This window comes from Netta rufina, assembly GCF_964035555.1.
Source record: "Netta rufina genome assembly, chromosome: 27".
Lineage (NCBI taxonomy): Eukaryota > Metazoa > Chordata > Aves > Anseriformes > Anatidae > Netta > Netta rufina.
The window spans coordinates 5,770,013-5,830,960 of NC_140151.1; the positions used below are offsets into that span (position 1 = coordinate 5,770,013).

The following is a 60,948-nucleotide window of genomic DNA, read 5'->3' on the forward strand; positions in this document are numbered from 1 at the left end:
CCAGGTGCCTCCGAGACACGTTGCCTATAAATCAGGGTGATTAGTGGCTTTATAACGGCGGGAGCATCGATCCGGGCTGGCGTGCAGAGCCACTGCGCCGTGCCGCCGACCCATCGAGCAGCCGAGGAGCCGCGTGCTGGCCTAATGGGCAGTGATGTATTTGCAGAAACATCTTATTGGATTGTTGCTGGGTATTTTTTTTTTCCTTTTTCCAGAATTGTTCAATCAATGGCCTTGTTCAGGCCGGAGGCTGTTTCAGGCAAACACTCAGGGCTCTGTCACGTAGGCTGCGTGTGCAGCGAGCCCATGGCTGTGGGAGCAGAAGGCTTTCTGCCTTCAGCACCAGCACCAGTGCTCCCAGTGCTCCCAGTGCTCCCAGTGCTCCCAGACCCAGAGCCGCATGCTGCCCCTTCTCTCCCCAGCCAGAGCTGCAGCAGCTGGTTTGGGGAATGTGTCACGGAGCGGCTGCTTCTCACCAAATAACGGGAAATGTGGCCTTTTGTGCTTCCCTTCTGATGGCTCAGGTCTTTGCTTGGATGTCAGATGAGCTGCGGGCTGGGAGTGGCAGCAAGGGAAGGGGCAAGGACAGAAGGCTGGGCATGGCACCCCCACGAGCTAGGGAAGACACTGGTGTGGAAGTCAGGCTCCCCGTGGCAAAGGGCTTTTCCCATGATGACGGGGCAGTTTTCAGGGAAAAAACAAGTGGCAGATGGCTCTCTGGGGGATGCTGCTCAGCGCTGCAATACAATATTTTCTGGAGGGTTTATCCAGCCCTTTAGCGTGTCCCAGGCGGGGATGTGTGTGAGCTGAGCTGCCTGCCTGGGGCTGGGGATGCCTCACCCCCCCCTGCAGCCCCGTCCTCGGGGCCAGGCGATGCGGCCACCTCCCTGTAGGTGCCACCAAGGCAGCGTCACTTTGTCCCCAGATCCAGCAGCAGCCTGTGGCAGAGCTGGGACCGAGTCCAAGCCCTTTGGCTCTGCTCCAGCTCCCTCCATCTGAAACCATCCTCCCCCCCCCGAGCATCGCCTGCTCCGTGCACCAGCGGGGATCCCGGGCGTGGGGTTTGCCCATGCCCACGGTCGCTGCCGCCTTCCCCCAGGCAGTGGCCGCAGAGGCAGGGAGCTCTGCTCCCCGAGGTGTTTCTGGTTTAAAAGCCACTTTTCCAATGCTCATTCTGCCCATGTGCCAGGTGGCAAGGAAATATTTCTTCCCTGAGTCCCTGCCGAAAGCCCTCAATAGGGCTTTTGTCACGGGGGCAGCGTCCCCTCCTCGCTCCCGACCGCAGAGCCGAGGGGACACTGCCCGGCTGAAACCTGTCAGAGCTCTGAGCGATGGCTGGGACCCTTCAGTGAGCAGTGCGTGCACTACCTTAGCAGCACTATTTCCTTTCCTGAGGCCTAATTAGGGTCTGAAATCAAAAGCATAACAACCCTATTTCCTCTCGCTCAGTGGAGCTGTGAGAAGTAAGAAAGGAGCCTCCTGGTTGAGCGGCCTCGGTAAGGAAAGCACGTCAAAATGTCAGCAGAAACGCTGCTGCACGGCGCGGTGCTGCTGGGGCTCGCTGTGCCAGGGCACTTTCAGGCAGGATTTTCAGCACGGTTCTGTTTGGACACCTAAATGAGGACCAGATTTCCCAACACGATTTGGGTTGTCGCTGCTCGGGGTTGGAAGGAAATGGGGAAATTCTCCATCGCTGCTCTCAATGGGAACTGTTGTGTACTAATCTGGTGCTGGAAACCTGAACCCATGTGACCAGGAATTTGCTGGCAATGGCATAAAACAAAGGCTCTGTCCTGGGAAGTCAAAATGCCTGCAGAATTATTTATATGAATGCTTCAGATTGTCTTAAAGAGAGACACTTCGCAGAGACAGCTCCAGCAGCTTATGCAAAGGAGCCATGCAAATCAGGCTGATAAATATTTAATAGGAGGGAAACGCAACAAAAGGTGTTTGTGTTCTGCCCTCGGGGTGTGAGCGCAGCACCAGCATATGGTGCGTGTGGGGTGCGCGGTGCGTGCGGTGCCGCAGGGTGCTGCAGGGCTCCTCTGCTCCCCGCGGGAAGGAGCCTCCTGTGCTGCCCGGGGGTGTCTGGGGGGGGACAAGTGCCCGCAGGGCTGCTCCAGGTCCCTTTTCACAGGGCATCTGCAGCCCTACAAACATCCCTGCTGTTTCCAGTGGTGTGAGCGTTTTGCAAAGTGTTGGGGGTGAAGGGCAGGGGACAAGTGCCGGGCACCAGTCCTTTGGTGTCCTTTGGTGGCTGTGGGGCAGCTGCTCAGGGGATATCAAAGGCACTGAGGGCACCAAGCTGGGTGGGCACTGAGGCACCCGGCCCTGCGATCAGCCCGCACTTGGCACTGTGCGCAGCCAGGGGAGCCCGCAGGCTGCTGAAGGTTGCGAGGAGGAGCAATTCTCTGGAAAGTGCCCATCCCTGGCATAGAAAGCCCTTAGTGCCTGCTGCCCAGAGGTTCAGGATACTGCTGCAGATCTGCCCTGCCTAGAAACCCCACCTCACGCTCCTGCACACGAAAACGTCTGTCCAGAACCAGCTGGGGGTGGAGGAAAAAATTAGGCAAACCTTGACTGGATGCTGCGAGAGGATGCGGCAGGCAGCTAAGAATAGCAATGCCTCCTCCGGCTTCCAGTCTGGCCGGTGCAGGAGGCCAGTGCTGCCCGCAGCGGGGCACTTCTCCCCTTAATGCGTCCGCAGGGAGCAATCGCGCGGGGAGTGGCGGAGCGCTGGGAGGAAGCGCGCTGCGGGCTGAGCCGAGCGGTGCCAGGTTTCCTTCTTTATTCTTTCCAGTAATCTGTTAAAATAACTGGAATGAATCAATAACTGCATGCTTAATTCCCTTCTCGCTCTGCAGAGCTCCCGCGGCCGGCGCGGTCCCCGCAGGCTGAGCCGCGGCTCCGAGGGGCTGCGAGGTGCCACCCCCAGCCGCCCCCCCGGGCTCTCCAGGTGCTGCTGCGAGGGGCTCCGAGCTCCTCCGGTGCCACGGCACTTCTTCATGCAAGCCATTTCCCTGTGACGGAAGGCTCCTCAGGGGAAAAAAAGCCTCTCACAAACCGATTTTATGGGTGGCTTCCAGAGGGCACAGAAAGCAAAACAAGGCACTTGCCTGGGGTCACTCAGCAAATTAGACCCGAGCTGGGAAGGCAGCCCAAGAGCCCACGCTCCCACCTCCCCTATTTTACCCTCCAGGGTAAAAAACAAACCCTTCCTGCCCATGGCTGTGGCTGGTGCCTGGCGCTGCTGCACGGTGGGTGCAGGGGACCCGGTCGGCTCTTGCCAAAGTCAGTGAAAGTTTCTCATGCATGGAGCTGAAATTCATGCGCATCCACAAGAATTCCCCCCCAACCACCTTTTTTTTTTTCAGTCTTGGAAATGCCTTGTAAATCCTAATGCAACTTGGCAGAAATAAGGTCGTGTTTTGTTGTGCTACCCACAGCATCTTGCTGGGAATGGGAACACTCAGGAGCATCGGCTTTGCTTGTGACACCAGGCACAGATCTGCCGCTGTCAGCAGCCCTGTTCCTTCCCTGCCCGTCCATGTTCTCCTTGCATTATGTGAGGAACAAGGGGAGGTTTTGAGGACTGGGGGTGGACACACGTGGTTTTGTTTTGAGCTCCGAGCAGCGAATGACTTACAAGCACCGCGGGTACTTCGTGTCCCGTGCTGCAATACCCTGGTGTGCTCGGAGGGGTCTGCTCCGACCTCGCAGCCAGTAACTTTTGAACTCCTCCTAGACAGGGTAAATTATGATTTAAAGATGTGCTAGCTGAACTCTTGGCTCCTCTCAAGGGCTCTTTTCGGCTGATGGATGTGATTCCGATCTGCAGCTTCCTCCCTCTGTGTCAGGGCTGGGAGCCGTGCGGGGGGATGCTCCCCTCCCCAGGCGTTGCTGCCTGCGTCCCAGCCCCGCTCTGCCCGGGAGCGGGCAGGATCAGCCCCTGCCCCTGGTCTGACCTGGGGGTGTCGGCTCCCCCATAAGAGATTGAGGTCCCAGACCTCAGCACCAGGCTCATGAAGCTCCTGCGCTGCTGTTCAGGGTTGCTCGGGGCACGTTTCCCCAGCTCTGTTCTGGGGCAGGCAGGGCCGCGGGGCCGCACAGCGCTGGGTCTGGCTGCCTCCCCGTCTGTGCTCTCCTCTTAATTAGGAAGGGGCTTTTGTTCCATTTGCCCTGCCTCGTTTCGCTGTCTTTGTTTTTCTTGCAGAGCCGGAGTTCCTGATTCATGCTAACTTCAGCTGGCCGGGTAACAACATGTGTGTCTGCATAAGTTATCACCTCCGCGTCTCTCACACCCCCGGGGGCTGGGAGCTCAGGAAGGCTCGGGGCTCAAAGCAGCCCCCGGCCCTGCAGCACTCCAGAAAAAACACATCTCCCTCTCCGGAGAGCGGCGGCGTTGGCAGGTTTGGCTGCTCGTAAATCAGAATTTCCTCAGCAGTCGCCCATCTGGTGGGTGGCACGGCACGTATTCCCACGGGCAGGGAGCCCCGAGGGAGCTCGGCAGGGCTCCGGGGTGCTCTCCAGCACCCCTGGCCTGGCCCTGGTGCCCTTCTGCAGTGCCCCTCTCTGTGCCATGGTGCTTCAAAGGTCCTGAGGTGGCTTCAGAAGCACCTCTGGCCTCTGGATGTTTCTCCACGTGTATGGATGCAGCCAGGCTTGTTGATACCTTGGGTGGAAAGGGCGAAGCACAAGAGCAGCTCCTGGCCGTCCCTCCTCCTCTCTGGGCTCCGCAGCAGCCAGGGTCATTTTCTCCTCCCTGTTTCCTCCCCATAATTCATGGCTGGCTTGCGGTTTGTGACACTCGGATCACTCCCGATAAGAATTCCCCACCATTATTATGCAGATGGGCTTTATGAAAGCCCCTGAGTGCTTCTTGCCTCTGCAGTGAGGGGCTTAGAACAAAGCGGTGTTTATTTGCCAGACGCTGGGCGAATGCTAAGTGGCAGCACCGGGCACAGCATCTCCACACGGCAGGCACCACGGCAGCACGAGAACACCTCTCTGCTCCCTCCCAGCTGCTAGAATAGAATAGAATAGAATAGAATAGAATAGAATAGAATAGAATAGAATAGAATAGAATAGAATAGAATAGAATAGAATAGAATAGAAGCTTTTTTCAGAGGAGTTTGCAGCTGTGGGGAAGGGGCTGTACTGACACGTGGATGGGCGGCGAGCTGAATTTATGGTCTGGAGAATCCGGGGTGAGATGGATGGGGCAAGAGATGAACGCGGCTGTTTCCCCCTCACCGGCACAGGCCTGTCTTTGAATTCACAGGGAACACCTTCGCTGCTGATAAATAAAAGAGAAATATGCTTCCTGCTCGGCCGCGCTGATTGCAGCATCCATCAGAATTACTGCGCTGCTGGCAGGCTGTGCAGAGCGCGGCGCTGACAGATCCCCGCGTGGAGACGGATGGGACAGCCGGGCACTTTATTCAGGAAAGATGGGAGAAGTGAAGGATGTGTTAAATGGCAATAACCCCTCGATGAAGTATTTCACCATGTCAGACAGCAGTAAATGATGGCGGCCGTATCCAGCCTTGATTATTTCGTGTCTGTTTGCAACCTTCCATTAAAAAACGTGCACGCTCTCTAATTTAGCAACCCTACCCATATATTACCTGCGTGGTCGATGTGCTACACAAATGCCTCGGATAATGAAATTATAAGCAGGAGGAAATCACATTTTAATAGAAATCCTATCGGGCAACATGCCACGCCAAAATCGCATTAACAGGGCAAATTTTGTAGGGTGAGTTAATTTCTTGTATTAAACCAGCTCGCTGGAAAAAAACCAGCCGCACCTTCCGGGGCACCTGCCTTTCCTCAGGCCGGGACAGCAGCCGTGGTGGGAGCAAAGTGGGATGCTCACTGAGGGATGATGTGAGCGCCCGGCCCTGTGCCCTGCCCCACTGCCCCACAAGGTGAGGGGCAAAATTCCACTTTCGAGGGTTTTTTGCTTTGTTGCCACCTCCGTCATTTTCGTGGAAAGTTGTGTTGCGATACATGCATTCTTCTGAAGCTAATCTGGGTCTTTTTTCCAATTTTCCATAGAAAAATCGGGCTGTTTTTCAAAGAGAACAAAGCCAATTTCCAAGCAAATATGGGTTAGGCTTTGGTCTGTTTTCCAATCAAAGGGTTTCTTTGCCTCACAAACATGCCAAAAGGTTGCTTTCTCAAGTTTCTCTGTGTGAAAATCACGGTTTCACTGGAATTGGAGGAAGCAGGGAGTGAAATCCTCACTGGGGGCTCAGGGGGCTGGTCCCCCCCTGCCCAGCGCCACGGGCACGGAGAGCCCAGGTCAGCCCTTGGGTGAAAGCCGAGGGCACTGCTGGCTCCATAGCTGGGGACGGGCATCGTGCTGCACGGTGTGCATCAGCTGCTGGCTAACGGGGATCAGGATGAATTCTTGTGGTGGATTATTCTGTAATTCCAGGATCCCTCGGCTTGCTGGAAGCACCCAGCCTGGCCACAGGGGCAGGTGGGGTATGGGATCACAGCGGCCTCATCGTGCTCCTGGGGTACCTCCACGAGGCATCACCAGCTCCGGCACCCCGCAGGGCTTTGCACCCAGATGGAGCCACTCACAGCGGTGACCCCGGGACGCCGAGCACCCACTGTCCGCAGGGGAAACCCGAAGTTTTGTCGGGCTGCAGGGAGCAGTTGACAGCAGAAGTTCTTCTCTGACAGGAAAAGCAAAGCTCGGCTGCGTTTCAATGTGCTATTAATAACGGGCTGCTGCAGAAAGCGCTTGGCAAGTGGCAGCAGCTCTGAATTACGATGAAAACTACTGATAATAACAACCACCTGACTACAATTGGCTCCAGTCGCTACGCCTTTCTCAGGGACCTCCGACAAGCTCACGTGTAACCCCGGGGGTCAGGCTCCTGGGGAGCACCGCCCGGGCAGGGCAGCAGCGGGGGCTGCAGCAGCAGGGTGCTGCGGAGCGGGGTGGGTGTCCTGGGGGCTGGGGGCTGCGGCAGGGGCTGGCCCTGGCTCTGTGTCCTCAGCTGGCATGGTGGCTTTGTCACCTTGTGCCCTGCGTGGCTGCCAAGGTGGGACATGGGATCCTCATCCCCTGGCTCGTGCATCCTGGTGCAAAGCCACCCCAAGCAGCCCTAGCCTGAGCTGTGCTGCTCGTCCCTGCCCATCCCCATCCCCATCCCCATCCCCATCCCCATCCCCATCCCCATCCCCATCCCCATCCCCATCCCCATCCCCGTCCCCGTCCCCATCCCCATCCCCGGGGGTTTCTGCTCCCCTGGCCCCCACCTCCCCGTCCAGCTGTGGGCTGCATGGTGCCGAGCAGCAGGCTGCACCCCCGCGCACTCGTGGCTCTTGCAACTCGGGAACAGATGTGGAGTCGAAGGAGAGGATTTGGCAGCCGAGAGCTCTGTAATGAGGACTAAATGCTTCGCTGTTCCCTAACAAACTGAAAACAACGCGGGGCTGGCGGGGGGGCTGCTCGCCCTGCGCAGGGGCACGGCGCGGGCGGCTGCTGCGCGGGGGCTCGTGGGCTGCCTGCCAGCCCCCCGACGGGACGGCTCCAGGAGGATGCTCCTCCGCTCGCTTTGGTTCCTCCGAGGAGCCCCAAACTGAGACGCTCCCTCGGGGCCCCGAGCTCCCCTGCAAGGCCGGAGTTGAAAGGGACGGGGGCCTTGGCTGCCTTCGGTGGCTCCGTTTTCCCAGCGAAGCGTTTCACGTGGGAAGAGCTCGGCGGCAGAGCGAGGGGACCTCACGCTAATGGGAACCATCAACCCGGCTCCAGCCCCGCCACCAGGAGCAGCTGAGACGAGGGAGGGAGCAGCACCGGGGCTGCGGGGCTCTGCTCTTCCCTCGGTGCCCCAGAGTGAGCATCTCCATTGGGAGGGACAGCCTGGGGGAGGACGGGGGGCTGTGCTGGGTCCTGCACGGGCTGTAATTCATGTGTGTTACCCCCTCCCCAATGCAAAGCCAGGCCGGGAGCAGCCCTGCCCATGGGTTTGTTTTGCTCACGGATGTTTGGAGGCTCACCTCAGCCCCGTGGTCCTGCCCCACTGCTACCAGAGGGGCCGGGGATGCTGCTCTGGCTGCGACGCCTCCTGCCCTGGGGCCGCCTGTGTGGCCTTTCCAGCCCGTGGCCGCTGGCAGCCGCAGGCTTTCATCCCGGGCAGGAATGCCAATTAAACGTCGGCTTTCTTGGTGTCGCTTACCCAAGAGCTCAACTCTAACCCTTCGCCTCTCGTATTGAAAACCAAGCCCCGCAACGCCTGTTAACATCTGCACAGATGTTCAGGGAGGGAGCTCCACGTTACCGCGCCGCACGGGCGGGAGCAGAGCCCTAGCACGGCTCGCGGGATGAGGCAGTGCTTACGGGGGCATCGCTGCTCCCACCGGGGAGGGGGATCCCCAGGGACGTGTCCCCGCAGAGCCTCAGGCTGCCACCCGTGTGTCCTGGGTGCGATGGCAGCGGCAGTGCCCCGAGCAGAGCGAGGCAGCAGCCAGGTTGTTGCCGCGGCTCTCCTGGAATTCCGGAGCTCTTGCACCTCTCCTGCCTTTATCTCCCGAAATCTTAACGGAGCAGATGTTGCGCGCGCGACCATACGGCAGGAATTCTCCGCCTGGATCTGCAGCCTGAGTTTAATTAGCCACCTGAGCCCCATTCTTCCTCCTGGCAGCAGACGTGCACTTTAATTAATCATCTCGTTTTATTTACAGGGAGAACACGCGCTCTGCCCCTGCCCTGCCTGCATCTCAAGCCCCCTCTGCTTTTATGGTCCAGGTCCGGCCGCGAGGAGCCCGCGGGGCTGCCCAGGAGCTGCTGCTGCAGGGCTCAATGAGCTGCTCCCAGCCCAGGCTCCAGTTTGCCATTGCACAGGAGCTAAAGCTCGGCTGGCGTGGTGCTGAGCTCCAGGGGACGGGGCAGAGGAATGTGTTCGCCAGCAAAACGTCCTGAGGATGCATCCAAACAAGCCCAGGCTCCCCAAAGGACAGGACCCGCAGCTGGCTCCAGCAGGTAGCACCAGCACTCTCAGTCTCTTTCTAAAAAAAAAAATAGAAAAAAAATAGAAAGAAAAAACAATAGAAAGGAAAAAAAAAGAAAGAAAAAGCAAAGAAAAAACAAAACCACGGTAGGTTGGTCCTCTAAACACAAAGATTTAACGGTGGGGCCATGGGTGGGCTTAAATATGTCAGAGTTGTGGAAAAATGGAGCCTCGTCTCCCTGTTTTCTTTGGAAAAGACGAAGGCAGGCTCAGGGCAGTGAACCCAGAGGCAGCGATCCCGGCACGCCGCTGGTTTCTGTTCCGACCCAGTGCTCCCAGCCTGCAGGTCGCGGGATGGCTGCGTGGGGAGGCAGCGTGGGGCAGGGGGTGTTGGGGGGCTCTGAGGGGCACCAGCTCCCTGCTGCCTCCTGCCCCCTGTTGTGCCCATGGCCCATTCATGTTCTGTGCCTCAGGAGGGGGGAGAGAGCCTCCCTGCCCGAGAAATCCCCAGGTAACCGGCAAAGCACCAGTGCAGGGAGGGAAGCGGCGATGTCCAGTGCAATTGTACCGAGTCTGGGCTGGTGGCAGCGAGCTGGGAGGTTTTGGTCGTGCTCCAGGTCCCCATCAGAGCAGCTCAGGGCACAGCCCCGTGCCAGGAACCTCCTCGGTGAGGATGAGGAGTGCCAGAAGCTGGGGACCTGTGGCATGATCGGAGCTGCTCCCACCCTGCTCCTTCCTTCTGCTTGTGGCCCCTGCTGGCCGTGGGCACCGTGACAGCGAGCTCTGTCCTGGAGGGCACCGTGCGGGGCAGCCTCTGAAGGGCTGTGGGTGCGCTCCCAAGGACACGGGCTTGAAAGACCGTGGAGGGGAGAGGGGAGGAGCGATACGGAATAATATTGGGAGTGTAGAGATAAAAAAAAAAAAAGGGTTGCAGAAAGATGATTATAAAAGCACACCCTGTTCCATATGCAGCCAGCCGAAAACCCACCCAGTGCCTGCGCAGGGAGCTGGGTCTGGCGCAGCGGCCGCGTTCAGCCACGGCACGCAGCCGCCGAGCCGCTGGCACCGGCCAGCAAAACAAACACGGCGCACAGGGCTGCTCCAAGGAGACCTGGCTGCCCCCGCGCCTGGCCCCAACCCCAGGCATTTTCCAGCTGCAGAACTTTCCATGACAAAGAAGGGTTTCAGGAGAGGAGCCTCGGCGCACCGGGAGGAGGAGAACAGGAGCCGGGAAGCGGAGGAAGGCTGGCTGCGGCACGGGGGACGGGGAATGTGGCTTGTGCGGGGGACCCGGGCTTGTGCCATCGCCTCCCAGCCCTCCATCCCCAGTGCCTGAGGAATGTCGAGGGGGGCAAAGCAGCAGCAAGCAGGGGGCACTGCTCAGCTCAGCCCTGCACAGGGCTCCAGGGGCTGCGTGACCCTGGCTATAGCACGTGGCATCGCATCACGCCCCCCTAACAAGCCCTCAACATGCAGGTGGTGATGTTTTGGCCACCAAAATCTGAAATCAGTTTTTCTTGACCTGGCCTGTAGCTGGTACCCAGCGTGCAAACAGCAAAGTGCTGCTCCTGCAGCTCCTGCAGCCCCCGTGTCCCCCCAGCCTTGCCAAGGTGCCCTCGCTCTGCCCAGGAGCCCCTCAGGGTGGCACCGAGCGGGTCCCAGCCCCTCTGGGTGCCCCGTGCATGGCAGGGCAGGTACACCTCGGCCCCTGGAGCAGAGCTGGCCAGGTCTGAGCACGGGAGGCAGAGCTGGCTGGGCTTGCAGGTGGCTTTCTGGGTCAGATCCTGTGCCAGGCCTTCCAAAAATAGATCCTCTATTTTAATCCGTTCGTTATTTCTTACCGGTTTCCACAAAGCACTTGTTATTTCTATGTCCTGTGCCATTTGTCTTCCCCTTCCAGGCGTTCCTGCTGCCAGACGATGGCCCGTGGTGGCTGCTGCAGGCATTTGATAGCACGCTGCTCAGAGCCGGCCCTGGGAGCACCTCACCAGTGACAGCATTTTATATATCTGCTGTTTTTTTTCCTTCCTATTTCAGTCTTTTTTCCCCCTCCAATAAATCCTAACAGCCCAAAGCGCAGGGCTGAGGAGCAGCAGCTCTGCTCTCACCCCCTCTGCTCTCCCTGCAGCCTCCCAGCTGCCCGCGAGGCACAGCCCGAGCCCCTGCCCAGCACAGGGGGATGCTCTGGGAGGTGAGCGTGGGGTGGTGAGGGCGAGCTCGTGGTTGTTCATAAACCAGCACGATTTAGAACTAACTAAGGCTGAAACCATTCCACATCATAAAGAAACAAGTGCTCCTTCCCCTGCCAAAATCACTGCACGGTGACGGCGCTCCCGAGACCTCGTGGGCTGCAGAGAGCAGGGGGCAGGTCACAAAACGGGAAGGTGTCCCCAGCCCCCAGAGCAGAGAGGGGGCAGCGCGCAGGGCTCTGCCTCGGGGTGCCCTGGCGCAGAGCTCGGGGGGTGCACAGATGGTGCTGCCTGGCGGGGATGGGGCCAGGACCCCCGGCGCTGCCCCTTCCACCATCCCACCCGCTCCGCACGGATGCGCCCCGTCCCCGGGGGTGTCTCTGGGTGCACCCCTCGGCACAAGGCAGGCAAGGGCTCAGCCCCGTGCCTGTTCCCAGCCATGTACCGGGGCCAGGGTGCACTGCCCTTCCCGGGAGGGGCTCAGCACCCAGCAGGCCCCGGCTCTCCTCATCTGGTGGGGATGGGGGGAGGCAGCGCGGGCTGGAAGGGGCTGCTGGGGCGCGGTATCGTGTTCTCTGCTCTGCGGCGCAGCATCTCCTTGAAGCGTGACAGCCGCGATTGCTTCCAGATGCGCGCCTCCTCGCCTCCAGCCGGCCGGGGTGGATGTGGTAAACTCCGCGATGGAAACCAAAACCCGCACCAGATGTACCGTGTCAGCGGCAGCGCCGCGCGCATCTGGCCGCGACGCGCGGGCACGGCCACGGCCCATGGCCGGCGCTCCTCCTGCACCGGGAGCCGCGGGCTCAGCACCGCAGGGCACGGGCTGGGGCTGCTGGTGCACGGCGAGGGGGAGGCCAGCACCGCACCGTGACCGGCACCCCTGGCACCGCGGGAAGGACCCCGCTCCCGGCCCCTGACATCAGCGGTGATGTCAGGAAGGACGGGGATCGGTGACTCGATGGATAAATGGGGAGAGAGGAGGGTCTGCTGCCTGCACACGCGGCTCTTGGCAGGCGGCGGCGGTGAGGGAAGAGCAGCGGGAGGCTGACGGCAAGCACAGTGCTCTTCAAAGGGAAGAGGCTCAGGGGCAGGGGTGGGGACCGGCACCCAGGGCTCCAGCTCTGCCCTCACACCATGTCGCAGCCTGGGCTTTCCCCCAGGAAGCTGCAGGAGCATCTTTTAGGGACAGAGCCGGCTGTGGGACCCCTGCAGCTCACCCCTGCCGAGTGCTCATCACCACAGCAAGCCCGGTGCAGTCCCCTGCTTCCATCCAGACCCTGCTCCGCACCTCGGACCCCGCACCAATAACAATTATCCCAATGCACCTCCTTCTCAGAGGACTTGAGAGAGGCAATTAATCTCAGTAACAGGCTTTGAAGAGAAGAAGTGCTGTCTAAGCACTGCGCTCTTATCCTTTTGATGGGGTTAGCTGCGCTGGAATATGAGCGAAGACATTTGGAGTAAATTAATAACGAGTTTAATGGCATCCAAAAGTTAGGGAGATGAAGCATTTGAAAGGGGTTTACAGCCTTACGGGGAGGGAACAGCGAAGTGAAGGGCATGTTTTCTTCATCAAGCCAGCTCCCCGGGCTCCGGCACGGCTGAGCCTCCAACCTCTGTGCCGCTCGCCCACGGCCGGGCGCAGCTGTGCCAGGTCCCTGCCCGCAGCCCGCGAGCACAGGGCACAAATGGCAGGAGCGGGGGGCTTCCCCCCACCCCCAGCCCCCAAATTTTTCCAACAGAGCTGTTGCTCTGAGGGTGTATGAGCAGCACCTTGTGCCCACGCTGCCTCTCCCAGTGCAGCAGGGGGAAGGTCGGGGTGCTGCAGCATCCCTGCAGGTGATGGGGAAGAATCCCGGAGCTGCAGCAGGTGCCTCGGGCTGTTTTGCCATGAAAGCGACACGGGAGTGAAGCACTGCAGAGACCACGCATTTTCCTAGAGGTTTATTTATGACAGAGTCAAGATAGGAGTGTCTGGCCCAGCTCCCAGCGTGAGCATCTGATGCCGCACACCCCGTAGCTGGTGTTTTTCTTGCTGTTTTTGTGTTTTCGGCCTGATTAATGCCCTCGTGGTGGCTGGAGCGTGGAGACCGCTTTGTGTTTTGCCAGCAGGCTCCAGCTCTAACGTAATTTCCACAGCCGAGCTGGGGCTGGGAGGCAACGACACGTAAGAAAACATTTTTCACCAGCTTCCTCACATCGTCCCACCGGCCTGGCCCTGCCCGCTCCCCGGGGTCAGGCAGCCTGCCGGGACAGGACGGCTCCCAGCCCTTCCAAGAAGAGCCCTTCGCCCACTGTCCCGGAGGGGCTCGAGGCCGGGGAGCCTCAGCGAGGGGTTGGGGGGTGCCAGGGGACCCCTGCCCCGTACGTGGAGCTGCCGGGAAGGGACAGGACCCGTGCCCAAGCACACAGACGTTTACAGCTCTTCTCTAGACCTCAGCACAGAGAAAAATCAATCCCGTAGTCAGGAACACATGCCTAGGGAGTAACCAGATTAGCTTTTTGCAGTGGTGCTAATTACTCTGAATTAATTAGCAATCAGTTAACTCTGGGTTATAAAAGCCCCTGGTGAAGGAGAAGGCCTAGCTAGAGGGCTCTGAGGGCTGGGAAGAGTGCTTTGTGGAGCTTTTGTTCCCTTTTTTGCCTTTCTTTCTGCTCTGGTGGGGAAGGGGAAAGGCACAGAGGGAATATAAGGACTTAATGTGATCCCAGCTGCAATCAGACGAGCGAGTGGCAGGGAGAAATGTTGCCATGGAGTGCTTGGGGATGCTGGCTGCAGGCAAGGCAGAGCACGGCTTCCTGGAGAACGCAGCCAGCTCCCAGCAGCAGACCGGGAGGGAAGCAGCCTCAGGAGGAGAAATGGAGATGGGAGCGAGCTGCAGCAGCTCCAGGGGCTGCTGAGGGAAGATTTCCTGCTCCCAAGCTCAGCCTTTTGCATAACGCACTCAGGAGCCGCAGTGGCTGTGGCATCTCGGGGCTCGATGTGACTTCCAGCGAAATGAGAACCTGTGGGCTGCAAATTCCTGCTGCTGGGGCTCTGAAACCAGCCTGTGTCTCACGTCTGCAGCGAGTGCATGAGGGATGTGCGTCCTACAAGCACACACAAATGTCTGTGCACGCCTCTCTTCCGAGGCACGTGGTTTGCTCCCTGTCCCATGCCAGGAGAGGTCGATGTGCAGGTTGCTTGAGATGAACCCATAGCAGGAAAAGGGGGAAATGAATGTGCTCGCTGGCATGAAGGTGGCAAGAACCGCTGGAAGCTGGGCTGGCAGGGGCAGAGCTCCCCTTGCCAGTCAGGGAGCTCCAGCAAGATGTTTCCTGCAGCTCTGTGTGATTGTTGGCACCCGGCACGGTGATTAACGCTGCTGGACCATGGTGGCACACATACGTGGGGAGCACATCACTTTTTCCAGCGGCCTCTGCCTAAATGCTTTCAGCCAAAGGATCTGGGAAGCTTTCCAAAAGCAACCAGGCTTTCTGCAGGCAGAGCACCACCGAGTGCCCAGAGGCCCTATTAAGGCTGCTGTGAGCTCTGCAGCCCTGCCCTGCCGGCGGGGCTGGGACCCAAAAACACGGCCCCGTTCCTGGAGGGGCAGGAGGAACGTGTCCTGCCCCGGCCCTGCTGGCAGGGCTGCAGCGGCTCTGCCCAGGGGCTCGGCTTTCCAAAAAATGGGAAATGGGGCTGGGGCTGGCGGGGAGAAGCTCAGAGCCCTGAGCTCCCCTGGGTACGAGGGAGCAGGATGTGCCTCGCAGGGGAGCAGCTACAGCACGCAGCGCAGCACAGCTGGTTGGCTGTTTGTTTAAAAACAGATAGGAATATTTAAAAAGCGCATCCCTATAACGTGTGTGAGTGTGCAGATGTGCCTGGCTATACACATACACACGCCTTTGTTGAAGGAGCCCTCTCATCCTTTTCGCAGGGAAGACATCTGTCTTCACTTGGGCTGGATCGTTACCACGTTCCACGCTGCTCCTGCCCTGAGTTTCGCAACGCCTCCCTGCACGCCTCCCCGGGCCTGGCTCCCGCTGGGCTCTGAAGGCTTCCTGGGGGGGTTTGGGTGCTGGGGCCTGGCCGTCAGCCCCCAGCCCTGCTCCTGTCCCCGACATGTGCCCGGTGCCGGCTGCGCCCCTGTCCCACGGCACCACTGCCTCTGCTTTGCACTCCACAGCTTGGCTCCTGCCCCCCTGAGCTCCTCCACGTGTGCATGTTGTGTGAGTGCCTGCAGGAGGAGGTCACTGCCCGGGCTGGGCACAGCTCCCCACCGCTGGCCCAAACCCAACCAGCAGCTTGAGGAGAGGACGGTGCCTCCTTGGTGCCGATCTGCACCGAGTGTGACGTCCAGGGGTGGTTGGTGGGGGCAGCTCTGGGGCCCTGTGCTGCCCCCGGGTGCTTTCCCCGTCCTCTGGGCTGCATTGCCTGGAGCAGAAGGGATCTGCAGGGCGCAGGCACCTGAGCGTTGGAGCCCTTCAGCTCGCTCTGGGGCAGCAGCTGGGGGAAGAAACTGCAGCTGAGCCGCAGGGCACTGCCTTTCCTGCAGGGCTGCCGTGTGCTGTTACATGGCTGCAGCCAGCCCCAACTTCTGAGCTGTAACTACGCAATCAGGCTCTCCAGCGCAATAATTCCACAACCTTTCTGGAGTCCTGTATTAAATAAAGTACATTTACAGAGTATATGAATTCCAGATTCAGCCCGGGACTCCAGGGACACTTATTCCTCTCCTGGAACTTGTATATCCGGCCCTGGGATGAAAACCCCCTAAGCCCCAAGCATAACAAGCATTTCTTGTGTTTTTTCTGTCTCTGTCACATCGGGCATGTAGTATATGCTCGGGCTGATAAACAGCATCTGGTTAGAGTCAGGTAAGGACCACTCTGGGGAATAAGTTTGTGGTCAGCTGCCAACCTTTCTCTCCCTCCTTAATGTGCTTTTGCAGATGGATGAAAACTGCAGCCAGTCGAGGTTATGGTTTCAGATAGCGCCGGGGAGAGGAGGGAGAAGGTTGCGCTCAGCCCTCATCCTATCGGGGCGGCTCTGCTGCCAGGGCTTTGCTTAATGAAAGGCACATGCACGGCTGAATCATCCCGGCTCCTCGCGGGGGGATGCAGAGGGAGCTCCAGCAGCTCGGAGGAGCGGGGGCTGGCGTGCGGAGCCCCCTCACCTCGGTGAGTGCAGCTCTTTCAGCTCCGTGCTTTCAGCTCCAGCAGCCCGTCTCACCGCGATGGGAGCCGGCGAGCGGGGGCTCTGCAGGGCGCCTCGTGCCCCGTCCCAGCACCTCCCTGGCCTCTCTCTGCTCTGTGCCCTCGTAGCGTGCCCACCCCGAGCCCTCCGGTGCTCCAGCCGTGGGGACCGGCCCCCACTCGCTTCTCCTCCTCTCCTCCTCCCCGTCGGAGCTGCCAATTGCGCCTCCTTTCCCACGCAAAGACAGCCGAGAGGCCAACCTCCCCCTCCGCAGCGAGGGAAAGGTGCCAGGGGGGAAATCCGAGCCGAGCAGCTCTGCAGCCCGCTGACCCCCTGCTCGGGGAGGATGGGCTCGGCTGGCGAGGGGGTGGCCGTGACCACGTCCCAGCGCTGCCTCGGGGCTCGGCACCAAACAGCTGGTGGCCAGAGCCGGAGCTGGGTGGCGCTGGGCTCAAAGGACCCACGATGAAATGCTGATGGTGTCGGTGCAGGAGGACGGATGGTGGCAGGAAAGGCTGTGCCCAGCGGCAGAAATCCCCAGGCCCTGGCGATGCCACCTGTCCCCGCAGCCGCTGCTCAGCTGGCGCCCGATGTCCCCGCGTCCCTGCGCTGCGCTCTCGAGGAATGGAGCAGCGCTGTGCTGGGCCACTGGATTTTTGTTGGAAACCTGGAAGTCCTCCTGGCCTCGTGGGATGGCTGAGGGCTTGCTGCCAAGTTCTGGAGAACCGTCCCAATTCATGTTCCTCACAAGCCCTTTTTTCTGCAAGAGAAGGAGGAAATTCTTGTATAAAAATGGAAATGCACCCCTTTTGCCAAGCTATTAATTCTGCTTCCTATGGAAACCGAGACATCCCCGTCTTTATTCTTTCTGCGCTGAACTTCCAAGTTTATTTTTATGCCCAGATTTGGCAAAGCACTTAATCCTGAGCAGTGTTATGCGTGAGCTGAAGTCCATCCCTGCGTGAGGGTCTATTGAAAACACCTTACGGCGCCCGCAGGCATGTGCTTCAGCAAACACCCCCTTGCACTGGGTTTGTTCCTCACTACAGAGACTTTCTTTTTTTCTCCTTGCCAAGTTATCATTTGCTTTAATTAATTTCGCGCAGAGAGCCTGGGAGTTCAGTGGTGGTTTCAGGCCTCTAGAATAGCCAGGGAAACCAATTTAATTAGATCAAGTGAGCCAAAGTTACTTAAGCGATTCGTAATAAGTTCCAGGTTCTCCCACACCAAAGGGTTTCAGCCGAGGACAGGAACTTCCTGAGCGTGTTCTGCAGCGCGGGAGGAGCAGGGCCGCAGCCCGGGACTTTTAAACCTGCATCAGCTCAACACTTGTGCGTGGACAGCGGGGAGCACCCGGCGGGGTGCGGGGCGGGCGGTGCCGCGGGCTCTGCGCCCCCGATGCTGTGATTTTGGCTGCACCTCCGTGGCCTGAGCTGCGAGCACAGCAGCTCCCCATGTGCGTGGCTTTCCTCCGCCACCCCCCTAGCGAAGGGCTGCAGGACACGGGGCCCTTCCCGGCCGTGCAGGGGCTGCCTGCAGCTGGGACCCCCGGTGCCTCCCCGCCCCGCTCATGGGCTGCCCTCCAAGGCAGCGCGAGTTTCTGGCTGCGAGTATTTATGTTGTTAAAAACCTGTGATCAAAACAGTTTTCCCTTTTTTCTGCTTGCTGGGAATTTCGTGTGGGTGTGTAAATCTGTCTGGAAATCTGTTCCTTTTGCAGGCAGATGGAGCAGGTTGCGCTCGGCTGCCCCGGCTCTGCTGGCACCGAGGCTCTTCCCCGCGCTGGAGGTAGGAGCTGCCCTGATCCTGGGGTGCTGCCTGTGCTGCCCCAGTGCTCCCAGCTTCCCGGGCAGGCTGGAGCAGCGTCCCAGCATGCCAGATGAACCCTAGCTGCAGGCAAGGGGCTGGCTTCAGCCACTTGTCCTCTCTGCTGGAGCCGCCAGTAATGTGTCTCACTGCAGGGGCGTTTGTCCCCCGGTGCCCCTTGTGAAGGATGGAGCCGGGCCAGGCAGCACATTTTGGCACCAGGCATGTGCCAGCCCTGCTCCTGCGGCTCTCAGGGCCAGCTGTGCGCCCCTACGCCCCCAGTTTTGATTGCAGTGAGCCTGCCTTTGCTGTTACCACAGAAATAGTGGCTGGGCTTTGCACGCTAAAGGCTTCTGCAGCCTTTGAGCAGCATCTCGGCCATGGGCACAGCTCTGCTGCTCCCTGCACCTTCCCGGGGAGCACGGAGACCCCCGGCTCCACTCGAGCACCCGGAGGCCACTTTCCTACAGGAGGCATCACCTCGCATGGAAGGCTGGAAGGGAGCGTAAATTAAACCTACGCAAGAAACAACTTAATTATTGGGGAATAAAGATCCCATTATTCTCTCCCTGCCCTGAAGCAAGAGGGAAAAATCTCTCATTTCCTTCCGAAAGTCAAATGAGGGTGGGAGAGGTTTATGAGCCTGGCACGGGTGTGGGGAGCAGCCAGCACTGCGGGCACCTGGTGCCGTGCTGCGGGCACGGAGCCGCCTGGCTTTGGGCACCTGCGGCTGCGCCCCCCGCACGGACACACGAGGACCTTGCCACGGTGACACTGCCTGCTGGGAACATCACAGGTTGCTTGCACAAGCCTCGAGGGGTGCGGAGAGGGGCTGGCTTCAACTTGGAAGAAGGCAGCCCCGGGCATGGGTTATCCCGGTGAGCCGGGCAGCTCTGGTGCATCCCTCCCTCGTGGCAGCGCAGCGAAGTGGGGCCTCTGCCCCTCAGGAGCTGCTGGCACCCTGGGGACAGGCACACACCTGGGGTGGAAATAACCACCCCCCAGGTAAAACGGGTGCTTGGGGGGGAAAAACTGCTGAAACCGCACTTTTCTGGCAGCACAATAGTTGGGTCTGAAACAAGACATTTTAAATTTACACCGTGAGCCAAAAAAAGTTGTAATTTGAATATACAGCATGGCACATTCCTCAGAAATTGATCATAAAGTTCTGCTAAAACACAGGCAGGGCCTGAGTAAAATAAATATTTTTGCTTCCAGAGGAGTGAAAGGTCTGGCCAGTGACTCAATTTATAATATTTTTAGCAGGTGATTCATCGAAGAGGGAAAAAAATACCCAGGGCAGCTGAATCCAGCTTTGTTTCCCCAGCACTGCGTCCAGGCGTGCCGGTGTCACCGGCACAGCGGCTCCGTGGCTGGGGCTGCCCCGGCACAGCCCCGCTTCTTGGCAGGGCTCTGCCCGAGCCCCTGGCAAGCCCTGGGTGCTGCAGCTGCCCCGGGTGCTGGTGGCACCGAGGTTCCCCTGGGGGTGTTGTTTACCTCCAGCAGTGTCGGGAGCTGTGGGTTTGGACGGGGTTTCTTGACCACGCTCCACGTACCGCAGTGCTGCGGTTTGGAAGTGGTGAACGTGACCCTCCTGGCCTTTCCCCCTCCGCTTCCAGGCAGAGTTTTCTTTTCCTCCCCGCAGGTTCTGCCTCTCCCCAGTGTGCTGCAGGTCATGCAGGCTCCGGACACGTGGGTGCCTTCTGCTTGGTCACGTCCCCGTTTGTGCAGCGAAGGTGAGCACGGGGATGGGAACTGGGGAAATGGGTAAAAATGCCTCCGTGTTCTTCCTTTTGTGCACAGGCAGCTCAGGCTGTGCTCCCCACGGGAAGACGCGTGCCCTGTGAAGTCGGTGGCTCTGGTACTGAAGGTGGCAGCTCTGCAGCGTGCACGTCCCCGTGTTGTGGTGAGCAAGGTGTGAGCGTGGCCACGGCCCCGTGTCCCTGTACCCGGACCCCCACTGCTCCTCTGCCTGATGTGGTGAGAACTGGGTGGTGCTGGGGCTGCAGCCCTGCAGGAGCTGCGGGCACTGGTGGTGGGCAAGCAAAGAGCAGCCTCTGAACGAGCTGCTTGCGATGCACGGGACACCTGCTCCCGGCTATAAAAATGGATTAGCTGCATTGCATCTGGAGCCCATCCAGGCAGCAGCGCCTTCCCCGGGATACCATTTGGCAGGCAGAGCCCGTGGCCTGAAAACATAATGAAGGGGAGCGAGGGGACAAGACACAGAGTTGAAAGGAGGGTCTGGAAGCTGTGATCCTCTCTCGGTGAAGGATTGGAGAGCTTTGAGCGGCCCCAGATGCGGCGCTGTCACCAAGCGCTGGATCCTGCCTCTCCACCCGCCCCTCGCGATGCCTTTTCCATTGTTCTTTGTACTTGAGTCTGGTCCCAACATGCTCCCAGCTGGCCGGGGCTCCAGCCTGGATACGAACTGCAGAGCAGCAGATACAGATCCTACCTCATTGTGCTCGGAGCGCTGGAAGGACTCCATGGCCCAACGCAAACGGAGCGGCGATACACGGCACACCAGGCGAGCCCTCCTCCTTCACGGGGCACCCGGGACACACGGTGCCACCTCCAGCACTGCCCGGAGAGCCTGAACCCGAGCCCCTCGCTCAGCACTCCCAGCAGGGCTCAAGTCCTGCCCCTGGAGTCCTGCGTCAGAAATACTCCCAAGTATTTCTTGCATATACTGTATGCATTTCCTCCAGTCACCTGGATAAATCTCATTCTCCTGCTAGGCATCTGCCACAATGCAGTTCTGCCTGGATCGTGAGCCACACGTGGGGTTTAATTGTGCTCCGAATACCAATTATTTCACGTACTCGTGGAGCAATCTTTGCCCCAAATGATGCAATAGGGAAACTGGAACTAAGCTGAGGCTCCATTTGGGTGATTGCTATAAATCTGCTTTTATTCTAAGCTTTCTGGTCAGCGTGCCACTCAGCCACTGACGCTCTGTGATCCTTCCAACTCAGGCAAGGCCGAAAGCTTGGGACCAGCTCTTGGAAAACAACAGGGAAAGTCAGGGTAGCAACTGCAGGCTCGTGTTTCTGGCTTTTGCAAGGCTTGGAGAAGCTCTGAGGTTTGTGACACTGCAACACACGGTGCCAATGGTGGTGATCTGAAATGTGCTGGGTTTTGGAGCAACCAAGCAGCTGAGGAGGCATGGAGCTGGGAAAAGGCAAGGCTGACGGACAGCTGCGGAAAACCAAATTGCTCAACTCAGACCTGGGAGGGACCATCCTGAGCAAGGGCTCCAGCTCCCCAGGGGCTCGGGCCAGGCGCAGGATTGCTCTGCGGATGAGAAACTATCGTGGGAGCGTCTGTCCCACCTCCCAGTGCCGCTCCCCGTGGCTGATGGCTGCCTTCTTCCCAGTGCTCCCACCCAGAGCCGAGCACAAGTGGCACCCCTGAGAAGGGCAGCTGGAACAAAGAGTGCTCGGGAAATTCATGTGGCACCAGCCTGAGCTCAGCGACCGCGCAGTGCTGAGGGTGCGCAACACGGGTCAATTAAGCTGCCACCACGCAGCCCGGCAGGGCAAATTAAGTGCCAATTTTCTGCACTGCTGAAGAGGCGAAGAACCGAAATGAGAAATAACAGGAAGTTTCAGCTGAAAAGAAAGAGCAAGTTGGGAGATGGGAGTTGGAGGCTGGACGGCAGCCAGCGATGAGACAACCTCGTGCGCCACTGCCCTCTGCCGCAGCCCGCAGCGCTCTCCTCCCGCAGCCAGCCCCGGGGCGGTGTGGGGCTGGCAGCGTGGGGACCCGAGCCTGCCTGAGCACAGCTCCTGGCTGCAGTGCCTGGGATGCTCTGCTCCCAGTGCAGTGCATCCCCTTGGCGTGCCCGTCCCAGTGGGACGTGCTGGAGTTTTGCTGCCAGCTCACTGGGAAGCAAATGGTTTTTTGCTGGGCAGGTGGGAGGCTGTGGCCTTCAGAGCAAGGTGATGGAGTGGGGCCCTTCGTAACCGAGGTACCTGCGCTCTGCTCGGGGCCAGCAGGTGCAGGCAGAGCTCCCCAGGGGGACAGAAGCGATGGGAGGCTCCTGGGCTCTCAGCCCCAGACATGTGCCCCTGTGCGTGGCCCAGCCGAGTCCATCCAGCTCACCGACCTCCTCCTGCTCTTTGCAGCAGGTGGGAATGCAGAGCGCTGGTTTAATTCCCTCTGCTTGGCAGGGGCTGCGCTGCTGCTGCAGGTCCCAGGGCTTCGGGAAGGTGACGGTGGCCAGGGCGCGGGGCTAGGACCGGGATGAGGCTGGGCGCATGGAGGCAGGGGGCAGTTGGTTGGTGCGGGGTCGTTCCCGGGCTGAGCAGACCTCTCCTCCTCCTTCGGGCAGCAGCAGCCCCTGCGCTCCGTTCTCCGAGGATGAAATGGCTGCTCCCAGCCTGCTCATTCCTGCTCCTTGTGCTCCCTCTGCAGGGAGCGGCTGCAGGCAGCCGGGGGCCGGATCCTGCGCGCTCCTCTCCGCAGCCACCCGGAGTCAGGCTGGTGCTGCCCGCACCGCTGCTTTGGGGTGAGTTTGTTCGACTTGAGCTGATTTCTGTGTGTGTGCATTTGTAGAGCTGAGCCCCAGCCTCTGGGACCAGGCCATAGTTTGGGCAAATTATGGGGCTGCCATGCCCTCTGAGGGCTCCAGAGAACGGGGAGGAGGTTTGGGGTTTGCCCCGGGGAAGGAAGGAGCTGGATGGGCAGCAGCGGCCTCAGGGCTGGGGTGCGGGATGCAGGGATGTTTCCAGAGCTATCCTGCTGCCTCCAGAGCTCAGCAAACCCTCTCCCCGCAGCCCCAAGGCCACAGCTCCCGCTCCCTCTGTAAGCAGAGAGGCTCCCTCCCCACCAGAGGCCAGGCTGCCAAATTCCAGCCAAGAGCACATTTTTCCAGCATGACACCAGTGGGGCCCCAGCAGGAGACGCGGGATGCAGGCAGAGAGGCTCCGGTACCAGCAGAGCTGTGCGTGGATGGCTCGCCGAGCGCCGTCGGCCCCACTGGTTTCCTCTCCCAGCTCGGGGAAGGGCTGGCCAAATCTTACAAAACATCCTTTTTCCTTTCGCTCAGACTGTGTAGGGTGCACTGAGATACCCTGACGCCGCCTGGCCCTCCCTACTCCTGTCCATCCCCTTCCTTCCTCCTTGCTCCTTTTCCAGGCAGCTGCTTACGCAGGCGGCTTTCTAAGGAGCCCCGGGACAGGTAGCGGAGGGTGCCGGAGCCGGGACGAGCCTGCACTGGAAAGGTAGGAAGGAGAAGGGAGCCGAGGGCTGGGGCGCTCGCTGAGCGCTTGCCTGCGCACTTTGCCTCAGGCTGGAGGGAGGAGAAGAGCAGGGAGCGAGGTCTCCCCGGCCACCCCAGCAGCCCCCCTGCGGCAGCAGACCTCGGAGGACAGCCTGGAGCAGAGCATCGCGCCCTCCTGCCCGCTCCGGCCCCGCTCTCGTGGTGCTCCCCAGGGCAGAGCAGGGCAGCAGCACCTGCAGCGCCGCAGCGGGGCCGCGTGGGCACGCCGGGCTCGCTGCCAGGGCCCGAGCTCAGCATGTTGCTGGCCTCCAGGGCCCTGCTGTGACTCCGTGTGCGTTGTCAGGGAGGAGCCGTGAGCGCTCGGGATGCTGCGTGCCGAGCTCCCACTGGGTGGTGGACAGGCTGCATCCCCTGGGGACCACGAGGGGAGATGTCCCCGGTGCTGTCACCCCGAGCAAACCACAGCAGGAGAAGGGCTCGGGCACAGCAGCCGCCCCCTGAGGTTGTTGGATGCTGCCCCCACCACCCGAGCACCTCGCAGCCCAGCACCGCTGGCTCTGGGAGGGTTTGGGGTCGGTGCTGTTTATACGGAGGCTCCATGGAGGCATTTAAACACCACCCGGGTGACAGCCCGGCTCTTAGTCACGGTCCCCGGAAACTCCAGTGGAACTCTGCCCTGGGGCAGCAGCCAGGGCTTGGTGAGCCCCTTTCCCAGGCACATGGAAATTTCCATGGAATTAGTGTACGGCTAATTATTACCATCTGCCTTCCCGCAGACTGCAGCCACCCCTCCGGCCAGCTCCAGCGCAGCGCTCCTTGGGGTGCTGGATGGGCTCGGGGTGCGGGGCCCCCCCAGTGCCAGCTCTACCAGCAAAGCCCCCGCTCTGCTCTGCTCTACCCGTGGCTCCCTCCCCATTCTGCAAGGTGCCTGTGGGGCTTCTGCGGGCATTGCCGGTCCCTGCCCTCGGGGAACAGCTTTCCTGGCAGAGTTTCATGGTGTGAGCAGCACGGCCGCGATGCTGTGTGCGACTACTCAGGGTCTCGTGGTGCGTTGCGCAGCTGGGAAGCCAGCCCCACTCACACAGCCCCACTCACGCAGCCGCTCTTACCCCTCCAGAGCAGAGCTGTGCCAGGGCTCCTGGGGCTCCTCAGCAGGATCTTTCACCGCCCAGGGCCGGGGCTGGGGCTTGCAGATCATGGCACTGACCCTCGCTGTTGTCCCAAGGGACTGGCAAAGCCTCATGAAGCTTTGGCAATGTTTATCAGGTTGAGTGAGCTCTGGAGCGGGCGGTGTGAAATAGCGCTCCGTGCCACTTGGGTTCCTGGTGTCTGGAAACCAGTTTTCCCTCCTAGGGCAATACATAACTGTCACCGTTTTGGTGCCTTCCCCCTCCTGGCTTTCCCTGAAAGCCTGCAGTTTCCCAGCAGCCTGTGTTTGTTTATTGCTCACGGGGCCCCTGCCAAGGAGCACTGGGTGTGCAGATGTAACCCAAACAGCCACGCAGCGCCCAGCTCCATCAGGAGCCGAGCACGGAGCAGCAGCACCGGTGCCAGCAGTGCAGGCACGTCACCCACAGTGTGTCCCCTGCCTCGCTCAGCCTGTCCCAGCACCACGATGCCCGTTTGCTAACACACCTTGCCATGGCCTTGGCTCCCTTGCCCCCACGCTGGTCCCAGGTTGGTCTGGTGAGGAGCGAGCCTGCCGACAGCCGGTACGCGTTGGTTTGGGTCTGCTCCCTCAGCACAGATCCCTGCTTTGGTAGGATGGGCTTGCTAGGGAACACCGGGTTCTTGCAGCTTGGCAGAGGCTCAGCAGTGCCTCACAAAAGTGTATTTCTGAGATAAATCCTTGAAGCCTGCTCGCCCTGTCCCAGCCCTGCTGCACACAGGTGCCGGCAGCCAGCCCTGTGCGCCCTGCAGGGTGAGCGAAGGGCTCGGTGCGCCCACAAGCTGCGGCACTGCAGCCACACTGAGGTTTTTACCTGGGCAAGGAAGGGCAGCGTTTGAATTGCCCCATGTGGAAATAGCTGCAGGAAGTTCTTCTGAAAGCAGAGGCACCAAATTACAGGGCCGAGGCTTTGGGAAGGCTGCCAGAGCCCTGCCCCGTGCCCTCCCGGCCCCGCACACGGTGCTGCAGAGCCCGGGCAGCCTGGCACGGCTCGACCTGCAGGCACACACACACTGGCACAGCCCTCGTGTGGTACTTGTGTTTTAAATTAATGCAGAACATAAGAGCAGCCAAAAGAGCGTTCCAAGATCTGCATCTTAAGCCTGGGACTGAAAAAAACAAACCAAACAAGATGTCATCTCTTCTCCTCCTTCACGTACCTGCCCCGAGCGGAGTCAGGGCGCTGGGTTTTGCGCTCCCCTTGCACGGAGCAGAGGCTGGCCCTGCACCTGTGGCAGAGGTAACGTTCCCATTATCAAAAGCTTTTCCTGGGGAGCTCGGGGAATGGTTGAGGCTGCTGGCGTGGCTGCGGGGTGCCCTTTGTGGCAAGCAGGGGGGTACTGGGCTTTATCCTGCAACCCACTCACCCGGGCACAAGGGCGGTCAGGCTGATTGGGAAAATGTTTCCATCCAAGGAAGGCTTTTTATAGTTTTCTTTTTTTAGGAAGGTGAAAGCTTTCAAGGGTGTCATCGTTTTTCTTGCCAAAAAATAATGCAACCCAAGCCAGAACACCAAAAAAAAAATTAAATTAATATTTGAGTTTTCAGTTTCTCAGAACTAAAAAGCCCCAAATGGTGTCAGAAATTGATGTGTTCACTCAGGCACTTTAATTAAAATAAATCCAAGCATAATGTTCCCTTAACAGGGTCACCTCTGTGCTTTTAAGCTGCTCTGTTAAACCTTCCCCTGCGAAGGGGACTGCTGTGGGTTCTGGCTGCTGCCTGGTGCTGAGGCTGGCCGACCTTCCCTGCGAGGGGTGGTTTGGGGAGAGGCGATTCTAGGGGGAGAGGCAGCGTCGGTGCTTTATTGGGCCTCCTTGGCTGAGTCTTGGTGCTGGGGCATGATATAGCATCGGGCTTTCTGGTTGACAGAAGGGAGGAAAAGTGACAGAATAAATCCACCAAAACTGATGCAAACGTGGGGAGACATCGCTCTGTTTGGGATGCTGGTGCTGTGCCCGGGTCAGTCCTCACCGGCTACACCCGGTGTCCTTGGGAGGGTCACCAACCCCCCCAGGCTTTTCCAACCCTCCCCATTCCGGGGCTTTGGAGGCAGGGGCAGCTCCCACACCGTGCCCCTGGGGCTGCTCCTTCTCCCCAGCCACCCCCGGGCAGCGCCGGGTGGGAGCCCGCAGCCCACCCCTGGCACCTCGGGGCTGCCTGGGGGGGGCCCACCGGGGGTCGCACCCCAGGGCGCGGGGGTCGAGGGGCGCACCCGGCTAACGGGCACCCCCGGCCGGCCCCGCGGGGGGGGAGCAGCGGCCGCCGGGGCCGCGCCGAGCCGGGCCCCCCCCCCGCGGAGGCGGGGACGCCTTCGGGGCCGGCCGAGAGCGGCGGCAGCGCCCCCCGGGCCGGCGGAGCGCGGGGTGCCCCGGGCCGGTGCCGCGGCCCCGCCATGGGGGGGGCCCAGAGCCAGAAGCCGCGGGAGGGGGGCGCCGCCGGGCGCCGGTAAGTGAGGGGTGCCCGGGGCCGGGGGGAGCGGTTGGGGTCGGGGGGAGCGGGTCGGGGTCGGGGCAGGGGTCGGGGCAGGGGTCGGGGTCGGGGGGCGCCCTGCGCCGTGCCCGGCCCGTGCGTACCGGGCGGGCAGGGGGCGGCCGGGACCCCCGAGGGTTAAACGCGGCGGAAAGCTCCTCGGCTCCTTCTGCCTCCTCTCCTTCTTCGCTTCCCCTCCTCTCCTCCTCCGTGTTTACCGACAAAGCCCCCCCAGGCTCCGCGGTCTCGGGCTGCTCTCCGCCGGCGCTGCGGGTGCGCGGGGTGGGGGCAGCTCCGGCGCCCCTGCGCAAGTGGCGGTGCGCGGAGCAGGGGCAGAAGTTGCACTTCTCGGTGCCGCCGTTGGAAAAGGAGGTGTGGAAGTTGGAGCTGGCTGCGAGCGGGGTCCCCGCTAGGAGCCGGGAGGCTGCGCGGGGCTGCCCGTAACCAGCAGGGTTTGGAAACTGCGAACAAAAGGAGCAGCCCGCTAGCCCGTGCTGGAGAGGAGAGCCGGGGACAGCTTATCTCAACATCAACCAAAACACTCCCTGGAACACAGAAATATTTCCCTTAAGTGAGCCACCCCGTGGTGCGCTCGGGGAGCTTTGCTGCTGCGTTTCGGAGCGGGAGCAGATCGGGTGCACGCCAGCAGCGCCGGCCTGCTGCGGGTGGCTGCTGCCTGCACCTGCCCTGCCCTGCCCTGCCCGTGCCCTGCAGCGTGTGCCAGGTTTCAGCGAGCAGGTGCTGCCACTTCTCGGCTGCTGCTCTGCTGAATGCCTACAAACACCTCTCAGTTTGCAAGCTCTGGCTTCGGCCAGGGAGAAAGGAGCACGTTCTGTCCTTTGTCGCTGCTCTGCCCTGCCCATGATTTCCTTGCAGTGTTCTAGATATAAACTAGAGGTGTTCCCAGGCAGAAAACCCCTGCCATTGTTCGCTGTGTGCTGGAGCAAGCAGCCAGAGCTGCATGAAGGCGGCCACGGGAGGGGAACGTGCTGGGGACGTGGCGAGGCAGCTGCCCACCGCGGGGCGTTTCAGCGGGCAAACGAGGCACAGCCACAGCCCCTGGAGCACCAAAGGGGGCTTCCCAGGGGCTGCTGTGCTGGGAGGGAGGTGCCAGAGGGCCGCTGGACATGGCAGGGCCCTGGGGATGCTCCGCCTCATGGTGCTCCTCGCGTGGGGCTCGTCACGGGGTGCTGCGGGGTCCCTGGTCCATCCCGTGCCACCCACTGCAGCGGTGCTGGGCCCGGGTGCGGGCTGGCAGCCCCGGGCAGGCTCCGTGCTGCCGGCTGTGCAAGGACATCGCCTCCCCCTCGCTTTTATCTGTCTGCTCTGACTCTGCTGTTCCTTGCTCCCACCTGCCCTCCTCCACCTTAAGCAAATTTTGCCTTGTTTATTTGTGCCAGTATTTCCCCGTCGCTGTGCCCTGTGCCAGCTGCTGTCCTTGCTCCTCCTCTGCCTCCCCTGTCCCTGCTGGCTCTCCAGGTTGCGAGGCCGAGCTGCTGTCTGGGTTTCACAATATCGCCAAGCCCTAACAAAAATGCAGGAGCCGAGGCCTGACAAACACCTGATAAGAGCATTCCTGCCACATAGCACTGGTATTTTTAGCAGAGCGAAGGAGCTGATAGGGGAGTAAAGAAGCAACAAGATGAAGGAAGATGCTTGGTTCGTAAAGCATCAGTGTGAAAAGCAGGCTGGAACTCACGAGTCTCCAGGCTATTTCTACTGAACTGCTTTGCATGAGCACACATCCACACAGCTAGGATCAGTGAGATTAAGCCACGCACGTTGTTTTTTAACAGGCAGGAATAGCAGTTGTGTTCATTCGTACATCGGTCCCTTCGAGTGCAGCCACAAATGGCTGTGTTTATTGGTGTGACAGCAGCGTGGTGGGGAAAGACAGCTGGGACCTGGGGGCTGCCTGGTGCTGTCTGAGGCTCACATGTGACAGTTGTGTCCTTTACTGCTATTTTTACAGAGCTATTTTGGTGGAATGTGTAGCGATGGGAACCGGCGCATCCCGGAGCTGTGAGCAGTCCCAGGGGCCCCATGTGGTGCACTGGGACCATCCCTGCTGGACACTGCCCGGGGCTCTCAGGGACCTGGGGTGTCTTCTGCTGCTCCCTGGCACGCAGGTGGCAGGGGCAGGGCCCGAGGTGGCACCTTGCCTGCCTTGAGTCCCACGGCTGTCATTGCCACACTTCTCAGCCTCGTGATCGGTTTCTAGATTGGGCTCCTTCAAGGTCAGGAGAGAACAGAAGGAAGGTGTGAACTTCGCTGCAGCAGATCTGTCCTCCCGGCGTCCTGGGTTGGCCCTGGGCAGCAGCAATGGTGGGAAAATGCCCGAGGGGGGTGGCAGGGTTGGGCAGTGCGACTGTCACACACTGGGAGGGACGGGGAACACCCGTGCCATGCCCATGGTGCCATGCCCATGGTGCCGTGCCCATGGTGCCGTGTCCACAGGGCTGTGCCCAATGGTGCCACCCTGGCGTGCCCCCTAGTGAGCGCACCCCCACCCACCCAGGGCTCACAGGGACAGGAGCCCTGGGGCTGCTGGCCCTTATCACCGTTTTCTGCCATCCCATCACTCGCCCTTTCCCAGGGCCCTTTCTGATTTGGGCTGCCAGGCAGTGAGAGATGGAGCCTCTCCTCGGATATTCTCCCCGGCCCCAGCAGGTGAGCTGCAGATGGGAGGCATCAGCATTAATCTTTCAGTGTCACCGCCAAGGTCAGGCAGCGTGTTGTGGAACAGCCTCAACCCAGCGTTTGCTGCGCAGTCACCACCAGAGTGCAGAAAGCTTAGTGTGAGTAGTTCTCCTAATTCCCAAAGTTTGCATTTTTCACAAGGCAATGGCAGGGAATAATTTACCTTTACACTGCTGCAAGGTCCCTTTTAAACTGAGGAAAACATGAGCAGAACGGGGTGGCTCGTATGAAACACCTTGCAGCAGTGTATCTGAGGGGAGATAAGAGTTGTGTGGACAAAGTGCCCGATACGAGCTCATGGGGAGATTTACATAGCAATGAAATGTGGCCTCATGCTTTGTGCAGCTGTCACAGATCCCGTGCTGTGGCCTTGCACGCCACTTCTGCAGGTCCCTGGCTCTGCCCGTGTGTCTGTGATGCTGGTGGAGACTGGGGGAGAGCCCGGTCCCGCTGCCTGGCTCCGTCCCCTGCCCGTCAGGGACACCGCGGGCACCCGGTGTTGGTGGCAGGGGACCGTGGTCCCTGTGGGCAGGCTCCTCGTGTGGAGCAGCAGGGGTGGAGGCTCTCAGGCAGCTGGAGAAGAAAAATGAGAACCCAGAAAAGATCCATTTCTGAGCTAGAAATGGATGTGCTGGCTTTCAGAGCCGTGCCCAGAAAAGCTCCGCAGCCAGAAATAGATGTTCTGCTGCCTAATGAAAGGGACAAGAATGGAAACTCAGGTACACTCCTTCCTCTAACCCGGGGCACTTCAGCTTAAAACATGCCCAGTGTGGCCGTGCGATTCCTGTTCCTCAGCTTTTTATTTCCTGCACCCTTCCTGGGGACTAAGGCGTGGTGGCAGCGAGGATGGGGCACGACGCGCTTCTAGGGCCGAGGACAGGCAGAGGCACTGCTGCCAGCCAGGCGGTGCGAGATGGGGACAGTCCCTCCTGGGGCTCAAGGACTGGCATCTTTTTGGCTCCCGCAGGCTGCAGCTTTGTCTCTGGTCTCTGACGCTGTGTGACCTTCAGGTCTGGGTGGCTGCTCTGTCCCCCGGGCAGGGCGCGTTGGTCCCTGCCAAAGCAGAGCGCCGCTTCTCTCCCCCTCTCCTGCACAGGCAGAGCTGTGCGAGCTGTTTCTAGGTCACTCTGTGCTGCAGGAGATGCTGTGCTGCCTGCTGTGTGCCCGCTGCCTGCTGTGCCCGCTGCCTGCTGCCTCTCCCGTAGCAGCTGGGGCTGCCCAGAGCAGGGGTCTGGGGGGCAGCCTGAGCTGGTGCATCGCTGCGTGGCTCCGTGCTCGGGCAGTGCCTAGCGCAGCGACGTCCTGCACCAGGGTGGGGGTGACAGCAGTGACATGGACAGCCCGTCCAGCTGCTGCTTGCCCCGTGCTGATGGAAACTGCTGGCAGGTCTGGTTTTGAACAGGTCAGCATCCTCTCCGGCCTGCAGAAATGTCTCTGCTGACTCTGCTGAGCAGTGTTTGGCAGCCAGAGCCACCGGTGTGACCGACAAAGTCAGGTTATCTCCTCGGTGTTTGATTTGCAGCCAGCGCTGCTGCCAGTCTGGGTTGGGTGCCAAGCTGGAAAATGCCACTCGAGGCATTTTCTTAATTGCTCATTGCAGACAGCAGGTGGAAGCAGGCTTCGCTGTTTAGCTGCTCCGATATCCTCCCCCCCAGGGCCCTGCGGGTCCGGAGCTTCCTGGCCGGAGCCCTTCAGCCCCACTGACCCCGTTCCTGCCAGCCGCTCTCCTTCCTCTCCGAGGCTGGTGGGAGGCCACCCCCTTGGCATGGTGCTCGTGCAGGCTGCACAATGGAAGGATGCTGCTGACTTCCTCCCATGTCCCAACAAGGGGGGGCTGCAGAACTCAGCGTGCCGCTGCCGTGGCTGCTGCAGCTCCTTCCTCCTGCAGCAGAGGCAGCCTGGTCCTGCTGCTGCCACCCGCGCCAGCTGCTGCGCCCCCGTGATTCCCATTTCTGTCTGCTCCACGAGGTCCCTGGCAGGATCCAGGCAGCCGTGAGCCAGTTTGAAATGCAGCGGTGTGGTCGCTCAGCGGGGCTTTTTGGGGCAGCAGCGATTTGTGAAGTGGCAGGCAGGGAGGGGGGGAGGAAGGAGGAGCTGAGGCTGCAGAGCGCGGTGCTGCGGCACGGCTCGCAGCGCGCCACACATGCTGAAGATCTCCTTATGTAAAATTCATCTGCAGAAATCAGCTCTGCTGCCTCAGATGGGGGGAAGTGGCTGCGTGGTTCTGCTCAGAGCAGATGTAGGCAAGAGGATGTTGAGGTTCTGCTGCTGCTTTGCCCTCTTGTTTTTTTCAGATAAGCTCTGATAAGAGTCACTTAGCCCACTTGTGGCTCGGTGTCTGCTGCACGGTGGCCGTGAGCTCTGTGAGGCTCGTTGTCCCCAGGACCCTGGTGACGTGGTGGCGGTGCTGTGCTGCTGCCCCACGTGCCTGGGGCCGTGGGCTGCCTCTGCCACTGACCTGCTGGGGTGACCGGCAGAGCCTGTGCTCTTGGGGGGGGTTTGGAAATGCTGCGTGAGGCGCTAAGAGCCTTCCTTTGTCAGAGTCCAGACAGTACAAGAGTGCAGCAATGACACAGATATTTAATAAGGACACCAACAGATGGAAGCTTGGAAGAAAGGTTCCCTGTAGGGAGGTTATTTGAGATGCTCCACGATGAGGAATGAGGCCCTTTGAAGTGCCTGATAGAGGCTGGTGTCAGAGGCAGCCAGACCAGATGGACGGGTCCCTCCCGATCCAGAGGCCTCTCTGCCCATGCGGAGCATTCCTGGCGCTGCGAGCTGGCCGATGATTCACAGAGCAGCATCGAGCTGTGGTCTTGGCCTGCCACGTGAGCATTTGGTGTGGCTATCGAGGGCCGGCAGTGCTGCTTTTCGATGGGCTGGGCTGGGTTTGCAGCTGGACAGTTGTCTGCCCTTTCCCAGCCTGTACCTGGGAGCTGCTGATGGAGCAGGGTGCGTGTGCCGGCCGTCAGCACGGGCACTGGGGAGCTACAGGCTCCACGACAGCAACTGTCCAGAGCCGATAATGCCGCTGCCTGTAAGGGATCTGCTGCTGAACCCCCGGACATTCCTTGCGGTGCTTCAGTAACGTTATGCTCCTCTCTCTAGCAAAGCATGTGGGAGGTAACGGGCTGGGGAGTGAGAGCCCTCGTTACGGGGAAGGTTCCCAAGGGAGCTGCATGCCAGCCTTGCTTTCTGAAGGGACAATTTGCTGTTATTTCTAAACAATGGTTTAATAAATAAATAAATCTCGCTGCCACGGAAGGATATAGCATCAGCCAGGGCCAGCGAAGTTGGCATTTCCTTGGAAAACAGCGGGGGCAGGTGTTTCCTTCTCCTCCGTCCCCGGCTCCAGCTCCCTGCACCCGACCCCTGGCAGCGATCCCTTTTGGGTCCCGGCCGCCCCCTCCTCGCCCCTGGGAGCGAGGCTGCCCCGAGCCCCCGGCCCCATGGGGCAGCTCCCGGCGGCTGGGGGTCGTTTGCTGGCACGGGCCGGGTGGGGGGGGGGGCAGGTGCAGCCCCTGGCCGGCCTGGGAGAGCTCGGGGAGAGAGTGGGGGCTCCCTGCGGCCGCGGGGGGGGCTGTGCCCGGTGTGCCCAGCCCGATGTGCCCGGCCCCGGTGTGCGCTGTGGGGCCGCCGGCTGAGGGGCGGTGCGGTGCGGGGGGCGCGATGCCCTCGGCGCCCGGAGCGGGGCAGGCGACCCCCCCCAGCCCCGGCGACCCCTCCCCGGCCCCGACGACCCCTCCCCGGCCCCGGCGACCCCCCCCCGGTCCCGGCTCCCTCCCCCTTCTCCCTCTCCCCCCCCGTCGGGGCTCCCCGCCCGGGGCCGCTCCCCCGGTCGGCGCCGCCGGGGGGCGCGGGGCGGTGCGGGGCGGTGCGGGGCGGGGGCGGGCGCTCTCCCCGGCGGCAGCGGCACGGTCCGGGGAGGGCCCAGCGCCGGCAGCCGCCGAGCGGCGGCGGGGAGATGCGGGCGGCGGGGGCCTGAGCCGAGCCGAGCCGAGCCGAGCTGCGGGAGCGGCGATGGCGTTCAGCGCCTGGCAGCTCCTGTCCCCGGTGCAGTGGGCCAGGTGGACGTGGTCGGCGGTGCGCGGCGGGGGCGCCCCCGAGGGGGAGGACGGAGGGGTCGGCGGAGAGGCGGAGGAGGACTCGCAGGCGGAGAGCAAGGCGCTGGGCTTCAGGCAAGTACGGGGACGGGCGCGCTCGCCGTGGCCCGGCTGCATGCGGGGCTGCGCCGTGCATGGGGCGCCCGCCGCTCCCGGCTCCCTCCAGCCCCGCTCGCCGCTCCCCGCCTCGCATCGCCTTTGGCTCCTCGGCAGCGCTGCCCCCGGGGGCTGCCCGCAGCTGCTCGGCAATGGCGAGCTCTGCTCTCCGGGAGAAGGTGCCGGCGAGCGCCGGGCACCGAGGCCGGCTCCCCAAATTCGCTGCGCCGCGGCCCCCCGAGCCCTAGGGGAGGATGCCGCGTCCCTGGAGGTCAGTGGTGGATGCTCGGAAAGCTCGGGGTGACGGGGAGAGCCCCGGCAAAAGCGACCCCCGGGGGCTCGGGGGTGCGCGGGGGGTGCTGCTGATCCTGTTTCACCTGCTCTCCCTTTTCCGTTTGCTAGCGTGGCCTGCTGGAAAGGACAGGGGCGGCCGCAGGATGCCTGCAGCGGGCTGGCCTGGCCCGGGAGCCGGTCTGGCTGGATGTGTAGGCGGTGCGGAGGATTTCGGAGCTAGCCTTGAAAGTGGTAATTCCTCACTCTTTTCCCCCCCCTCGGCAGCTCGGACTCCGAAGGTAATTTTGAGACCCCTGAAGCAGAAACGCCGGTCTGCTCGCCGCTAAAGGAGCTCTGCGAGCCGCCGCCGGGACCACCGCAGCCCGAGGCCGGGACCCAAGGTAAGGAGCAAGCGAGAGCCTTCTGCGTGTCGGCTCTCTGCTCGGGCTGCAGAAAAGCAGGGTGGGGTCAAGGAGGAGAAGTCGCTTGTTTTGAATAATGCCTGCCACATTTTTTGTGGTTAATGGCCTGGATGGTTCAAATGCCAGCACTCGGGGCTGTGCGCGCTCTGCGGAGGGCTGTTCTCTGGCGTGGGTTAAAGGCTGAGTTCACCGAATCCCTTCGGGAGGGCAGGGATGACACTGCAGGCTCGAAAGAGTCAATTCAGCCCCTCTTGGCTCATGCCTGTGCAGGGTGAAATTATCAGCGGGCCGTTTTGCAACCGCCGGTCACACCCTGCCACTGTCCCCACACCGAGACAGGGAGAGAGCGCGGCTGCAGGAGGTGGGGGCCGTGAATGGGTTTTGTGAGCTGCCGGGCTGGGGCTGAGCCTGGGGATGCAGAGGCTGCAGCCAGGACGGCTGTGATGGATTGATGGAGAGGAACAAAGGATTTTGTTGAATCATTTTGTCTGTTAAACCGCCCGGCTCCTGCTTCCCTCGCTGGCTGTGCAGAGCCCGGCGATGCCTCCCGCTGCTTCCCGGCGCGGGGGCGCGGGGTGGTGGGAGCTGCCTCGCGCGTGCCCTGCGGTGGAGGTTTTGTTGTGCTGGGTCCCTTTTTCCCAGGGAGAGCAGCCTGGCATTTCTGCTGCATTGTTAAAAACGCAGAAGCTCGGTGCTGCTGAGCCCTGTTACTGGAGAAATCGCCGGGGATCAGCTGCAACCCGGGGGGTTCTGTTGCTGGCAGAGGCCAGTGCTGCTGCTGGTTTGTCCCCGTGTCTCACCGCTGCTCCTCTGAGTGTGGCTCTCCGTTAACCCTTGGCCTCTTGGGCACCATCTCCCTCGCCCTGGTTGTGCTCCTTTCTCCGTGGGGAATCGCAGCTGGTCTCTGGGGCTGAGCTCTGTGTTTGGGTTTTGTGCTGCAGGAGGAGGCTTTGAAGCTCTGGCATCTCTGCAACAGGCACGGGAGGTTATCGGGGCAGGGAGGGGACCTCTCCTTCCTCTGCTCCTTTTGCAGAGCAGGGTGACCGGGCGGTGTCAGGAGTTTTGCAAGCCCCGGCAGGAGGAAACGCTTCCGGGGCAAGGGCAGCGTGCGTGGGGCCCTCTCGAGCATCCCCTGCTCTCACCCAGCTGCCCCTCACTGCCAAGCCCCCGCTCTGGGACTTGCAATGTTGGGCTTTTCTTGAACGCTTGCAGCAGCAGGCTGGCACCTTGCTGCTCGGCTGGGTTTAAGAGATGTGCCTGGTCTGGGGCCCATCCACCCCCATGGAAAGCACAGATTATTTTTTTTTTAATTTAATTTTTTTCCACCCCTGGATGAAGAGAGTGCTCGGTTTGTGCCTCTGATAATCTCAGCTCTCAGAATAATCCTTCCCTTTAAGAAGGGATAGAGGCATCTTTAGTCTGTAGGATAATGTCTGAGGGGGAGAGGAAAGATGAAGGCTTTCCTGGGAAATTCCCCTCGCAGACATCAGGGTCTTTCCACTTGAGGAAGCGCGTTGTTTCGGGGAGCTGCCGTCCCGACCGCGTGTTTGTGCCAGTTCCCCACCGCCGCCGAGCAGCCGGTGCCTGTGCACAAAGGTGGCAGTGTTGTGGGGCCAAGGATGGTGCTCGCTGCAAAGCTGGGTTTCTGCTCTGCCCTGCGGAGAGCTGGAGGCTGGGGAAAACAGGGCCAAACCCACAGTCTCGTGGTGCTCCCTGCTCAGTCCCTGCTCTGCCCAGGCTTCAGGAACCACTCTGAGGGGCTGCAGGGCAGGGGCTCCCCGTGAGGAGCTCGGGGTGTGCAGAAGCTTCCTGGGGTGTGTGCTCCCTGTACCCCAGCTGATGTGAGCCCTCGTCTCCCTGCTGCTTCCCAGCTCTGACGGGGCTGTTCTGCAGCAGCCTGTGCCCTTGTGTGTGTGTCGGGAGCGGAGGAGCAGGAGGAGATCCAGCCTAATGTCCCTGCGGCCCTGGTGGAGCTGCCACGAGAGTCGGTGCCCTGTGGTGCGCAGGATTTGGCCCCTGTGCTGGTGTCATGGCAAAAACTGCCCAGCCCAGACCTGCGGGTGCAGCCTTCCCCAGGCGTGTCTCTGCTTTCAGGGACAAAAATTCAGCTGGTCCCATCCCTCTGGGTGGGGGGCTGTGGTTAGGCTTTATGCCCGCTCAGGATCCCTCAAACAGCTTTCCTCCTGCTGGCTCGGATGACAGAGGCTGTAATTCTGTCCCGTTCTTGCTGAAGTTATCTTCAGTCACGTGCCAGGAGGAGATATCTGTGCAAGGGAGCGAGCAGAAGCAACAAATATGGAGCCGTTAGCGACGGAGCAGCGCTCATCAGCCTTCGCTTCTGTTGCCCTGATGCAGGGCACGTGTTATCCGGTGTGTTTCCGGCAGCATCGCTTGTCGGTATGCTAATTCTTAACAGAAAAGGTTTTAAAAATAGACCGATGTCTGCTAAACGAAAGCGGGAAGCCAGAGGAGGAAAGAAGTCGTTAGCTACGTAAGCCTGAGCTGAATGCACAGTCCAGATATCCTGTGCTCAGGCTGTGTGTGCGAGCAGAGGCAGAACTGCGTTGACTCATGCTGTGCACAAAGCGAGAGGCAGTCGGGGGCGGCGGGGAGCGGAGGGGGTGTTCTCGCCAGCATTCAGGGCTGCGTGGGGAATCATTGCTGCTTCGCTTGGCTGCTGTGGGGGATGAAAAGGGCGCGGGGTCTCTGCGTCGCAGCGCTGCTGCTGCTGCCAGGTTTTACTGATTCATTCGAGGGCTGGCGTGCAGGAAAGCTGCTCGGTTAGTCGGCGTTGGTGCGTAATTTCAGCCTAAGGAAGACAAGCGCACCGATTACAGTGCACGCGCACAACGCGGCTATTACCGCGGTGCCAGACTGTCCCCTCTCCACGCTTTTCTTCAGAGCATAAAATCTCCATTTTCTCCGTAGTACCTGCTCCGTGTCCACCGGCAGGACCAGAAGCAGGCGTGCACCCGTGCCCGACCGCAAAGCTGCTGGCACCATGAGGGACCCCCGGGCAGCGCGCAGGCTCTGCCCTGTCCCCTCTGCAGGCAGCGGAGCAGCCGAGCTGCTGTGGGTGCAGGAAGGGAGTGAGAGGCAGAAGCGGAGGCTCCAGAGGCAGTGTTTGTGTGTTGCACGGCGAGGTGTGAAAGCACACGAGGTGTGAAAGCACACGAGCTGTGCTGGGCAGGCTGGGGCCGTTCCAGCAGGATGCGCTCCCGGCACGCGGGGACGATCCCTTGGGTGCGCGGAGCTGCCCGGGGCAGGCGGATCCTGAAGGAACACCCCTGTGAGCACTGCTGCCTGCGCTCAGCCCTTCTCTCCCCGCCCTGAGGACATCCACAGGGATGGGGAGAGGTGGTTTTCGCTGCCGCCTGCTTGTTATTCAAGAAGTAATTACTCATTGCTTGGGCTGGAAACCAGGATGGGCTTCTGTCTGTGAGAACGTCTGCTGCAAAACCTTCTGGTGGGAATGCAAAATGCATTTAAAAGGCGCCTTTTGCCCAGGCTTTGAAGTCTGTTCTTCCATTCAGGGATGTCTCACTGAAGTTTAAAACATTTGAGCAAGGCAGCAAATTAATCAAGTTTTCTCTGGATCTGTTAGGAAGGTTTTTTGGTTCCTAGGGATGGGAAGGCAGGGGCTGCCTCAGAGCCTTTTCTGGCTGCGCTCCAAGGACATTTCCACTGGATTTGTGTTTACCGATGCGTTCTGTGGGGCAGCAAGGCAGTGTCTGTCCGGAGGGAGTTTTTTGCAGTCTCAGGAGCACACAGCCCCTCCTGATTCATTTCCACGGCTTTTAGCATCCTGGAGATCAATTATGCAAACCACGAGCTGTCAGCTGAGTCAGGGCTGCTGGCTCGGTGTCCTGGCTTCTCCCAGGAACCAGGTCCCTGCCAGATTCCCTTTCCATTTCTGCCAGCCTGGGACTGGCACGGCTGCCAGCAGTGGCCTTGGTGGGGGTGGCGCGGGGCTCAGCCGGTGCTCGCTGCCTGCCCGGCTCCAGCCTCCTCCTGCAGCACCGCAGGTGATTCCTGCACCCTCCCACCCCCCCACGGCCACGTTACCGGGAGCTGGACATGTTTACAGCCTCAGAGGGGCAAGCAGCTTCCCCCTGCCTAAGCTCAGCACCCAGCCTCCAGTGCCCCCGCTGCTGGCCAAGTTTCAAACCAGACCAGGCTGTGGGTGAGCACCGGTTTTGTTCTGCCCGTGGAATTCCTGGCTGCACCTCCCCAAAAAGGTGCCAGCGAGCACTGCAGGGTCCTGGGCACTCCCTGGTGGGTGCTGAGTAGCCCGATGGCCCCTTCTGCTTCATCCTGGGAGTCTGAGCAAAGACCTGGCCGAGGTGCAGGGAGGAAAGACCTGGCCGAGGTGCGGGGAGGAAAGACCCCGAGGTGCGGGGAGGAGAGCCGCGGGTGCGCTGGGTGCTGGTGGGTGCAGCTTTCAGGGGACTCGGTTCGTGAGGAGCTTCCCCATACCCTGACAGCAACGAAAAGATGAAACAGTAAAAGGATTTAGGGGAAGGGCTTGGAGTAATAGCGATTAAGTCATGGATCAGGATTTGTGATTAAGAAGCTCTGACAGCAGCGTGGTGAGCCGGCTGTATCGTGCCGGCGGGGTCTCAGTGTGGGGCTGAGTTTTGGCCGTGCTGCAGGGGTCCGGGGGTGGCAGAGCCTCCCCAAACAACTCCCCCCGCTGCCGGCCAGCCCCAGGACACTGCTCCCCTCCCACCCCATCACCAAGCACACACGGGGGTGGTGCTCTCCCTCCGCTGCATGCTGGAGTGCTGCGGAGACATTTTGTGGGCAGGAGCATCAGCAGCCTGCAGCTCCTGGAGCACACGGGTTGGGTTCTGCCCCCGACAGGGGTAAGGGATGTCAGCAGTGTTCGATGCCAGTGGGGGTATCTGCATTTTGGGATGGCAGCTGGTTGCTGTGAAGGCAGTTTCTAGGGGGATGGAGAATCCCCTCAAGGGGAAATGGGACCTTAGGAAAGCACCAGGCATGGGAGAGATGAGCTCAGCCTCGCTCGCTTTGGAGGAGCCCTCGGGGAGGGGGCACAGTGGGACCGATGAGGTTCCCCAGGAGAGCCCCAGGAGCATCCCCCTGCCCCATGCCCCTCAGCCCTGCGCTGGCTGCCTGCAGGTGGCTGACCCCGAAATCCCCTCTGCAGCCTGTAATGTGCTTACTCATTCAGCACAGCATCTCACTCCCATTCACCCCGGGGCTTAATCACGTTTTGTGGTGTTTTCTCCTGTCATGCTTCCCTGAATTTGTCCCGGTCGCATTTAACCCCCCACCCAGGTGAGCAGCGATGCCCTGCTGCTGCCCCCACTCAGACACGAGTCTTTTGGGCTGTCCCGGCCCCTGTCTGGTGGCTCTGGGCGGCTCTGGCATTGCAAATCCCCTCTGGAGCTGCCGGCACCCCGGGTGGGAGCAAGTGGTGGGAGAGCAAAGACATAAATGGAGATGTTGGTGGCTCTGCTGGCGTGGTGCAGAACAATGCCTCCACACAGGGGTTCGCCCTGCACGTGGTGGCTTATGTACGTTCCCTCCACTCCGTTCATGGGCTTTGAATTTTAGAGAAAGTGCTTGGAGTGGAGTTTCGGGAGGCCGAGCTTTGGGTCGTCAGCTCCTGTAAAATTTGGTCCTGGAGCAGGCACGAGGAGGGGAGGGAAACCCAAGCCTGGCGCCTGGCTCCTGCACGGGGCTCGGCTGTGGAGTGCGGGCAGGCAGGGCTCTGACGGGCTGCTTTCTCTTTGCAGGGCACACAGAGCTGCTCGGGGCCGCCTGCCGGGACAGCTCGCGGGGGCTGCACCCCGAAGATGCGGCGCAGCCAGAGATCGGAGCCCCTGCAGCCGATGCGGGGAGCGCAGGGGAAAGCGGCCCTGAAGACCCATCGCTGACACAGCCGCCGGCTGCAGCCCAGCACCCGGCCGCCCTCGGGACTGGGGCTGGTGCTGGCTGTGCTGTGGGGCCGGCCCCGGTGCCCCATGCGGGCACAGCCGCCCACGAGCCGGTGATGTCGGGAGGGGACCCGGCCGGTGGGGACGCGGGGCTGGCGGAGCAGGAGGAGGATGGCTTGGCACAGGAGAGCTCGCCCGGTGGGGGCCAGCTCCGAAAGGGAAAACCACCTTCCCCGGGGAGGAAAGGAGAAGGAAGCGTGGAGCCTGCTGCGGAGGAGCCCCCGGTGCCCCCCGCTTCCTACCACTTCGACCCCGAGCAGTACGATGAGAGCGTGAACCCCTTTGTGGCAGGGGGCTGCAAGCTGCAGAGCTCCCCTCCGACCCCCCGCCGCCTCCCGCTGCCGGTGAGCGAGCCGGGAGGGGACCTGGCCCCCCAGGCCAAAGGGCAGGTCCCAAAAGCTGAGGTCGATGTCACGGAGGGTGGAGAGGGCACGGAGACACGGAGAGCCACGCCGAGGAAGGGCAGCAGGATACCGGCCAGCAAGCTGACACCGAAGAGGCACCGGGATCCCGCGAGGAAGCCTGCTGAGGACGCAGAAAGGGGTCCGCCGGAGCCAGGGGTTCCCCAGGGCCCCCCCAGGGCAGCTGCTGCGCCGTGGGACAGCCCAGACCCCAACCCTTTCAGTGGCAGCCCAGCGCTGCAGCACTCGCCCACGCTCCCCAAGGGCTCCTACCAGTTCGACCCCGATAACTTCGACTCCATGGATCCCTTTAAGCCCACCAAGACCCTTGCCAGCACCGCCGACTGCTGCCCCGCTACCGACAACAGCCTGAACGAGATCCTCGAGTCCCAGACGCTGGAGGTGCCAGATGAGCTCGCGCAGGGCAGGGACTCCCCGAAGAAGCCCAAATCGCGCCTGATAACGTGAGTGCCATGGCACACCCAAACCTTCTGGGAGAGCAACCTGTGCCTCGGGCTCTCGTGTTGCTGCCCCCCTGGTTCTCTCTGCCCTTGTCCCGGTGAGGTGCGTCTCCCCTCTCCCTGCCAGCCCCCCGCTGCTCAGGAGCAGGTGGGGTGAGAGGGACGGGTGTCACGGAGCGGGGCCGGCACGTGGTGCACCGCAAAGCCCCGGCACAGAGCTGGGGGCTGGAGCAGGACCTGCACAGTGGGAGAATCTTGGGGTCTGGCTGGGGGCAGAGGTGCCCGTGCTGTGGGGTCAGGGGTCTCTGTGAGCCTCTGCAGCACGCTGGGAGGCTGCCGGGCTCTCCGGGCACACAGCAGCGTGCGTGGGGCTGCAGCTGGGGGTGGCTCCTGGCTGGTCGGATGCTGCTGGGGCATCCTGGGCACTGCCACTGGATTTCCCTTTTTGCGACAGGGGAAGAGGAGGAGGTTTACAGGCAGGCCCTTTGTTGCTTTGTCACTCCTGCATGGGCAGTGGGGACCTCGTTGTCCCTCGCCAAACTATCCCAGCGCATGTGGGAAGCTTTCAGTGCAGGTTTAGTTCCTGCACCGTGCTATTTAAAACCCCCCTGTAAGCGGGGACGTTTCCTAATGCCGGTGGGGAACGCAGGCAGCATTACCCTCCTCTGGGAGCAGGTTTAATCATAAACCTTGCTATTTTCCTGGTTTTTCACCTATCCTATCATGAATGTCCTCCAAGCCGTGTGGCAGCACTGAGTCTCAGCCTGCCTTTAAGAGCTTGAAGCTGTAGGGCGCAGAACAGCAGCTGCTGAGGCAGGGCTGGCCCTCTGCGGGTCTCTGAGCACACAGGGGACGCAGAGGGAACATTACATGAGGGAGTAATTGCCCAGCCAATTTGGGGTCCTTCCAGGATAATTTGCGATTGCACTTAGCACTGGTGGCTGGAAGCAGCTGAAAGCAAAAGCAGAAAATAAGCTTAAAAGGGGAAATTTGGGGAGCACAGGGATCGTGGCTGATTTGACTGTAAAAGCAAATCAAGCCACCGCTCTGCTAATGGGATATCCAGCAGGAAAGCTGGGGGGGGTTGTGCGGGGACAGGAGGTAACGCCTGGGAGGCAAAGCCAAGGGCACGGTAGCAGTTTGTGTCTTAGACTGTGCAAAGAATCGAGGCGGGTGTCTGCAGAGCCCCCGGGGCCAGCAGGAGCTGGCTGTGGGTGGAAGCAGCAGGGAGAGCTGCAGCCCCCTCTCCGTCACCCCAGAGCTGCTGAGGAGCAGGGCTCCTGATTCAGTCTCATCCCACCTCTGGGAGCAGCGAGTGCAGAGTCTGAGCATCCGGTATCTGTGTCCTTCCCGACAAGCCAGAGCTGTGCAACTCGTTGTGTTTCTCCAAACGGGAGCTAATACCCAGGTCTTTTCACACGCTTTTCTTCTCTCCATCTGTCTGTCTCTTTCCTGTCTATTCTCGGGTGCATCAGGACCACTGAACAAGTGAAATTTCTCTGTTTTCTGTTGTAAGTACTCTCTGCTGCCTTTCTGTCATCCTTTCCTTGGTTGCTTTTTTCTGTCCTCTCTCCGACTGGGTGTGTGTTGGCCCCACACGTCTCCATGGCATGCAGGCTCCTCCTCGCCCTGCGCCTCGCGCTCTGCTCCTGACCCGCGCCCCCCGCGCCCGGGGCGCCGAGAGCTGCACTGGAGGCCGGTGCCTGTGCTTGCTCTCACAGCATGCCCACCTGCAACGCGTTCCGGCGATGTACATCCTCGAAATCAGTGTGTCGGGGAGGGGGGCAGGTTTGTGAGTGCGGTCCAGCTCCAGATTTTAGTCCTGGAGGGGAGGGTGTCTACCGGTGCCGTGGAAAATCCCTGGGGAAGGAGCTGCTGTGGCAGGGGGTAGGGTGGAAAGCACCGGCTGGAAACAGGTCCCTGGGCGAGGGAGCTGCTGGTGCTGCCTCTTGTGAGGGCAGTGGGAGGGCTGGGCTTATCCTTGGTCTTATGTCATCCATCCGAACGCCCTTCTTGTCTGCTTAGTGCCCGTTGCCATATGCACGAGCAAAATTAGAGCTTGGCTCAAGCGCGGACATCTGTGTCTCGGCTGAGAGCTGACCTGCCTTCTTACAGCCTGACTTTGCGCAGTGGCTCTTTGGGTTTGGGACCTGCAGCCTGGTGGCTCTGCCTGTGCCCGAGCAGCCAGCGGGCACGTGGGCAGCGCTGCGAGATCTGGGGTTATCCAGCCCAAAATGCTGGTGCCCAGAGCACATCGGGAACAGGGCTGCTGGTGTCCGCCTGTGCTGGCCTCAGGTTGGGGTCTGAGCTCGGGCTGCCCGCCTTGCCCTGCTGCACACCCCCTTGAATCACAGAGCTGCTGTCTTGGTGTGTGGGGGGAGATAAAGCAGCCAGCAGGCAGTGTGCCCGCAGCATCCAGAGAGGCTGGGCAGGGCGGAGAGGTTGCCACGGGCATGGTGAGCTGCGGTTTGATTCTTGCGTTAGGGAGTGATGGAGAAAAACAGCCAACAGCCATTTCTGTCTGACACGGCTGTGGGTGGCAGCGTGCAAACGAAATGTCCTTGTGCCATGGCACGTTGCTCGTGCTCTGCCAGAGCATGTGTAGGATGGGACGGGGAGATGATTCCTAAAACCTAGGGCTGTCCCCCTGCAAATGTGCTCCGACCTCGGCCCTGCTGCGGTGCTGGGTATGGGCTAGCAGTGCCGTGGGCTGCCAGCAGAGCTGCCTGCGGGTCAGCGGGTGGCTGTCTTTGGGAAATTCAGGCATGGCAGTGCAGCTGGGAGATAACCAGCCCCGCGGCGAGGGGTGGCGAGCTGTGAGCTCATGCCGGGGTGTGGGCACTGCTCTCCTTCCCGTGCAAGGGGTGAGGGCCGTGGTGGTGCAGTCATCTCACTGCTGGCATTGGTGGCACCGCATGTGCCGGGGCTGCTCCGTGACCGTCCGTCTGCTGCCTCCAACTGGTTCAAGATGCTGCAGCCCGTTATGTTGGGATGGAGCAATGTCTGCAGTCCCGTGCAGCCAGCCCAGCAGCTGGCAGGATGGCGTGTCCCAGAATGAAGCCTCAGGAGGAGCTTTTGGTCGCGGATCACCTGCGAGAGCAACCTCTGGGCAGAGCTCTGGCCGGGCAGGCCTGGCCCACGTGGGAACGTGGATGCTGCAGAGACGGGCCCCGGCCACGCCAGCAGGTTCCAGGCAGCCTGGAAGTGCTTCGTTCCTGCAGCAAAGCAGCGTGCCCTCAGGCGTACTGCCGCTCGGGATGCACAGGCGAGCGTGCAGCAAGGGACGCCTTTCGTCTCAGGCTCCTTGGCAATTGCCTCTCTCGCCGCCAGTACCTTGGGTGTTATCTCTGACCCTTACCTTCAACAGGAATAAACACCTTGAAGACAAACCCTTTGTAGTTGTGTGTTTTTTTGTGCTTGTTCCTTCTGTTTGTTCCAGAACTTGCCCTGCCTCGGTACCGGTGAGTGTTTTCGCTGTTGCGCAGCGGGTGCAATGCTAGCGCTGGGGCTGCTCCCCTCTGCTTGGGCTGTCTCGCACGCGCCCCCCGCCTCTCCCCCTCCTCCAACCCCTGTGAGCCCCAGCTCAGCCTGGCTCCTTCTCTCTGTCCCACAGGAGCGGCTGCAAGGTGAAGAAGTACGAGACACAGGCACTGGTGCTGGACGTCTGCGCCCAGGTAGGTGGGAGGGCTGCTGCTGGCGTGGGGTGGCACGAGGAGAGCTGCCCGAAATGAAGTAACCGGGGTGCCCAGGCATGGCTGGATGCTGGCTGGGCTCGGTGGAGAAGCCTTTCCACACGTGGCTTCCTGGCCAGGCAGCTTGGTGGTTTGCTGGGGCCGTGCGTGCGGTGTCTTAGGACTTAGACCTGTCCCCTGCTGTGGGCCGGAGCAGAGCACCGAGCTCTGCGGTCGGGTTAATAGATTCTGCTCATTAATTCCTTCTGTTTGGGGCCTGGGGGGCTTCCTTCTGCCCAAGCCTGCCGAGTGGCTGCTGGGGAGCAGTTGGCTGTGGGTGCTGAGCCTCCCCGTGCTTCCCGCTGGCCATCCGCACAGCCTGGCTGCCTGAGCCCCACGGATTAGCTCGGTCCTGCTTAACCACATGCCTTGATCCCGCAGGATGAAGGAGCGTTGATCTCAGAAATCCCAGATATTGCAAATCGGGATGGACATGCCACTGATGAAGAGAAGCTGGCCTCCACCACCTCCGTGCAGAAACCAGCCGGGCTGGAGAAGAAGGGAGAGCCCGAAGATGACCTGGAGTACTTCGAGTGCTCGAACGTCCCCGTGCCGGCGGCAAAGCACGGCGTGGAGGCAGGTAGGGAGCGTCCTCGCTGCCTCTGGCTCTGGAGGTGAGCCATGCCCGCACCCGGGTAATCCCTGCAGCCTCTGGCAATGCATTTGTGCTGTCGAGGCAACACAGCTTCATCACGTCTCATTTGTGCTGATAGGACTAAAGGTTACCGCAAGCCATAATGAAACCTCCGATTGCTTATCTGCGCTGCTTTCATTATGGAAACATCATGGTGCAGGCAGCCTTCATCCAGACTCCTTCAGCCTGGAGCACTCTCCTGGAGGCACTGTGCTGGGAAGCCCTGCAGCTCCCGGCTCGCCCGCAGCCCCTTTCCCTGGGCACGCTGCCCTGCTGGAGGGGACCAGCTTTGTTGTTGCACAGGATGAGGCCGGCACCTCCCCAGGTGCAGGTTGACCCGCAGTAGTAAAACACAAATGCAAAGTCAGGGCTGTTATTCAAAGTGTCAATCCTGCTTGGGTTTTTCTCATCCTCAGTGTGAGCAGAGGCAAAGCACAGGTGATGAGCAGGCTGATTTTGGTTATTGTGGTTACAAGAAGCGCTCCCTAAGTAGCGCCTCGGGTGCACAAAGCGTCGTGACGCTGTGCACTACCAGTGTCTGTCTCACCAAGGACAGCCAAGGCAAAGGCTGAGCTGGGCAACTCGTCCAGCCCAAGGGGGATGTTCCTGCAATGCCCTGTGCCTGCCTTCGAGGCTGCAGGGCCCCTACCTGTGCCATAGCAAAGCTGCTGGGATGTGGTAGCTCCCAGCACACGGGGCTCTGGCTAATAGAGATCTCCAGACTGCTACAGAAGCCTGCACTGGCGCTACTGCTGGTGCTTTGCTGCCTGTCTCCTGTGTAATTAACTGCTCTGACCAATCCATTAAAATATAATTAAAAGCCAGGCAACATGGCACTTAATCAATAGCAAAGTTATAGGTGCAAACAGAAATGGCTGCACGGAAGGTTCGCAGCTGTCTCCTGTGCAGCCACCCATTAATCCCCGCTCCTGAATGTCATGCGGAGCTGCAAACCTCTCAGGAGAGGAAAACAGCCCTTTGTCTCGCAGGGGAGGGAGACTTGTACAGCTAACGGTGAGCCTGGGAGGCGTTAGTTATTGCTGCTGGTCTCAGAGGACACACGGCTGCTGGCCATGGTGCGGGGATAAATGGGGAAATCCCGGGGAATCTGCAGCCACAAGCTTCATGTTGCATCTTTTTCTCCCTAGCTGCGTTCTTGCATTATTATTATTTATTTATTTTCTGTCTGGTTAACAGGTGAATAACCAGTCATGTCCGCAGTTGTTTCCACAAGGTTCATAAATCACATCCCAAGTTCCATGGGGTGGGAGGGCGTCCCGAGCACTCCGACTGGAGGAGAGCCTTTAGCTTCTCTCCACTGCTGCCAGGAATAGAAGGGGCCATGTGCAGCTCCTTTGGCCCCGGGCCCAGCTGGCGTGGGGCTGGGGCTGGTGCAATTTGGGGTGGCCGAGCAGGGGGCTTCCCCCACCCGAGATGTCCAGGGCATCCTCAGCACCACGGTCCCCAGGAACCGCTGCCGTGGCAGCTGCCGGGACGTGTGGGGCCACCAGAGGGGAGTGTTGGCTTCCACCAGGGCACGAGAGGCTGCCGGGGGTGCAGGATGCGTCCTCTTCACGAGGGCAGGAGCTGGGGGCAAAGAAAAGAATCCTTTGGGGAGGGAGCTCAGGGGACACGGAGACACAGCTGCACAGCTCTGCACCCCAGCAAACCCCCTTTGCTGCCGGGGTCTTGCTTCCAGGCATCTAAAATGTTGAATTTCTCTGTTTTTAGGCTTTGAGAAGGAGCTCTCCAAGCAGATAGACAAGGATGGGCCTGGTGCCTTCCCTGTAAGTGCCACTTGAATCCTCCTCCCTGTGCCTCGGGGCGGCTCTGCCTGCTGGTGTGGGGCTGTGGGGTGCTGAGGGCTGGTGCTGGTGCTGGTGCTCCTGCCCTGCTAACCGGGAGAGGCTGCAGCAAACGTCCCGCTGCTCCCAGAAGTGCTGCCAAAACCTCTCTGAATTCACAGTGTGCAAAGCAGAAGGACAGAGGCTGTGTCTGTGAGGAGGAAGGAGGCTGGGGCTGGCCCTGCTGGTGCCGGTGCCTCCTGCGAGGGAGGCTCAGACGCAGCTTTCGGGAAGCCGGCTGACAGCAGAGAGGGGGATTAACGAGGGCAGCCTGCTTTGGCAGCCTGGCCCTGCAGCCAGCAGTGCCCCAACTCTGCTTGGGGCATCCCCAGTGCCCCCCAAGGGGTGGTTGGGGTGGCCCCGAGACCCCGGTGCAGCAGGGGGGACCCTGTGCCAGCTTAGCTGCCCCTGGCCAAAGCTGCTGGAGGTGGGAATCAGATGACAGTGAGATTAGCAACATCAGCAAAATTAGCGTCCCTGAGACAGATTTAACTGTGCTAAGCCCCTCAAGGACGTGAGGCAAAGTGAGCCTTTTGTTCGGTGCTGCTGAGGGCATGGGCTGGCAGTCGCTCCTGGTCATCCCAAAAGGTGGGGGGATTTGCCATGGGGTAGGCAGCAGCTACAGATACTTGCAGGCCTTTGGGTGCACACCTGTTTGCAAGATGCCATGGAGGCTGCTGCAAAAACCACCCCGGGCTGGAGCCCCTGGGAGGCGTGCGGGGCTCCCTGGTGCTGGCATCTGGCAATGGTCGAAATGCCGGGGAGGGGGGAGAGAGGGAGAGAGAAGTGTATTCGTCTCCAAAACACTGCGAAAACAGGTTGGCTTCTCCGCAGCACTTCGCTATTTATGGCCTCGCAGCCTGTTTCCAAGGAGATGGCTGTGAGGGGATGATGAGAGGAGGACGAGGCTTGCAGGAATGCTGCTCTGGAGGCGCTCCAGGCTGCTGGAGCCCTGCAGGCCCCGCACCCTGCCCTCACTGCCGTGCAGCCCTGGGAGACAGGGGCTGGGCCCCAGGAGGAGAAGACCCCGAGCAATGCTGCTGCAGACCCCACAAACGTCCCCATAGTGCCAGCAGTGTCAGAGGTGTCCCCACCTGGCCGGGAGGTGATGCAGGCAGCCCCCAAGGCTGCTTTAAAGCCCAGCAGAGACGCCAGGCCCCGAGCTGTCAGTGTGTGCAGGAGGGGACACTCAGTGCTTGAGCTGATGAAATGGGGGAGGACACCCCAAATCCGGGAAGGAGGGTGAATAGAAAGTCACCAAAATGCAGTGTCCCAGCCTGGTGATCTCCCCCCACAGGGCAGCCCCGGGCTGTGCCTGCCGGACAAATCCCCCGTGGGCATCACCAGCGGGAGCAGGAGCGACAGCCCCCTGGATGGCATCTGCCTGAGCGCCTCCGAGAAGGCGGCCGTGCTCACGCTCATCAGGGAGGAGGTGAGGCCGGGGGCAGCCCCGACATGCTGACATGGGATGGGGGGAGCAGGGCAGGCTCTGGGGCCGGGGGTGCACCCGGAGCACGGCCCCAGGGTCTCGTGTCTGCTGCCTCCCAGATAATCACGAAGGAGATCGAAGCCAAGGAGTGGAAGAAGAAATACGAAGAGAGCCGTCAGGAAGTCTTGGAGATGAGGTAAAAACCTTCGGCTGCATCGTGCTCGGGGGATGCTGTGCTCTTTGCTTGCCCCTAGGAGCTCGGGTTGGGCTGTGGGGCCGTAATGGGATGACACGGTTCGGCGTCAGCGGGGAGGGACGCGTTATGAGACGTGTTCCCTTTGTGCTTGTGCCGTGTTGAGCCTGCGGTTTCCTTGTCACGTTGGTGAAATCCCATTAGCTGCGGCTGGAGGGGGTCTCAGCACCATGGTGGGAGCTGGAGCCCAGCTCCTGTGCTCCAGGCTCTGCGGCCGGCTGCTGCTCGGGCTGCCTTCGTGTCAGGACAAGGGGTGGCGGGGCCCCCTGCTAGAGCAGGGCTGTAGGGGGGTGCCTGCTGCCTCTGACCTGCTCCTGTTCTCCCTCCATCCTAGGAAAATCGTGGCCGAGTACGAGAAGACCATTGCCCAGATGATAGGTAAGGTCCCACCACCTGGCCGGGTGTTAGGGGCAGGGAGCTGCTGCCGCAGCCGCCCCTGCTCAGTCCCCGCATCCCCGTTGCTGGTTCTCCTTCACAGAGGACGAGCAGAGGACGAACATGACGTCCCAGAAGAACCTGCAGCAGCTCACCATGGAAAAGGACCAGGCCCTGGCAGACCTGAACTCGGTGGAGAGGTCCCTGTCGGATCTCTTCAGGAGATACGAGAACCTGAAGGGCGTCCTCGAAGGCTTTAAGAAGGTCCTTGTCTCGGTGTTCTTCCCCTCCTTGCAGCCCCTTGGGGCCGGGGTCCTGTGCAGCGGCTTTCAGGTCCCACGTGGCGCTGCTTTGGCTGCTGCCCCAGCCCTTGCTGAGACCCCGGCTTGCTGCTGTGCTCCAGCAGCTTGCTGACAAACGAGCAGAGCCTCTTTCATGCCGTGGGAAGCCAGTGGTGGAGCTGGGCTCACGAGGAGCCTGCTCCCCGGGGCTGTCCTGCTGGTGGTGAGCGCAGGGCATCGTGCCCTGGGGCAGAAACTGCGTCCGAGGCAGGTGCCAGGGCAAGGAGCCCTCAGAGCCCCTGGCTCCACGTACGCAGCAGCTTTTCCTTGCTGCTGAGCTGGATAAGGGGCTACAGCCCCTTGTAAGTGAGAAACTGGGTCTTTTTAAGGCCTTTTTCTTTCACCTGCAGAACGCATTCTGTCTCTCTGCTCAGTCCCAGCACAGATGGATGTTCTCTATTTTCCAGAATGAAGAAGCCTTGAAGAAGTGTGCCCAGGATTATTTAAACCGGGTCAAGCAAGAAGAGCAGCGGTATCAGGCTCTGAAGGTCCATGCAGAGGAAAAATTAGACAAGTAAGAGCCGCAGCTGAGGGCTGTGTAGGGTGCAGGCTGAGGGAGGAGGAGGAAGATAGGTGCCTTCTAACCTGTTCTTTGACCGGGTGCAGCACCAAGACCCAGAGCTTGGGGTTGATGTGAAGGTGCAGGCCATGCAGGGGCTCGCTGGTGCTGCCAAGGAGCTGCCTGGGCACCCCTGATGCATGTAGGCACTCAGGAGCCGGGCTGTGCTGGTGCAGCACAGTCTGACGTCGTGTCACAGGGCTCCTGGCTGTGCCCAACCACATAACCACAGCCCCCTTCTCTCCAAACCCCCCCAGAGCCAACGAGGAGATCGCCCAGGTGCGCACAAAAGCCAAAGCGGAGAGCGCGGCGCTGCACGCTGGGCTGCGCAAGGAGCAGATGAAGGTGGAGTCCCTGGAGAGAGCCCTGCAGCAGAAGGTAACGCGGCCCCCGGCCTCAATGGGCTGTGCTGGGTTACTCTGTGCTTCCATGGTGCTGTTCGGGTGCCTGGGCGTCCTTTGGTGCTGGGCTGTGTGCTGCTGCAGGTCCTTGTGCCACAAGTACCGGGGTGAGTTGGGCACCAGGAGCGGTGCCACCACGGGGGTCCTCAGGGGCTGCTTCTCTTCCAGAACCAGGAGATCGAGGAGCTGACCAAGATCTGCGACGAGCTGATAGCGAAGCTGGGAAGGACAGACTGAGCTCACCGCCCCTCGTCCAGCACTCTGCACTTGGCCGCTTTCCTCGTACCTTCAAGCACTTTGCCTTATTACCCAGGAGCACCCCCCCAGCAGAGAAGCACACGCGTGGCTGCCGGGCCCCGCAGCTCCCCGCACACCCCAGGGTGGGAGCCCAGGGGCTGGGAGCTTTGCTCAGCCCCCGCGGGCGTGCTGCTCCTCGGGGATCCCCGCGAGAGCCCCCCTCACCTGGGAGCAGGTTTGGTGGTGCCCCCCACATGCTGTCATTTGTTGTCTTCACATGCTTGACGGCATGGATCCAGCCTCATGGTAACTCCTGCCCCGTGCTGGGTTCAGAGCCATCGAGCCCTTGCACTGGGTAGGGGGACCTGGCACATGGGTGGGTGGGCAGCAAAGGGGTCTTAGGGACCCCAGGCACCCGCCGCAGCCCCTGGCTGAAGCAGGCTCTCAGTAGGGTGTTTTGGGGGAGGCAGCACTATTCTGGGGGCTGATCCTGGCTGCTGGCACATCGGTGAACCCCAGCACAGCACATCCTGGTCCCTGGCCGTGCCAGCCCCTGGGGAAGGATGCCTGCATCGCTGTGTCCGTGCACTTTATTAGCGTTGCACTCGGCTCTCTGCTGACTTCTCCCAGCTGGGCACGGTCCTGCCACGCATCCCCTTCCCTCGGCGCGGGTACGGCCGCTCCATCAGCAGTAACCTCATCTCCATGAGAGCCCGACCTCGCGCCGTAGTGAGGTTAGTCCCCCACTTCTGATGTTGCAGCAGGAAGGAAGCAAGCCCTAAACGTCTCCACAGTTCTGACTTAGAGCTCCCTTTCCAATCAGTACAGAAAGGTGAGGAGAGGTGCAGTCGTGCTCTGGGTCTTGCTGCTCTGAGAAACACCCTTGCAGCACTGAATACTAAGAGAATCAAACAAAAGCTGCCTTTACAAGAAAAGACAGATCCAGACAGCAGTAAAACACGCTTAGAAATCTGTCTGGATTCAACCCAAAATCGGAATGGCTGTGCAGGCAGGCTGCCTGCTGTATTTCAGAGGTGTTTACTTCTCCGGGCATGCCAAGCCCCAGGAGAACTGCTGAGGTTGGAGGGTCCTTCGCTCTCACCTTGCTCGGGCAGCCTTGAAGTGTCAAACGGGGAGCATTTGCTGTTGGGACTGTTTCCTACCTGGCCTATCTAAAACCTTAGCAAACCTTTTTGCTGCTACCTTTTTGTAAAAGAATTAAGCTGTTCTCCCTCTATTTTCTAATCCCCGTGTTGAGCATGCAGTGCAAACATCTGTTTAAACCAGAGCCATACACCTGATATATATTTTATTAGTTATATTATGTATAGAGAGATTTATTACACACTTAAGAAGACAAAGCAGTCGGCAGCCTGCCCTGGCACACACAGGGTCCCCACCTCCTCCCTGAGCTCCCAGTTAACCCAGTAAAGGGGCTGGAGCAGTGCAGTGAGGAAGCTGATGGCTGATGCTGTGTGCACCTGCAGCTCAGTGTTGAACATTCACCTCTTTGCACAGCTGATAGAAAGGAAAAATCCCTTTTTCTATTCTTTTTTTCTCCTTTTTCCTTTGCTTGGGGAGTCAAAAAGCCAACCACAGCCCACTGGAGCACAACTCCCCTTCCCTCGGTTTCACCAGCACCTGGGTTGTTGCAGCCTTGCACCGTTCCCTTCCCTTATTCTCCCACTTCTGGCCCCAAAGCAGCCTTCCCGGCCCCGCTGTGGGTGCCCTTCCATTAGCTGGTGGTTTTGCAGGTGGTGGTGGTGCAGCGAGGAGTGACGCTGCCACGGGATGTGCTGCATGCAGAAGGCTCAGTATGATCAGATTAAAACCCTTGAGACCCATGGAGATCCTAGGGAGGCGGCTTCCTCTCGGCAGCCTGTTGGAAGCAGGAGGGAGCAGGCTGCCAGAGAGCAGCTGTGCACGGAATTTTGGAGCCTGTAAGAAGTTCACAGGGGCTGGGTTCTGGTGTAGGAAACAGGTGGGGCTCAGACGAGCTCGAGGTCCCGGCACGAGGTTTGTTCTGGTTTGTTGTTCTGGCCCTCAGAGGTGGCAGGTAGCAGCAGGAGGTTTGATTTCACCACCCCCAGCACTTCCCCAGAACTACGACTTGCATATGATGCAGTAAATGCTCCGGTCTTCCCTCTGCTGCAAAAAGGAGCAAGCTGGGAGGCCAGGCTGTCTGGAGAGCTGCTCCCACGGCAATAATCTGACCTGGCAGCACCTTCCCACCCCTCTCCGCTCCCCGGTGTCTCGTGGTCGCACTTTCACTGCCTCTGTCACCCGAGTGCTGTTGCATTTCTGTGCCTGTCAGCATGCACTTACGATCCGGGCAAAGATTCCTAAGGAATGATTTATTAACTATAATATGGTTATAGTTACGTATATATAAATATATATATATAATGGGTATAGTTCTATATAATAGAAGGCGTGCGTTTGTAACTTGAAAGGGGCGAGACCTGACCTCGTGCGCTGCTCCCCGCGAGGTGCCCGGCCACATCCTCGGGTGCACCACGGCACCGTGCCCCATGCTGGAGCCCAGGAGCACCACCGGCACAGGGAACCTTTGCAGCCAGCCGTGTGCGAGATCCCCAGGTGGCTGTGGTTGTCTTCTCTTAGAATTTCAGTATCCCTTGCTGACAGCGGAGGGTGCCTGCCCGCGAGCCCCCAGTGTCGCCGTGTGCCAGTGTGTGTTTTTCAGTAGATCTTGTCTGCGATGAAGTGCCAACGAGTGCCCACCCCCACTGCAAGCCTGCTTCCACCGCGTCCTTCCAGCGTCCCCCCAGAGGCAGGAAGATTTTCTTTGCGTGACTACTACCAGGATTGCTTTGTACAATGTATGTAACTGCCATCGACATAAATTTTATATGTACAATAATTTCCCTTTTATATGTCAGGTAAATATTTGTAAGAGTTATACTCACACAAATGAGATTATTATAATGATTACTAATATATTTTTTCCATGTTTCATTGCCTGAATAAAAATTGTGTTTATCACTCTTGAAAGCTTTCTGGGTGATTGTAAGGTCAGTGAGGGGGCTGGGGAGACAGAAAGTGGCTCAATCTTCTAGGCAGAGCCTGATTCTGCCTCATTTGTGTGATAATTCATTTGGTTTCAAATAAGCGTGGTTATCACCTATTCCTGAGCTGGGTGTCCACAGACTGAACCTGAGACCTGCAACACCTCCGAGCACCCCGTGGTCTGCTCCACACCGCTCACTCGCACACCAGCGTGGTGCTAGCAGCACGCAGGGGGCTAAGCCTGGGGCAGGAGGGATGGGGGGACCGGCTTTCATCCCTGGGCTGACCAAAGCAAAGCCCAATCCCCTGGTGCCAGGTCTGGCCACCGCCACCAGCCCGCCGGTGCTGTGCCCCGCTCCTTGCCCCGGGTGGCCTCTGCCCTTGGGGCATCGCGTCCCCTCCTCCGGCTCAGGTGGCATTAGCCAGGGGCTGCAGTAAGTGTGTTATCCTCAGCCCATTGATCCAATCACCCAAGCAGATTAACTGTAAGACCTCGGGACAAAACAGAGGCTACGCTACCTGCGCTGCGCACTGCTGAAAATGCCCACCCTGAAGACCCTCCTGGCCCTGGCCCTCGTCTCGTCCCTGGCTGGAGAAAGTAAGTGTCCTCCCCGGGCGGGAGGACGGGCTGTCGCTGCTTGCTGCTTGCTGGCTGCCTCCAGTCTGCTGCCAGCTCCGGGCTCTTGCTGCTCCTCCTGTCCTTGCAGAAGAGCGGCTTTGGGGGGTTCGGTCCCTTCCCTTGGCCAGGACAGTGCCGGAGTACCCTGCCCTGTGCCTTCTGCTGTGCTTGTGCGGGCGGTGGGGGTGAGCAGGGATGCTGGGCTCCAGCCTGGTGGGAGCCGAGGTGGTTCCCAAGGAACAGCAGCTTCTGACCTGCTGGGTTCCTCAAAGGCAGAAGGGCACAGAGCCATCCCAAAAGGCAGGGAGGTGGTCGCGCTGCTCCGAGCACGGTCACAGTGTGCGGTCAGGTCGTGGTGATGGATGGTACAGGATCTTTGTACCAAGGGGAGAACGAAACCCAGCTGTGGTTTTAGCTGACGGTAAATTAAAGGCTGCACGGGGCTGAGAAAACCAAGCAGTGCCACAGTGGAAATCCGTGCTCAGCGTGCGTTAACGGCAGGCGCTTACCGGCATTCGGCCCCGTTCAGCCTCAGGTCCCTGAGACATCGTCTTTCTCCTTTTTCACCAAACACAGGAGCTCAGAGCTCCTGCAGAATGAAATGTGCTGACCACGCAGCTGGGACCTGCTTGCCACGAGAGGGCTCTGTTCGTCCAGGAAAGCAAAAAAAAATTGAATCCCAACACGAGCAGTAATTTAACCATTGCTATCAAAATCAAGTGATCGTCATGACTTCCTGGTTGGGGTGGGAGCAGGTTGTTCAGGTGTCCTTGGTGGTTCTCTGTCTGCAGATATTTAAAACAGTGATGATATTTAAAGTCTCTTTCTGTCACAACGTGATAGTGACACTTTCACATTTACTCAGCTGGTTCCTAAACTGAGCTGGGACCAGTGTGCATTTTCTTCTCCTGCAGGGTCAAACAGTTCTTATGCCTGTCATCAGCTCTGACACACGGGGAGCCTGCAGAGGCAGGGGCTGGTTATCCCCTCGCGTGCCTCTGGCTGGGAGATGGCTCTGCCTTTGACACCTCGCTGCTGCGCTTGTCCCTCTGAATATTTTGGGGGCAGGATCTGTGCAACAGGTTCTGGGGGTGAGCTGCTTTATAGATGCACAAACGCACAAAACTGCCTCCGTAGTTTAGAGGAATCCGCCCCCTGCAAACGCTTATTAAAAAGAAATTCAGTGCAAAAAGACAAAGATTGAGCTTCTTCATTGTTTTGAGTCACACTTGGGCGAGCACTGCAGGCGTTTTGTGGACAGCAGAGCCCCCTGAAGCCCACCCGCCCTGGCCCTGGCTCCCCCAGCCCTGGCACCGCCTCACCGCTGCTCCCCCCTCGCACAGGTGCAGCGCTGAAATGCCACAAATGCGTCGCGTCCAACGAGAACGACTGCAACAAGCAGGGCTCCCACAGCTGCCCCCAGTACGCGGACGCCTGCTCCACGATCACTGCGCCGAGTAAGTCCCTGCCACTGATATCCCGCTGCGGTTTGGCCCCAGCCGTGCCGGAGGGGTGTCCTCCTGCTCGCACGGGGCTGCTCCCCTTCCATGGTCATTGCACGCAGCATTGGGAGCTGCTGAGCCACCTCAGCTGCCAACCTGCCCGAAAGTTTTGGCAGGGAGGTGGAGGAAGGGAAGGATGGAGTCGGCAGGGCAGGACTGCATCCCAGCGCCCCACAGGAGCCCGGGGCTGGAGACAGGGGAGGGATGCCTGGGGCTGGCTGCCCCTTGGACCCTTGAGGCAGGGATGAGCCACCAGTTTTTAGTCTCTGGGAACAGGCTCTTGGTCTGAGATAACAGTGCACTTTTCTGGCGTAAGGGAAACGTCCCAGCAGTGTGTTAACACCCTCAGTGCAACCTCACAGCTGCCAGACAGCACCATGGCCTGCGGGACAGACACGGGCAGGACCCCAAAGCACCCCCTCCTGCCTTGGGTCGGCCCCCTTGCTGAGCTGTGTGTGTTTTCACATTTGGCTATAAACTGTTGGTTGCTCCTTCCACAGCAATGTGCTCTGCGGTGGCCTAGAGCGATGTGACCACGAGGACATCCCTCGGCCACCAGACCACTGCTCGGCTCTCCAGCAGTCCTGCGTGCAGGACGAGCCCCTTTTATTCCAGATCTGCAGCATAACGTGCTGGGATGCTCCTCTGCTTTCCCTCTGCCCCCTCTCAGCTCAGCAGGCTCAGAATAAAGCCCCTGGGATCACCTAACCCTCTGTGATCTGCCTTCCCTTGCAGACAGCGTCATTAAGTCCTGCTCCTACAAGTCCTTCTGCGACCAGGCGCGGCGCGGTGGCTCCGGCGGGGCCACGCTGCAATGCTGCTTCAGCGACGACTGCAACGGGCCGCGGGGCTCGAGGAACGGCGGCGAGGCCACACCACTGCACCCACCCAGCCTGCTGGCCGTGGCGCTGGCCGGGAAGCTGCTCCTGGCCTGGCTGTGACGGCGGCGGGGCCGCGGGCGGGTGGCCGAGTGCGGCTGCTCACCGCAGTAGCGTAGGCGCCGTGTGCCAGGAGCACGGTGCGTAGAGTCGGGGGTAGGAGTGCGGGAGAGGCCAGGCCGCCCGCCGGTCAAATAAACGCTGCAGCTGGAAAGCACGTTCACGGCCACTGCGTCTCATTCACAGGAAACCCCTAACCTAGAGAGATAATGGCCCTAGCCGAACTGATTTGGCTTCCTGGGGCTCCTATTTGAATGTGAGCTCATCCAAGCGTGTCTGCCGTGGGAAGGCTTTGTCAGCCCTGCCGAGCAGCGCGGGGCACAGCCCTGGGCACGGCACAGCCCTGGGCAGGCACAGCCCTGGGCACAGCCCCGCTCCTGCACGCTGTGCACCCCCTGCACCTAGGTGGGATGATTTGGGGTTCCTGTGTCAGCTGCAGGGAGCAGTTTATTTCTTCCTGGGGCCACAGAGACTATGGGCCTGGACAGACTGTGGATATATTTGGTGTGAAATATCAATCTGAGGCTGTTCTGTGAAGCTCTTTGCACTGCCTGACCAGAGGGAACTATCCCTGGGCACCCCCAGTAGCACCTGTCCCTGTCCCCATCCCCTTCCCAAGCCCGGGATGCTGCCTGTGTCTGCAGTCACAGTGAGATTAAATGTTCTGGTGACTAATTCAGGCCCTGACTGTCACCACCACCTCTGGGAGATCTCGCTTTTCCTCTTTCCACCAGGCTTTCCCTTTGAACCCTCACGAGGAGGTGTGTCCTGCAGGTGCCTGTTGTTACGACCTGCCAGATTGTGGTTATAAGGAGAGGTCGTCCTGCAGCCAGGGCCCCCTTTGGGCTGCTCTGATGAAGACACAGCTTGGCTCAGCAGATCTGGTAGTCTAAAGAGAAGAAAAGCAGTGCCTGGCCAAGGTAAGGAGGAGGTGAGGGCTGTGGGATGCTGCAGAGCTCCAGCCCCAAGCAGCTTCATGGGAAGCTCAGCTGGGTCTTAGTCAGGAGAAAGCTCCCGAGGCTCGCTGGTGGATGCTGTGGGATCCGGTGCCAGGCAGCAAACCACTTTTCTTGTTATTTTCGTTGTCTGATGCTTATGAATGTGAAAGTGCCTGTGCTGAGCCAAGCAAGCACCAGTGCTGTGCTGTGGTGGCTGATAGCATCTGTGGGAAAGTCCACGGAGCCTCAGCCAGGTTTGGAGAACCTCCTCTCCTCTGTGCTGCTCAGCCCTCGACAGCAAGCAGTGGTTTGGGGCTGTCTTGTGCTTGGGGCTTGTTGGGGTTGTGAGCTCCCAGGTTAATCCTCCCGGCCCCGTAGTCCTCAGAGGGCAGCGTGGACGTGGGGCTGGTCCCATGGCTGGTGTCTGCCCAGCTCCTGGTGCTGCTGGAAAGGAGCCCCGGAGTACTTGGTGCTGCTTTGCCTTGTGGAAGGGAGTGTTAGAAGTGAGGAATGAGAACGAGGAGGAAAGAGAAGGGAGGAGAGCCCGGGATGTCTGGGAGTGCAGAGCGGGCAGTGAGAACGTGGCCGCAAGAAATGCGATACAGGGCGAGACGGCAAACTGCTGACTGAAAGCACTGCCACTGCTCCAGCACAGCAGTCTGCGGGGAGTTTCCCTTAGTCATAATGTGAGAAAAAAGGGAACAGGTACTGAAACCAAAAAGGGCAAGTTCAAACAGAAGAGGAGAAATAATGTGGCGTGCTCGGATCCAGCTGTGGAACTCACTGCTGCAGGACGCCACTGAACCCACCCGGTGAATTTTGCAGGGTAAGAGGGTCAGAAATCCCAGAGAGCAGGAATGCCGAGCCCTGTTCGGGTGATGCTCAGGGGCCACGCTCTTGCTGTGGGCTGGGGGGTGTCCCAGCAGCACCACGGGGCCCTGCTCCTGCCCACAGCCTCCAAAAGCACAAGGGATGCTTTCCCCAGGGGGCTGGGGAGGTGTGGGGACCTCTGGTAGGGCAGAGCCCTGCTGGCCCTCGCTGCTACCGGGAAGGGTCTCCTGTGAGGTCTGGGGGCTGCTCGCACCCCCAGAGAGGCTGCAGCAGCAAAATGCATTGAAAGCATCAGGAGCGCTGAAGGCTCCCCCAGATAAAGGAAGAGCAGCAGCGTGACTGGCTGCCATGTGACTGCCCAGGGAAACAGAGCTGCTGCAGATCCAGGCGCTGATGCGAGTCACAAGGTCTGCAGAAGATGCCCTGGTATAAAAATACCCCGTGGAACAGTTTAGTCTCTGCAGGGCGGGCAGGGATGGGGGGACGCCGCAGCTGGCAGGACGAGGCTGGGGGAGCTCCAGAGGGAATCGCCGCTCCCATCCCACACCGTGCCAACAAAGCGCAGCCCCCCCAGAAGTGCAGCCCCTGGGAGGGATGCCCTGAGCCTGCAGGGCCGCCTGGCTGCTCGGGGAGCTCCCCACCAGCACAACCAGCGGCAGACTGGAGGCAGCGGCCAGGAACTGGTCTTTCCAGAGAGGCAGCGAGCAGTGGGGAGGAGAGGACAGGCACGGGGCGGATGAGGGTTATGGGTGAGGCTGCGCTGAAATCCCGGCGCTGAAGCTCTGAGCGTGCCTCCACCACGCTGTGCTCACATTTCAGCGTGTGCCTGTGCCCCTCTGTGCGTGTTGTAACACAGGCACAGTGTGGGTGTAAGTGGGTGAGCGGGCAGCGGGCTGGTGGGCATCCAGGGCTGAGAGCTGAGCGTGCCTGGGCTTGGCCCCGAACCTCGCCCAGCACAGAGGCCAGCCCTGCTCTGAGGCAGCAGGGTTGCTCTTCCCCCCACTTTTCTTCTTTTTGAATCTAAGTATAACCCAGTTGTTGTGGCCTTCCTTTCCATAACTGGTGGTTTTCATGCTTCAGGTTTTGGTTCCTTTCTTATAACACCCTCAGAAGCCCTGCAGTGAGCGCTGGGTGCGTTCAGGCTGCCTCTGCCGGAGTTTGCAGCTGGGCACGGCTGGGTGTGAGGGGCTGCAGCATCTGTGCGTGCAGGTGGGCAGCACGAGGAAGAGCGTGCCAGCAGATCCTTCCCTTGAGAGGTCCACGAGGGGCAATGCCCAAATCCTGCTCTGCTGGAGCCCCCTGCGCGTATCGGTTTGTGGTTACGCACGGCCCTGCCGGCAGCTCCCTGGGAGTGCTGGCAGCTGCAGATGTGCAGGGAGGTCATCAGTTCTTTCCTCCTGATGTAATAAGTGATGTGTTTGGGGCTGCTGCTCCCAGCAGGGTGTGTGGCCAGACTGTCCCCCGTGGGGCGAGAGTGGGGGAGGTGGATGAGCGTGGGGAGGGCTGGCTGCTCCTCGGGCACGTGGCTGTGGTCAGCCTGCAACGGCGAGGGGAGCTGCACTGAGCATTGAATTGGGCTGGATGCTGTGCTTTGGACGGAGACAGGAGGGGGAAGCAGCCGGTCAGAGCAGCCCAGGATGAAGTTTCTTGGGAAAATCGCCTCCTGCCCGAAGTGCTGGGAAAGCACCACTTGCACTGTCTGAGCGAGGCGCGCTGCGTGCAGCACCGGCCCAGCATCGGCGTCAGTTTCGCTCGCGTGGGGAGAAAGTGCTTCAGGGCCAGATGCAGCAACAGCATCGGCCAGAGAAAGCAGGGGCTTTCCGGGGCGCCTCCCATGTGGTGGGAGCCCACACTGTCCTGA

At 60.4% G+C, this 60,948-nt stretch overlaps 1 protein-coding gene across 2 annotated transcripts; it reads left to right on the forward strand.

Annotated features, from left to right (window-relative positions):
- Positions 1 to 26,882: 26,882 nt before the first annotated feature.
- Positions 26,883 to 54,210, forward strand: TACC1 (transforming acidic coiled-coil containing protein 1; the record flags this gene model as incomplete). 2 transcript variants are annotated; one of them, XM_084302405.1, is made up of 13 exons in its annotated part: positions 26,883 to 26,985; positions 34,467 to 34,582; positions 40,366 to 41,431; positions 45,042 to 45,102; positions 45,541 to 45,739; positions 47,525 to 47,580; positions 48,935 to 49,069; positions 49,186 to 49,262; positions 49,654 to 49,697; positions 49,798 to 49,958; positions 50,443 to 50,549; positions 50,852 to 50,972; positions 51,164 to 54,210. In XM_084302405.1, the coding sequence occupies 13 exons, from the start codon at positions 26,933 to 26,935 to the stop codon at positions 51,230 to 51,232; spliced, it is 2,265 nt and encodes a 754-aa protein (XP_084158531.1). In that variant the 3' UTR covers positions 51,233 to 54,210. The 2 variants fall into 2 exon arrangements, with proteins under 2 accessions (XP_084158531.1, XP_084158532.1); XM_084302406.1 differs by lacking the exon at positions 26,883 to 26,985 and adding an exon at positions 33,730 to 33,887.
- Positions 54,211 to 60,948: the final 6,738 nt, after the last annotated feature.